Source organism: Populus euphratica, unplaced genomic scaffold (assembly GCF_000495115.2).
Source record: "Populus euphratica unplaced genomic scaffold, PopEup_1.0 scaffold73.1, whole genome shotgun sequence".
Classification (NCBI taxonomy): domain Eukaryota; kingdom Viridiplantae; phylum Streptophyta; class Magnoliopsida; order Malpighiales; family Salicaceae; genus Populus; species Populus euphratica.
The window spans coordinates 1,030,739-1,096,817 of record NW_011499895.1 but is presented as its reverse complement, the minus strand read 5'-3'; the positions used below and the strand labels follow the sequence as shown (position 1 = coordinate 1,096,817).

At 30.7% G+C, this 66,079-nt stretch overlaps 6 protein-coding genes across 7 annotated transcripts; 3 read left to right on the top strand and 3 right to left on the bottom strand.

Moving 5' to 3' along the window:
* Positions 1-3,650: 3,650 nt before the first annotated feature.
* LOC105131942 (alpha/beta hydrolase domain-containing protein 17A-like) lies at positions 3,651-8,430 on the top strand. 2 transcript variants are annotated; one of them, XM_011035169.1, is made up of 5 exons: positions 3,651-4,809; positions 5,887-5,923; positions 6,126-6,362; positions 6,456-6,503; positions 7,813-8,430. In XM_011035169.1, the coding sequence occupies exons 1-5, from the start codon at positions 4,511-4,513 to the stop codon at positions 8,065-8,067; spliced, it is 876 nt and encodes a 291-aa protein (XP_011033471.1). In that variant the 5' UTR covers positions 3,651-4,510; the 3' UTR covers positions 8,068-8,430. The 2 variants fall into 2 exon arrangements, with proteins under 2 accessions (XP_011033471.1, XP_011033472.1); XM_011035170.1 differs by lacking the exon at positions 3,651-4,809 and adding an exon at positions 4,857-5,748.
* A 16,554-nt stretch (positions 8,431-24,984) lies between these two features.
* On the top strand, positions 24,985-29,734 carry LOC105131941 (two-component response regulator ARR12-like). The gene is made up of 6 exons (XM_011035168.1): positions 24,985-25,587; positions 26,157-26,309; positions 26,582-26,983; positions 27,091-27,167; positions 27,532-28,728; positions 29,411-29,734. The coding sequence occupies exons 1-6, from the start codon at positions 25,446-25,448 to the stop codon at positions 29,480-29,482; spliced, it is 2,043 nt and encodes a 680-aa protein (XP_011033470.1). The 5' UTR covers positions 24,985-25,445; the 3' UTR covers positions 29,483-29,734.
* Positions 29,735-30,470: 736 nt separating this feature from the next.
* LOC105131940 (uncharacterized) lies at positions 30,471-35,880 on the bottom strand. The gene is made up of 7 exons (XM_011035167.1): positions 35,281-35,880; positions 34,375-34,450; positions 33,927-33,985; positions 33,218-33,711; positions 32,345-32,505; positions 32,017-32,220; positions 30,471-31,519 (listed from the first exon to the last, which is right to left on the bottom strand). The coding sequence occupies exons 1-7, from the start codon at positions 35,391-35,393 to the stop codon at positions 30,779-30,781; spliced, it is 1,848 nt and encodes a 615-aa protein (XP_011033469.1). The 5' UTR covers positions 35,394-35,880; the 3' UTR covers positions 30,471-30,778.
* Positions 35,881-37,798: 1,918 nt separating this feature from the next.
* Positions 37,799-40,811, bottom strand: LOC105131939 (uncharacterized). The gene is made up of 3 exons (XM_011035165.1): positions 40,427-40,811; positions 39,356-39,379; positions 37,799-38,537 (listed from the first exon to the last, which is right to left on the bottom strand). Exons 1-3 carry the CDS (start codon positions 40,620-40,622, stop codon positions 38,236-38,238), a joined length of 522 nt encoding a protein of 173 aa, XP_011033467.1. The 5' UTR covers positions 40,623-40,811; the 3' UTR covers positions 37,799-38,235.
* A 3,621-nt stretch (positions 40,812-44,432) lies between these two features.
* Positions 44,433-48,514, bottom strand: LOC105131938 (VAMP-like protein YKT61). Its single transcript, XM_011035164.1, has 6 exons — positions 47,987-48,514; positions 47,650-47,747; positions 47,134-47,238; positions 46,935-47,000; positions 45,875-45,961; positions 44,433-44,752 (listed from the first exon to the last, which is right to left on the bottom strand). The coding sequence occupies exons 1-6, from the start codon at positions 48,177-48,179 to the stop codon at positions 44,702-44,704; spliced, it is 600 nt and encodes a 199-aa protein (XP_011033466.1). The 5' UTR covers positions 48,180-48,514; the 3' UTR covers positions 44,433-44,701.
* An 11,009-nt stretch (positions 48,515-59,523) lies between these two features.
* LOC105131937 (glycerophosphodiester phosphodiesterase GDPDL6-like) lies at positions 59,524-63,336 on the top strand. The gene is made up of 9 exons (XM_011035163.1): positions 59,524-59,858; positions 59,953-60,249; positions 60,490-60,599; positions 60,772-61,273; positions 61,453-61,491; positions 61,585-61,866; positions 61,961-62,103; positions 62,270-62,753; positions 62,867-63,336. Exons 1-9 carry the CDS (start codon positions 59,768-59,770, stop codon positions 63,151-63,153), a joined length of 2,235 nt encoding a protein of 744 aa, XP_011033465.1. The 5' UTR covers positions 59,524-59,767; the 3' UTR covers positions 63,154-63,336.
* The last annotated feature ends 2,743 nt before the right edge of the window (positions 63,337-66,079 follow it).

Here is a 66,079-nt window from a genome sequence, read left to right as displayed (position 1 = left end):
AAAATAAAGCTTAATCTCCAATTAAATAAATATTGAAAGATAATAATAATAAAAAAAAAACAAAGCATATCTTATGAAGCCGGGTTAATTTCTGAAGGTTGCAATCCATGAGATTTTAGATACATGTTTATCCAGGAAGCTCAAATCCAAACCAATTCAATATTGAAGAATTCAATCGGTTATACAACTCTACAAATTATCTTAAATTATAAAAAATAACAATTAAAAAAATAAGGACTAAATTTGACAAAGCAAAAAATTGAATCAAGATGAAATAAAAAAAAAATCAAGTCAATGAATTATTTCAAAGAAGAAAATCATAACCAAAAGAACAGGGACTAAATAAAAAAGAAATAGAAGTTTAGGGGCTAACTTGAAAAATCAAGTGGCAGGGCGCGAAGACTGAGAAAATACGAGGAAAGAAAAAAAATGGTTGTTGGTAACAAACCAGAGTTCTTATCATTGCATGATCCGCATATCCATGGAGAAAACACCAAAATAAAGCTAAAACAACCTTGGAATGGTTTTTTTGTCGCTAGAATCAACCGTATGCATTGTTCAAAAATAACTGTCATGCTGATGCTCAGCACATGTCAATATATTTTTTTATTTTTTAAAAGACTAGAATTCCCCTGCCCCTACCCCACACCCAAAAAACAATAAAAAAAACCAATTATGAAATAATTAAAACACTATTTGCCCCTAAACTTAAAAAAAGAAGCTCAACAGGTAAGTTGGTATTTTAATTGTACTTATAAAAATAAAAAGATAAAAGAAGCTTCCATTATTGGTTAATTATTTTTCAAAATCCAAGGATAATATGATAATTTAACTATATACAACAAAGAAAAAAATATATAAATACCCCTCCATAGCAAGCAAATAAACTCTTTTCCAAAACATCATTCTAATTTAAATATGTAGAAAGAAAGGAAATTTTTATCAATTTTCAAATGTCAAAATAATTATATTGCATAGGCAACCATACCTCCAATCATTAGCTTACACTTTTTTATTTTTTTGTGTTGGTAAGGTTAAGATGATAAATTAATTATTCTTGTCCACAGTAAATTGTATTTAGGTAAAGAGTGAATTCACTATCCTCTTTAGTTTTTTTATCTTTTTAATTACCCTTAGTATCATATTATTTTGTTGAAATTACTATTTGTTATAGTTTGAAAAATTACATTTTACTTTCTAAACTCTATAAGTACGATAATCCTTACCAATTTTTTAAAAAAAAATCAATAAAAAAAATCTATTCATTTCCAAGATTGTCATTATAATCCATGTAAAATAGTTAGATGATCATTTCTTTAGATTTGAGAATTTATGTTAATCTAAGACATAAATTGTAATTTTTTAAACTATAATGGGTAATAGAAAAAATAATCTAATTATAATATACTAAATGTAATTTTTAAAATTTTTATCTTTATTATCGAGTATAGCTTTTTGATATATTAAAAGATTGTGTTTTAGATCAGAAGGTGGAACCATTTTCATAATCTCTCTCATTATAGATACATGTAAGCAAGACTAAATTTTCAAGTTATTATTTTGGAGCATTATATATAAAAAAAATTGCTTGCATTAAAATAATGATTTATTTTCAAGATTTTTTTTTAATCATGAATTCCTACTATCTCTCCATTTCTTTATAAGAATTATGAGTGGCTATTTGTTTCTGTGATTGTTTTCACATTTGAAATCAATCATATAAAATAAATATTTGACAATAAATGAAAAGTGGATTCATATGCATGGCCCAACAATTCTTTTGTTAAAAACACAAACTCATTGAAAATAGAATTGTATTGCTTTCACTGTGGAGACTCCAATATGCACATAAAAATAAAAATATAAACATACTTCATTGTTTACTTTATTTATTTGAATAGCGGAATATATCTCTATTATTCATATGAACAGACATATACCATTATTCATGTAAATAATAGTGCATGATTTTGGCAATCTTAATCCAGTTTAAAACTAAATGTATTGAACTGAGTCTGACTTAGTGAAAAAAATTATTTTTTTATTTTTTATTATATTTTATTGATAACGTAGTATTTATAGAATTTGATCACAATCCTAATTTTATCCCTGATTATATTTTACTTGATGTTGTTGTGCGTTTAAGAAACTATAGTTTTTGTCGGATGTATTTTATACATAATGAAATTATAGATAGTTTAATTGAATAATAAAAAATATTTTATATAAAGTATTATTTATTTCATGATATAATAATAATAGTTAAATCTACAATATTTAAATTCAAGACCATCAATATTAATATATATATATATATATATATATATTTAATTATTTTATAACCTCAATTTGAAAAATAATCTTTTAACCAAACTTATTAAACTATTTTTTATTTAACCCTATACTTACCGTCCATACTTTATTACCTCTCTAACGCCTCCTTCGAGCTTGAATGAAGCTTTCAATATCGAAATATATATATATATTAAAAATAGAAAGTGATTGAGAATATAGTTATAATTATATTTTTTAAAAATAATTTTTTTATATTTTTAAATTATTTTAATGTGTCAATATTAAAAATATTTTTTTAAAAATAAAAACATATTATTTTAATTCATTTCTAACCGGAAAACACTTTGAATCACAACTGTTACTATACTTATAAACACTTTCTTAATGTGGTTGATGTGGTGTTTTAAAATATTCTTTACTTAAAAATATATTAAAATAATATAATTTTTATTTTTAAAAAATTATTTTAATATTAACTAATTAAAATAATCTAAAATCATAAAAAATAATTTAAAGTAAAACTTTTTAAAATATAGTAGAACAACGATTTAATCGCAGTGCAATGTATTTTTAAAAAATATTTTTTAAAAAATATATTAAAATAATATTTTATTTTTATTATTATTTAATTAAAAATATTAAAAATATTGTTAATTTAATATTTTTTGCATTCAAATAGTGAAGAATATGTTTGAGAGTATAATTATAATTGCTTTTCATTTATAAATGTATTAAAATAATATATTTTATTTTTTAAAAATTATTTTTGATATTAGTATATTAAAATAATTTAAAAATATAAAAAAATAATTTGAAATAAAAAAAATATATATTTTTTAAATATTTTTAAAATATATAAAAAAAGTAAAAATTAACAAAAAGAGAAAAAGTAAATGTCAAAACATGAGAAGCACATATAAAGTAGACCTTTGTTTATGCATTTTAAAAATTTAAAATTTAAAATTATTTATTTATTTAAAATTAATATATTTTTAAATTATTTTAATATGCTAATATTAAAAAAAATAAAAAATAAAAAATATTATTAATATATATTTAAAAATAAAAAATTATTAAAAAAATAACTATAACTACGTATCAAAATAAATTAAAAAAAAAAAACACAGTGTGCTCAAAGCAAACGAGGGAATGTCCGTCTCTGACAATTTATGACGCTCGATCTCTCTCTTTCCAGCAGCTTTTGACCAAATCCTAGCCGTCCATCAGCTCCGTTTTCGATTTTCTTTTTTACCCTCTCATTTCAACTTTTTTTATTTTTTATTTTTATACCGCTTCCACTCTAGTTTTGAGCTCCTGACCTTTGCAAGGGCACCTGTTTTAGGTGACCTTTCTGTATATCAGGTGGGCTTATACAAGGATCTGCTTTAAAAGACTAATCTGTCCTTCTAAAAGGGACCAAATTATTACTGCTATTCTCAGCAAGATCACCTCTCAAAACCCACAGCTGAAAATTGAATTCACGAGTGTTATGCAAGAAGTGATGACAGCCTGCCTCTGCCGAAATCAAGAGAGCTTCTATGCCCTACATGAAATCCTAAGACCATTTCAGATTCTTGAGAGTATTCCGCCTTTCAGATGGAGTTCGAGTGAACACAGTCAAGATCATCTGAGCCTTCCATGAACAGCAACCAGGCTCCCATTATCCATTGATCAAGAAGGCAATCATAAATAAATATTCACCTGAAGATAACGGAAGGTCAGAAATGTCCATCTATACAATCATCCGTCTCAAAACAAGGGGTGTCATCCAGTCAAAAATAGAAATAGAAGAAAGGTCTTAAACAGATCATCGCTTCATCATCAATGGCTAAACTACATTAAACAAGCAAACAGCTCTCTCTCTCCCTCTCTCTCTCTCATGTTTTGTTCCCTAAAAATCCTTAGTGTTCATTTTCTGGGTTTCTGTTCCCTCCTCCTCCTCCTCCTCCACCACCAATTCCAGCCCATCCTCTTAGATCGGATCCCTTCACATTACCCTATAAACACCATAACCAAAAAGCAAAAAAAGTTTCGAACTTTAACCTCTTTTTATCACCAACTGACGATGTTAACTCACACCCGTTTTTTGTCATCATAAAATCTCAACTGGGTTTTTTTTTTTTTTTGTTTTCTTATCCTCTGCTTACTTTGTTTTTATACTCTCTTGTCTTAAATATAAGAGTACAAAGAGGATACAACGTTTGTGTTGACATAAATGGGAAATGTAACGTCAAGTGTGGCAGCAAAATTTGCTTTTTTCCCGCCAGACCCTCCCACGTATGATGTGTTTAGAGAGAGTGATGGGAGGCTGGTGTTACCAGGTGTAACTGCAGACAAGAACATGGAGGTTCATTTGTTGGAAACTAAACCTGGGAACAAGATTGTGGCCACGTTTTGGAAACACCCTTTTGCAAGATTTACAGTTTTGTACTCTCATGGAAATGCTGCTGACCTTGGACAAATGCATGAGCTTTTCATTGAACTTAGAGCTCATTTGAGAGTAAATATCATGAGGTATTTTTGCTGGGCATGGCTTTTTTTTCTTTTTTGGATATTTTGTTAGGCTTGTCTAATTTCTTCTATTTTTTGGCTCTTTTGGAAATTAATTCATTACCTTTTTTTCTGGGTTCCATGATTTTGCTTTTGAATTTCATGAAATTAGCTCTTATTTGTTCATGGTGGAATTTGGTGCTAACTTGTGTTTATGTTTCTTTCTGTATCTATACATGTTCCTTTTTGGTGATCGGTTATTTATAAACGTTCTAACTTTATGGTTTCTCCCATTGGTGATTGATTAAGAGCATTTTGTGGTTTAAGGGGTTTGCTTATGTTTTTTTCTTTTATCTTGCTGCCTTCTGACTCTAGTTTCCCTCTTTGTTCTGCTTGTACAATTACTTTAACTCCTGTTTCTTAATTGTGATTTCTTTCCTTTTTTTTATTTATTTTCCATTGGTGTTGACAAAGAAGCAAGTCATTGAATTGTGGATTTGCCGGATGGACCATTTCTCCCATCTTCTTCTGAGGTGTTTCTTGTCTTTGCATGTTTGGAGCTATATCATCTGTGAATTTTATTGAGGATAAACTCATCTGTCAATCTGTGAAAGTTGCTGGCTTTGTAAGCATCGAATGTATATTCATTTTCTCTATTGTGACCTTACAATAAGTCTAAATGGACTTGACATAGAGAAATAAGAAAATATGTCCCTAGTGTTCTGATTTAAATATATGATGCCCAAAAAGATATTGCATGCTTTTGTCATGATCCTGCTGGATTTTGTAGGGCTTGATTTGTCACTGTCGGCATCAATTCACATTAACATGGACTTTTCTTGCATTAACTCTTTAAAATTTTACTTGAAACTTTCTTGATTTTGTTTTTTGTATTTACTTTTGGGTGCGTGCCATGAGGAATGTTTTTGATAGGAAAATAATCTGTACTTGCAGTATGAATTGGTATGCTAATGTTAAGATTCAGCTGAAAAATTTGTTCAGGATACAAATGCTTTTCTATGAAGCAGCTATGCCAATTGTATGCTCACAATACTCGTGGTTATAACTTTATTACTTAGTTTGTGTTTTGCTGTTTTGCAGCTATGATTATTCTGGATATGGAGCATCTTCTGGCAAGGTAAAGAAAATCTATAAGATCAATATGCATTTTTTTTCTTTGAATTAAATGTTGAATTGCCCAAAAATTTACTGAAAAGGCTCGTGGTAACAAGAAAACAGTATCTAATCTTAATTGTCCAGCCCTTTTCGATCTGTCTATTCTGCTATCTGGCTAATGCAATGCTATACCTAATTAATTGTTTCATCTGTATCTGTAACAGCCATCTGAGTTCAACACATACTATGACATTGAGGCTGTGTACAATTGTTTGAAGAAGGATTATGGAATAAAGCAGGAAGACTTGATCTTGTATGGCCAATCTGTTGGAAGTGGTCCTACCCTGCACTTGGCTTCTCGTTTACAGAAGTTGAGAGGCGTCGTTCTTCACAGTGCAATTCTTTCAGGCATAAGGGTCTTGTATCCTGTCAAGATGACATTTTGGTTTGACATTTTCAAGGTAAGTTGAGCAGCTGATATCATTACATCTCCTGTTCTTTGGATATAAATTAAGTTAGTTTTGCACTGAACGTGCTGTATCTAACATGTACAGAATATAGACAAAATACGACTTGTCAGCTGCCCTGTTCTGGTTATCCATGTAAGTCCCTCTCTTTTATTAATTGGCCACCCTGACCAGCTTCTTCACGTTGTTTCCACCGAATTTTCCCTTTCTATTTGCATATAATTCCAATCATGCAAACACTTAGATGTAGGGTTCTCCATTTCTTTGCTTATTTTGCTTCTCATGATGTGACTGCATGCCATTGCTAAAGATATTTATTGTATTTACTTAAGTGCATCTTATTTTGCAAGTTTGACCATTAGAGAGATGTGTTCGGTTGAAAATTACTGATAATTGTAGAGAAAAACTGGGATTTTTTTGGACGTTGTTTTATTTTTATTTAGAATTGTTGAGAAATGTTGCACATCTTTCTTGTTTCCTTCCAGTAGCATAGAAAGGTTTTGCAAGTTGTTTAATGCTCATTATATATGTAGCCAAAAACCTTCAGTTGTGAAAACTACAGGTACATCTTCTGGAAAAAAAAAAATCATTGCCAGGACTTCCAGATCTAGTTTCTGTTGAAGAATGGCCAATCTTAATGAAACTGGAAGTGAGAAAAAAAGAAGAAGATATGTAGATTTTAAACCAACATAAACTGTGCATAGTTTTGGGAAGTTGAAATGATTTTGAAAGGTTTTGAAGAAAAATGAGGTGAGGGCTTAAAAATGATTTGGAATTGAGTGCCACACCTAGATTTGTCAAAGCAACTAATAACTGACATAATTTTAATGGGTGACTATATATTATTGCTAATGATTGGGTAATATAGTAAATCTACATTTGATGTGAAAACATTTTTGTGGAAGACACTTGAATATTCCTATCCAGGGACTCAAGATGAACCCAACCCAAGATACATGAGGGTTCCTATGACTTTTTCCTAAGATCTCTCTTACTTCCTAGGTGCCTCAGTCAGATGCAATGGACTTGTTAGATGAAGAAGCTGGTTGAGTTGGCTTGTAAATGAAGCTAGGCAACCATGGAGCTTAATCTTATAAACAATCGATGACTTTCTTTGGAATAATACTTCTCAGAAGGAAATAGTGATGAGTGAAACCCTGCTTGCACTTGGTTCAGATCAATCGAAATTAGAAGAACAGGAATGCCACCTCTCATTTTCTTTCATTAGCCAGTATCATAACAACTTCATATGATAAGTTTACAAGAATTGCTTCGAAGCCATGTTCTTTATTGTGGTTATACCAGATACCCCTTCTTGCTGAAGATATGATTGAATCATCTGTGATTATTTCTATATAGTGTTGATTGGTATTATTCGTTTCACCTTAAATTAGTACATTTTTTGCTGTGACCATGGATGACATTTGTTGTTGAAACTCTACAGGGAACAAATGATGATATTGTTGATCTGTCCCATGGAAAGCGCCTGTGGGAACTTGCCAAGGAAAAATATGATCCCTTATGGGTCAAAGGTGGTGGTCATTGCAACCTGGAAACTTATCCAGAGTACATCAAGCACTTGCGAAAGTTCATAAATTCCATGGAGAAAATCTCCATGGTGAAACCATCAAAGAAACTCACTCAGAACCAGAGTATTGAAGTCAAACACAACAAATGCTTAAGATTTGGTAAAACTTAGCCAGTTGAATTTTAGTTCGTCAAAAGAGGTAGTTTTTTCTGAAAGATGAACCCGTACCAAGATTGAATATGCTTGCTTGAAGGACTTGCAGTTGGTGGCCAAGCATGTTATTGCTCAGTATGTTTCTAAAGATCAGGGATCTATAGGAAGTATACTTGTTTGTTCCAGATCCTGTTCAGGGAGGCATTTTCAGGTATCAAGTTCATGTAACTATTCGTTAGTGATGTCAGAGTGTTCTGTCAGCAAATGTGCCCGATCTGGGTTTTCTTGTAAAATAGAACTGAGTGGGTCTCTGTAAAAACTATCCGATCTATCTGCCTTCAATTGCAAGCATTTGCTCCTGTCGGCGGTGATTTCGTAGCATCTTCCTTGTGCACAACTGATAAGTGTCCCTGCAAATGTTTTAGACAAACATTCTTGCAGTCAAGCGCAAAGGCAATGAACTAAGCCTAGATATCCTTGAGTTTGTAGTATTTTGCCATCGCTAGTGCTGGTGATTGTGGCACGGTTTAGGAACATGGAGAAGTAAAAGCTTTGACATGCATCGTTGAAGTGATGAAATCTAGCAGAGGCGGGGCACTAACTGGTTCCATGGGACACGAAGCGCAAGTTGGATGGCCCAGAAATGCATGGCACTCTAGTTCGCTCTGAAGAACACAACAGCTGATAACATTTCATGTTTAACACTAGAGGACCACATAATATCATTTTTATCATTACAAGCAAATCTAACCCTTGACTGCTACAAAAATGTAAAATAAAAATCTATTCGAGTGGTCTTTGGTACAAGGAACAAACCTTGTCAAAATCAAGGGACAAATAGTCCTGTCTGTGCCTTCTATATTCGGTCTGGGAAGAATCATCCAAGGCTTGGGCTCAATCTCCAGGAGGGCTGAAGCCCCCACAAACAGTGTGCTTAGTAACTTATCTCCTGAAAAGAATTGGCCGAACATCTTATCAGACCAACTACTTTGAAACCCAGATAAGGCAATTTTCGTTTTTTGGGTCAACGACTCAACCCCCTCTTGGCTCTTGCCTGAATTACAAGCAAATTCCATGGAGCATCCTCAAACAGGGGAACAATTTGTCAGCCCAATTGCTCAATAGACTTTCTTCTACTCTTCTGTCAAACCTCAGGCAAGTGGAAACTTTAATAAATAGCCTAAAGCTCAACAGACCTGGAAAAAAAAAACAAAAACTTACTGTGATAAATTTCATTGCGCTCCCTTCCCTGTCTTGTCTTAGAGTAGCGAAGCTTTTAATTATTTTGCAATGTTTTCTTTTTTATAAAAAAAATGGACATTGGCCCCCATATTTACATCACAAATGGTAATAGTAAATAGATCCGAGTGCTGTATGATGATGCTGCAATTACTCAGACAATTCCCAACAACTTACAAAAATCTCTAAAGAAATTTTGGAAAAGTAATCACAATAGGCACATGGTTAAGGGACTCCCACTTGCTTCTTGTCATAATTAAGGTTTTCATTGCTTAATTTCTAGGGTGCCATTAGAAATATGGTGTAACCATATTTTTTTAAAACTTTGAATTTCTTTAATTTAAGTTATTTTTATTTATTTTTTAATCGTTCTAATACGTTAGCATTAAAAATAATTATTTAATTTTTTTTAATATATTTATAAAACAATTAAAAAAATAATATTATCAGACTTTCAAATTAAAACTTAATAGCTGTACGAGAAAGCATATTCATACAACCAATTCATAACAAACATTGCTTGCTAAAGATATGTTTCGCAGGTTCAAAGTAGTTTATTGTTGACCTTCACAATTCAGGGGAAAAAAGAGAATTTTTGGGTGCTGACTTCCACAAATTAAGGAACCCTGCTTTTCACATGTAATTAATTATTTTTTAAAAATATGTTTAAATCTGAACTCTAAAATGTGTAGCTGCTGTGGCAGATAAATCAATTTTTTTTTATTACTATACAGAGTTAAATTAGAGATTTGAAATTACGGTAATGATTATTTTTTAATCTAGAATACTTTAAAATAATATTTTTTAAATTATTTTTGATATCAATATATTATTATAAAAAAATAATTTTAAATATAAAAATCAAGATATTGCTATAATATGAAGGCACATCAAGTTAATTTACTCTTTCTGATCGCCTGAAAATATTAGACAAGAAATAAAAAATATAAACGTACCGAGAACTTAACTGCTTATAAAAAACACTATAAATTTGTCTTTTCCAATGACAAGCTTGCGCATGTATATATCATGTTCCCTTCAAAGATCTTGAGAATCATTAAGCATATCTGTAAATATTATCCTGATTGCCACTAAAACTCGACTCAGTATAAACCCAGAACTTTTCTCAGGCTGGATTTTATTTCGAACAAGATCTGTTTTTACCGAAAAATCATAGTTACTGATAGAAAAATAGAGCACTTCATCACACGACAGTGTCTATAGAACAGCATGCAAGTTCAATCATCTACTCTAGAAAGAAAATTCGGATATATTTGAGCTTTCTTTCACACAGTTAAATGCCTTCACAGTCATTGCTCAATGTGAATATGACATGAGAGGCAAAATTCTTGGTCACGAGCAAGAGGATGTGCTCGAACTGTGTTTGATGCTGCTAGCCGATGGATTATACAGTATGCCTGGAGCTGTGGTGACAATCCACCCCAAAGGACAATGGCGCAGCCCAAATTAATGGAAAAATTAAATTCTTCTGGAGGATTTAAATGGTCTCAACATCATCAATCAGGTAAGTGTCTGATGTGGAACAATGGATTACCAATGCAAATTCTCCTGAATTTCTCCCTGTCAGGATTCTTTGCAACATCCCCAATATAAACAAGAAGAGTTTGAAAGGCCCTTTTGACTGTAGCATCATCCTACATAAGAAAAAGACCTTGATTAAAATCAAGGATTGGCATCTCTTTTGCCTGCCTTTTTACCATAAATGTGTACGTTAAAGAACAGAAGTCATTTGTCAAGTTAATCAGTTGCAGGATTATTATCCTGATTTGTTAATTAAAAAATGGAAAGGTAGGCAATTTATCTCGGAAAATTCAAACTCTCAATGTCATGAGTTGATAAAGTTTGATTAAAGCTTCATTATTTACCAACCCTAAGTAAAGCTTCATTATTTACCAACCCTAAGTGGGGCTTGAAAGTCTGCCGAAAACTCTTTTCAGATGCCAAATTCTCAACTTTATGAAGCCCTTTTAATAATTGAGTCTCCAAGGCGCATGGCAAAGGTTCATCCTGCTAAAAGTTTCAATCGGCATTAAAACTCGATGATTTTCTTGCTGCTTTTCCATCGATTTGATTGCAGCGATTGGCCTCCACCTGAAGAACAGCTTTCTTCTAACCGCTCAAGTAAATGGGTCCCTCTTCACCCTTGTCTATGTCGTTTTCAAGGTTTATGTTGTCAAGCTCCTATTGGCTAGAAAGTGCAAGAAAGGCTAAAGATTCCAATAGTTACCTTTCCTCCATTATTCTCTCATTGTCTGTGGCTGCTCAAAATGGCTGAAATTAAAATTACAACAAAAGCTAAAAAAACATATGGAAAACCGTATAACTTGTTTTTATGGGTAAAATTATAATTTTTTACAGGGTACATTTTTTGTTACAAGATTTAATGGGATACAATAGTTTTAAATTATTTTATTTACACATTATAATGTGTAGAAAAACTTTAAAGTTACATTTTCTTTTAACTCTTTGGATAAGGGCATTTTTTTTTAATTTTTCATGGCATCACGTAATTACTAAGGTACTCTAAGAATAAAAAACTATAAAAAACTTATAACTTATGTTAAGAGTTTTTTTAGCTTTTTTCTTTATGTTTTTTTGGTTAAAATCATCTAGGGTCGACAATATTTAGATTTTTTAATAAATTAAATAAAAAAATAAAATTGTTGTACATACCCGTATATAAAATATATCTGCATCTTTTGAGAAGTGCATACAACACCTCTTTATAGCAAAAGAATAAGTAATTGTCATCTTTCCTAAAAGTTTATATGAATTCACATGGAGACACGTGTGATGTTTTTCAGTGGTTAGTTAGAGGTTGATTTTTTTTTTTTTTGTCTATCTTTCTTTTATAAAACATGTTAGGTTAACCAAAATTAAAAGTTGTCCATTGTGGCCTTTATTCTTTTGATTCTTGTTTTCTTTAAATTATTTTTTTATTTTTTTAAATTTCATTTCTTAATATTTTGTTATATTTAGTATTTATATCAAATTTAGTACCCATTCTTTTGATTGTTATTTTATTAAAAAAATCAATTACATCCCTTATCATTTGATTTTTACGTAGATTTGATCCTTATTTATTTTTTATTTTTTGCCTTGGTTTTTTTTTTAAATTGATTTTTTTTTCAATTTAGTCGTTCAATATTTGATTTATTTAGAATTGAGTTTCATTAATTTTTTCAATATAATGACCCTAGTCTCGTAACCTAGGGGTCATGCGTATGAGATTTTAACCTGAGTTGATATTAATTTTTTTTAATGATTTTATTTTTTAATTTTATCATATAATATTAATTTTATTAAAAATCAATCATTTCTTTTTTTTCAACAAGTCTCATTCAACTACAAACTTACTAACCATCCTTGTCCCCTCATTAACCTTATTACTTTCAACTAAGTATTATTGCATGGAATCATCCCTATTTATTCACCTAATGCCGTAATGATCCAACCACTTCATTTCCTTATATTGTTCATATTGCATGGAATCATCCCTATTTATTCACCTAATGCCGTAATGATCCAACCACTTCATTTCCTTATATTGTTCCTTATAGAGTGGATGATGATGAATATTGATCAATGACCATATAATTTTCAAGACAAGAAAATGCTAATGTAGGTGTTAATTTGGTTGGCAATTAGTTATCAAATAAGTGCTCATGCATTAAATTTAAAGCAATAACTAATTGTTGAGCATTTAAGTAGCTTGATCAAACGCATGGTACGAGTTTAATACTTGTTTAAGAACATATGATTTATTTTTTTGAATTTACTAATATGGTATAAAAAATGTTTTTTAAAATGATTTGATGAAAAAACTATTCTTGTTTGACAAGAAAGCTTATATAAAGATACCTTTACTAAAAAAAATATGTATGTTTTGATAATAATAATAATAGATGGTTTAATTTCTAGTGTATGCACAAAACACACTTTTATATGGACAATTTAGATTAAATAAATTCCTTAAAATAATCAAAATATCTAAATTAAATTCCTTTCTTCATCACCAATGTTGAATAGTATCACACAAATAAGTTTATTTTAATCTTTAAATCTCAATTGTTCGTGCTGAAATTTATTCTTAGAAACTTATGATGCCTATACTTAGATTACTAAGTTTGAGTTGTGATTATCCAAATCATTCAATCAATAAATCTGATATCTTTATTGTTTAAAGACAACAATTAATAGTCACTAGAATGATAGTCTGTGTGATACTACGGGCCAAATAAAAAAATTAACTAAAAATAAAAAACTTAGTAGACGATTATGGTTATAAAGAAATAAAAGAAATTTGATAACCAAGTTAAATCTTAGTTAATTTAATAATAAGATAAAAAAAAAACTAAGATAACAACAACAAATGAAAAAAATAAGTATTTTTTTCGGGTTTGGGTTGATTTTGGGTTCTTTGAACTATTTTTTTAGACTATGAATAGATTTATCAAGGTTTTAAAGATTTTTTTAGTGTTTTAAGTCAAAATAGGTTGAGAAATGTTAAAGATTCTAAAGTAATTCAGACTCGTTTGAATCTAATTTGTAGAAAATAAAAAGGAAAGTTGGATATCCTTTCCTATAAATTAGAATCAAGTAACAATACATATTTGTTAATAATTGTCCTAATATAGAAACATAGATGTTTTATATATTCAAGAATTCATTTTGAAATAAAGTGAGAAATACATAGATAATTCTCCACATTTCTAGTTACCTAATCTAGTAAACTTGCCTAGTTTTAAAAACATGGCTGAATACACTATAAAAGAAACACAAATTAATCCATCATCAAAGGAACTCCATAATTTATGGATGTCATGTCGTCTAAATGAAAGAAACTATCTAAAGTGGTTCCAGATAATGAAAACATTTTTGAAAGAAAACGAAAAGATCAATCATTTGATGGATAATCCTTATAATCTAGAAGACATAAAACTTATACTCTGGGATAAAGAAGACTCCATGATTAGATCATGGTTATGGAACTCTATAGTGCCAAAAGTTCATGGACCTTGCATGTTCTTGATTACAACAAAGGACATTTAGAATGCAGTGAGACAAACCTATTCTAAAGTGAAAGATAATGTGTTAATATATAAGATTAAAACGAAGCTCTCAATGATCAAATAAGGTACTATAATGGTTATTGATTATTACAATACTATGAAAAGTTTCTGGTTGGAATTGGCTTATTATCAGGATTTTAAGATGCAGTGTAATCATAATGTTATAGTTCTAAAAAATTATGTGGAAAAGGAGAATATCTTTGAATTTCTTGCAAGACTTAATATAAAGTTTGATCAAGTGTGAATTCAAACACTTGGAAAGGAATCTCTGCCCTCACTCAATGAGGTATTCTTATTGATAAGGGCTTAAGAAGGAAGAAGAATTATGATGCTTGATGTCTTTAATATTGAAGGTGCTGTTATGATGATAACCAATAACAAGAATCTAAGTGAGGCCATGAATAGTGCAAAAATAGTAAAGATTGAAGGGAAAAAATTCTTTAAAGATGATTGGTTTTATAACTACCGCATGAAAATGCTTGTTATATCATATGAGCTTAAAATCTCTATAACTTGCTAATATAGGTGATAATTTGGTTGACAATTAGTTGTTGAATAAGTGCTCATGCATTAAGCTTAGAGCTATAATTAACTATTGAGCATTTAAGCAGCTTCATCAAACACACTATATATGTTTAAAAATGATGATCAAACATATGATTTTTTTGAATTTATTGATATGGTACAAAAGATGCTTTTTAAAATTATTTGATAAAAAAACTATTTTCGATTACACGAAAGCTTATATAAAGATACCATTGCTAAAAAAAAATACGTATGTTTTGATTACATAAGGTTTAAATTATGTGCACCAAAACACATTTTTATATGGACAATTTAGATTAGATGAAGTCCCTAAAATAATCAAAATTTCTCACATTGAATTCCTTTCTTCATCACTAATGCTAACTAGCATCATGCAAACAAGTTTATTTTAATATTTATATCTCAATTTTTTGTGATGAAATTTGTTTTTAGAAACTTTAATATGATGTTTCTATTTAAATTACTAAGTCTGAGTTGTGATTATCCAAATTGTTTGATCAGTAAATCCAATATCTTTATTGTTTAAGAAATAATTAAAATGGTAGCCTGTGTGACTCTTTCTATTTTTTGTTTTATTGCTTAAAAAATGATTAGAATGGTAGCCTATGTGACTCTTTCTATTTTTTGTTTTTTATTAAAAAATTATTAATTTATATTTGGTTTAAAAGAGAATGATAAAACAAATTATTGAATTAAATTGAGTCTATTAGCCAAATTACAAGTTTAATGGGTATTAACCGTAATATTCGGGTTATTATGTGTTTTTTTTAATGTTTTTTCTATCCTTTTTTTAAAAAAAAAATACAACTGTTTCCGTTGTTATTGATGATCTTTTTTTTTTATTTAACTCAAACCTAAAAGCATGTAATTACACCATTTTTCTTGTCTTGATCTATTTTTGCTATCTCTACTCCACGAGCCTATCACTGTTTTCTTACTTTTAAAAAGTTTGTTTCATCCAAAAAAAATTATCATGTCTTTTATTATCATATAATTAAATAAAAAGAAATCTCCAGGATAAAAAATTTATTGAATATAATTATGTGCATGCCTTTTGTTACGAGCTTGCATGCTTGACTCGATTTTACTTATTTTTTTAATTAAATTCTATTTTTTAATTGATTTTGTGATTTAACATTGAGTTAATTCAGGATTTAACTTTTAAATTTATTTTTAAAAAAATTATCCTCTTTAATTTCACAAGCCAACCAAAGTTAACCAAAGTAGATAAAATGTTTTTCTATCTCAATATTAGATAAAAATATTATTCAATTCACGGTTATAATCTATATTTTTTTAGAAAACACATTTCAATACCTAAGTATTTTTTTGTGCTTAAAATGATTTTTACTCACATCCCAGGCATAATGCAAGTGGATGGACTAATTATGTAAAATCTAAAATGCTTTTGATGTTTACTATAAGCATAGTATGATTTGTTTGTAATTGAAAAACAATTGTTTTTTATTTTGTAATCAAGAATGGAATTGAAAAACAAGGCACTAAAATGAAAAAGAAGTTAAATAGTGTTAAAACATAAAATTACTAAATTCTTTCTAATATTAATTACTATATTTTTTCCAAGATTTATTTCTCAAATAAACAAAATTACTAAAACGACAACGTAAAATTATAGAAAGATGAGTTGTCAGGCACCTAACTAGTCCTCCCGTCCATGGAGCTCCCTCCATAGAAAATCTTGTTCCGTGTTCCCCTCGAAATTTAAAGAAAGGTATCTTTATTAGCATACCACTAAAAAACTCATGAGTTCATATTTATGCTTGCTTTTTTTCCGTACCTAAGCATCTCAAACTCACAATTATCTGCATGTAATTCCAACACATTAAATTTTTATAATTTATATTTTATAATATAATTTATATTATTTTCTAATATATCTTTTTTAAAAAAAAATTTTAAACTTAAAATTTATATAGACTTATATTATATTTTACTTAATTTTTATCAAATAAATAAAAATAATAAAATTATAATTATAATTACTTAATTATTTAAAAATTATATTATAATAAAAAATTATTTCAATCAAATAATTAAAATTATTAAATATAATTTTAAAATATAATTTATATCATCCCACAACAAACATTAAATTATTAAATGACCCGTCGTAGCGTCAGCCTCGAAGCGGAGCACCGGAACATTTCATATGGTCCCCGCAGCATGATACCCGAAATCCGTAGCTGCGACCGCCGCGGAAAAGGACAAAAGGGGGCTGCTGCATTTCTTCTTTTTCCCGAGGTTCTTGGGGGGCTCACAACTTAAAAACCCATAAGAACTTGAAACGTGGTTATGTGGGCCATGTTCCTGTCATCTTTATCGAGAGAGAGAGAGGTGTCCTTTTTGGTACCTTTTCTGGTCATCGGACACGCTGACCTTGTCCAAGCTTCAAGTTTTCTGTACCCATTTCTCTCTCTTATTAAATATTTCGTTAAAGTTTTTTTTAAATATATTAAAATAATATTTTTATTTTAAAATTAACTTTTGATATTAATAATTAAAACAAATAAAATATATATAAAAAATTAATTTATAAAACATAATTGAACTGACAGACATCATCTTAATTTATAAAATTAATTTATAATCTTTTTAATTAAAATACAATAAGATAGTAAATTAAAAACTGCAATTTTATTTTTTCCTGCTCATGAAAGTTAATTCTAAAATCTAAAATTAGAAAGTTATTTTATTTTATTTTATTGACAGACAATCATTTAATAATTGTTATTCATGATATTTATGCCTTACCATTATTTAATGAAATTTTATTATGGATAATTGTTGGCAATCATTTTCCTTTTAAGAATACTGCGAATGCAAACATTTAGGTTTGACATAGATGGTATTGAATTTTCTTTTTATATTATTATGCTTATATAAGAAGAAACTATAATAAATGAATTTATAACGAATGCATTAATTAATCTATATAGCAATTCACAAAGAATTATAGGATGACCGACAGATTTTCAACACGTGTACATGCCCATGTATGCAGGGGCCCGTTTATTGGTTAATCATCTTATGTGATGAGTGAAAGTTTTAAAATAAGATGGGTTCCTTGTGTCATTTACTCATATTAAAAAACTAAAACATTAATAAAGCTTGGAGAAGACAGCAGATGAGAGATTTTTTAAACCTAAAACTTTATATTAAAATTCCTTACAATATATTTATTTTTTATTGTTTTTGTTTGGCATCCACCAACTAGTAGTTATTTGATGATATTTTAAATGGAGTAATGTCATCAACTATTTTTTTATTGGAATTTTTTTTATTGATGATTTTATCAATAATTTATTATACCTATAGACTTTTTGTGCCAAAAAAATGGCAACATGTTTTGATATCTATCAAAAAATTTGTTGGTATAATAATTATTAATAGGAGATGCCATTGGTGATGTTCTCAATCATGAATCAAATATTATTAATGAAATTACATATAAAAGGTTTTATCATGGACTCCGTTGGAGAGTCTAGAAACTCAAAAATATTCTATAACTCTTTGATGAAATTGGTCTTTGATGAAATTGGTTTGGATATAGACTCATCAATAAAAATTTTTTATCATTGTCAAGGATTTCATTAGAAGAAAAAAAAAGAAAAAAAAGAAGAAAAAGGCTATTGTTGGTTATAGCACTTTTAAAGTGCCAAATAAATTCTTAATTGAAAATAATGCCAAAATAGTTGATGGAATTGCCAATATAATATTTATTATTTTTTTATTTTTTTTATTTTTTTAATAATTCAATTAGGAATTACCAACGACATAAATTTCATCACCAACTCTTTCAGTAATTTTCGATGAAAATTCCTTATTGATATTTCTATGAAACATTATCGACACAATATTTTTCATCACTAATCTCGTTGTTATTTGTTAATTTCTTAGTAGTGCATGTAATACAACTTTGTAATGTTTCTTAAGATTGTATGTGAATTAGAATTAATATAGAATATTTAATATACAAGCATCCTAAAATGATTTTTTTGTTTCTTCCCTTTATAATAAATTGTTTTTTTGTCTTTCATTTCAACCAATACTAATTGATGAATAAAAGTGTTTGGATTGAATAAATGTAATATAAAATATGTTTGCAATAATAAAAAATAATTTAGATTCTTAATACATATGTATATAAAATTTTAGAATAAAAATAATTATATGATTAACATGATGTTTCAACAAGGTCACCGTACAAGATATTAATATGGTAAAATTTTTGTTGATTTGAAATTAAAAGTAGATGATGAACTTATATAATTTGAGAATCTACTAATAAATTAATTTATTATTAAAAAAAGGGGAGATGATAATAAATCACCCCCTCCCAATGGGTGAACCAATCTTAAAACCTAAAAAAATAAAATAAAAAAAATAAATTTAAGAATACATTTGAGCCATTGGTTAGTGGGACCTACTATTGAAACCCATAATAAGATCATGATCTAATGGCTCATAATTTTTTCAAGTATTTTTATAATTTTCTTCCTCAATATTTAGCTCTAGTATTAATTTAAATGTTAATGATCTTTCTCAAACATGATTGAGAAGAGGTTCTTTCTTTGTTAAAAGTAAATGGATGTTTGGTTCCAATTATTGTTTATGCGATGATGAATTTAAAAGAAAGAGTTTAGTAAAATTTATATTAAAAATGTCAATGAAAAAAAAGAGAAACAAATATAGAAGTTATTTAATTTCCGACTATTGAGGTGGCTAGGAAAAGAATAACATGTATAATTTAGTATTGCGATAATTATTATTTTTTTACTCAAAAATATATTAAAATAATATATTTTTTATTTTTAAAATTATTTTTTAATATCAACACATTAAAAAAATTAAAAATCTACATTAAAAAATTAATTTTAAATAAAAAAAACCTTTTATTAAATTACATTTAAACCACGTTTTCAAATACTAGTTATCTCTATAGAAGCTAACTTGAGAATATTTTGATTGTCAAAAAAACAAATGGTGGTAATAATAATATTATCATAATTAGATAGGTAAGTTGGTATTCTTAAAGGTTTAATATAATTGGTAAGTACTAGTTAGAGATATATTCGTAATGTTATCTTTCATGATTCAAGCCCTAAAGTATATTCAATAAAATAATTTTAATATGATAATCTACTCAAGATTTTCTAATAAAAGTTTGATTATAATATATAAAAGTTAACTTAAGAGAATATCTTATCGTTAAAAAAAAAAAAAGTGTATTGTTGCGAGACTCCCCCATATCGTCTAGCCTCTCAAACGCAATTAGTCATAATAAACGAGGGACATGTATGCAAGCTTTTAAATACCATGTGAATTCAAGTTTATTTATATATTTAAAAATTTTAATTTTTTAAATACTTTAGATAGTTTTGATATATTAATATTAAAAACAAATTTTAAAAAATAAAAAAATATTATTATAACATATTTTTAAGTGAAAAATATTTTAAAAAATAATAATAAACCTTTAAAATTAATTTGTTAGTGTAGTTGAGAACATATTTTATCCAGGTTATATTTTAAAAAGATTTAATTAATCAAGAGGTCGTTAATTAAGTTATATAAAATAATGTCACTTGTGAACTCATTAGTCGTCACCACCAACCTCAAGCAAAACCAAACAAAACAGAATTAAAGAAAAAGGAAGTCCCGTCACCGTCATGACACTTTGAGATTTTAGGGGTAGAGTACTTGTCTTCCTATTGCCGTAGATCCTATACAATTCAAATAATTAACGGGAGCTCTTCAGTGTTTCACATCGCACATGCCGTAGATTTTAGTTTCACGGTTACCAGGATATGTCACTTCATGCATTTTCTTCCATCTCCTGAGTTGTACTTACGAGTAATCTCCAACCCAATTGGGTTTAGTGATTGAGTAAGGACTTGTTTCTATGGTGAAAAAGGTGTGTATATTGATACTTGGATATATAAGATTTATATTATTGAAAAGATATTAATATTTATGAATGATTTATTACTGAAATGATTGAATTTTATCAATCAATAATAAAATTAATAATAAAGATAAGATCATAAATAAATGATATATATATATTTATTTATTTACCCTATTATTCATGTGAAAACTCGTACCCTTTTTTTCTAGCATCTTTATTTTAAAGTAATTGTATTTGAATTTTTAAATATTTAAATTTTATATTAATTATTTTTTATTTATATTTAATATTTTTTTAAAAAAATATTTTTCAATTATTACTGACATGGTTTCCGACGGCCTAATCTTATTAGCATATTACAAGAAATTGAAAAGGAATTACTATAAATATCACTGATACTAGTTACTTATTAATAGAATAATAGACGATTTGTTTCACGGCTATATGTCAACTTCGTCAGAGAGAATACTGATAGAAAAAAAAAACTTATGGAATGACATATGATTTTGCTGTTGGTGATATGTTATACTCAATAATTAAAATATCAATAGAATGAAAAGGGTAAAAAAAAATTTTGTGTGCTTTCTCCATTAATAAATTCATCTGTAAAGTTATTATCAATTAACTCGCTAACATACCACAAATCACCAATAATAGTTTTACTGATGGATTATTTTTATTCGTGAGCTTGTTGATAAATTTTGTGTCGACAGACAATGAGTATAAATATCAATATAAAATTTTGTTAATAAATCTAAAAATTATGATTGTGTGTAAACTTATTTATAACAAAAGCTCATGAAAGTACTTGCTTAATCAAATTTTATGGAAGCATGTATTAATCAAATTTCCTGTATGTAAATACTTAAGCAAAAAAATCAATATAAATACTTAAATAAAAAAATAAAAAGGTATAGATATTTCAAAATGTCATTATTGATAAAAGCTAAAATTGATTAGAAAGTTATAATAGATGTAAACTCATTGGTATTGTTCATTAGAATATTGTAATGATGTTTTTACCCTTTATATATATATATATATAAAAAAAAACTAGCCATTGTGGACATTAAAGTATTTTCACAAGGTGCATTAGTTATTTTCAAATTGATTAGGGGCAATTACATCTCTTCCCATTTCAATACATAATAAAAAAGCCGGAAAGCCCTTAAAAGCAAAAAATTCAATACTGGAGAATTTTGATACTTTTAAAATGGATTTTTTTTTCATGATTATCATTTAAGGTGAGGGGAGATTTTGTATTTGGACAAATATTTTTTTTAAAAATTAAAAGTATAGTGAAATGATCAAAATATCATTGGAAGTAAAAAAATTAAACTGGCCTTAAGGGTTTTTTTTCATCTTTTTCGAAAGGTTTTTTTGATATTAGCTTGTCAAACGAGGAAGAATTTGATATTTGACTAAATAAAAAAAGAACAAGAGCTTGTTATACACCCAAGGATGAATGAGAGGCGTCCATACCTCGGCGTCTCTTGACGCCCCAAAAATCCATTTCGACGTGTCGTTGGAAGCACTGTCATATCCTTGTTTTATAGGTGGATTGCATTTCTTTGGTAGTGGTCTAGTTTGTTACTGATAGACTTTTCTTTTTTCTTTTTCTTCTTTTCTCTCATGTCCTGAAAATTATAATTTGACCCTCTTGGTTATTTATTTATTTATTTCAAGTTCAATTCTTATTATTTTGATTTCTAATATTTAGTCTTTGCCTTTTTATATAAATTTTATTTATTTTTAATTTCATCATTAAATCTCAATTTATCAAATATTAGATTCTTCAATTTCATCCTCATTCTTTGGATTTCTAATTCTTTCATTGGCGCTTTTGTAAAAAATTTATTGGTTTTCAATTTCATCATGCAATTTATATTAATGATATTATGTTTTTTTAATTTGATTCTCATTGTTTTGATTTTTAATTTTTTTCTTGGCTTTTTTATAGTTATTATTTTTTTCAATTTCACCCTTCAATCAAAACATTGTTTTTGTTTTTATGTCAATTTTGATCCTTATTCTTTTGAATTTTTTTTATTCTTTAACTAAATTTGTTTTCATTTTAATTTTACTTTTCAATCAAATATAAAATTTATTTGGTTTCAATTTTGATCCTCATTCTTTTAATTGTTATGTTTTTTTTAATTCTTTTGTATAATGAAATTTTTTTTTTCAATTTTATCATTTTATATTTTAATATTTAATTGGTTGAGAATTGAATTTCATTATTTTTCTAACTTAGGTATTTCATGTTTGATGACCCGGGTCACGAGTTTAAAAAATTAACACAAATTATTTTTTCTTAAGGGCGTTATAATACTCATTTTTTTATCGGGTTATTTCAATCTCATGATTTGAGCCATGAGTTTGGTGAGATATTTTAGGTTAGCTCAACCTTAATTACCATGATTATAAGTTTGTTATGCTAATTCAGGTTAACAAAGATTAAATTTTTATATTTTTTTATTCAATTTGGACATTTAAATATTATTTTTTATAAAAAAATAATAATTCAGCTCCACCATAAAGAGCTGGTAACAATGCTATTCTATTCCTACATGGATACAAATTAAAGGCTAAATCATCTTTATAAAGATCATTACCCAATACGGGTATTTCCCCTAATAAGCTTCTCTAATCGTATGCCTTCCAAAATCAATTGAAGTGATTTTCTTGACGGAGGCTGTATATATATATTCCAATTCAGGAAGACTAGAAAAGGCAGTATCATACAAGCAATTAATTAAAGGCCGACTGATCACCGGATTCCGTTCGGATTTGACAATGTCTCTATTAATTGTGACATATTCAGTTACGTACATAACATCTTAGTTCTTGCCAAACATATTATCCATAGTATTTATAATCTCCAACACCACTACTCATGTTTTCCATTTACTCTACTAAAACTATAAAAAGATGTTACTCACGTGTTGAATTTTTTTATGTTATTATATGCTAAATATCCATAAAATTATTTTTATATGAACGTAATAAATGGCATGATTAAGACCTAATTGGAGATGAATTTAGTTCTTATATGTGAAAATTAGGAGGAGAGGACCCCTTAAATTTATATTTAAGACAAAAAATAAAATAATTATGTATTCATATTTTAATTTTTTTTCTAGGTCCCATTGTAAATAATTTGTCTTCGAGAATTGAATTAGATATTTTTTTTGGTCAAGAAAATGATTTTTTTTTGAAACATAAAAATCTTACAAACAACACAACTTGTCCATAATTACAAAATAAAAAAACAAAATTTTGATTTTTTTAAGAAAACATTCATTAATGGAATGTCTTACAAAAGAAGAAGTCATTGATTGTTATTATAATTTATTTTAAAAAATAATAGATATTATGATTCAAAATGTTTTTTATTAGAAATTATATTAAAATAATATATATATTTAAAATTTATTTTTGATATCAATATATTAAAATAATTTTAAAATATTAAAAAATTATTTTTAAAAGTTTTATCCAAAAACATTTTAACTCCGTTACCAACCACGACATGCATGTAAACAACCTAACAATTTTCATTGCCAAAAGAGCGCAAGAAACACATTCTCCATCCGGCGTTATTGCTTAATTTCCATTTATGTCTCATCATGCTACTTTCCCTAAATTAAACATTCAAATTTTAAATTTTACAGGAAGAAAATCTAGTCATTGATTGATCGCCATTAGTGTCCATCAAAACTTAACGAACCTAAAGCACCCTTTCTCACCGTACAATTTTAATTACCAAAAGAGTCACCATCTTAAATGATAGGAATAATCATTAATCCATTCATCCTTCTGTAGGACCCCTCCCCCTTCACCTTAACCAATGCCACGAAATTCCCATCCTTTGATCCCCCAAATGGCCCACAATCATCGATGGATGGTCTTGATTCATCAACGCTTGCATCACACATAGCAACAAACATGGTTGCCTTTTGGAAATGTTTTTGACAATTACGTTCACATTATCAAAGCCTCAAAAGTCTTGCACATCTTCCATGTATGGTGACAGCTCTGACAAGGGCGATAGCAGTTTACCATAAAAAAATCAAGAAAATAAAAAAGCTTGAGAGAGAGAGAGGGGCTCAAATAAACAAAACCCCATTATCATATATATTGACAAAAATATTTAATGCAAGAAAAAGTAAAAGGTTCTTGTGTTCTGCTGAGAACTGAAGAAGAAAAAGCTAAAGACAGAGACATCGGGCAGGGAGGGACGGGGAGTTTGTGTGTACTTAAAGGGGAAAAAAGAGAGGAAAAACTAGTTATAGATTTCTGTTTTGTTTTGGGTAGGAACACCCTTCCCTATCCTTTCTCTTGGCCCATCACCATCATCGTCCTATTTTGTACAGCTTTTTGGTATTACTATCTTCCATTCTTTATCCGTTTCTCCGATTCTTGTTCTGATCCAGCGCCATTGAACCTCTCTCTTTCTCTTGTTTTGCCATCTGGGTTTTGTCTGAAAGGCTTAAAGAACACATCTTTTAATTGAAGTACTCATAAAAATCTTAGCTTTTTCTCTTTTTTTTTTGTGATCTCTGTGTTGGGTGCTTTTTGTTTGGTACATGATGGCTGTAGACGACCAAAGGGGTGGTAATTCAGTAAATGAAAAAAAGTTTCCTGTTGGAATGCGTATTCTAGCTGTTGATGATGACCCAATTTGCCTCAAAGTTTTGGAGAATTTGCTTCGTAAATGCCAGTATGAGGGTATGTTTCAACCTGTTAATTTTTCTTCTCTTTCGTTCTTCTTGTGTGAATCTTGGAACATGATTTATCAATTTTTTTTGTTGACTCTTTAGTAAACAGTTTGGATTTTTAACAAATTCTACATGTGTTTGTCAAAGTGTGGTATTAACTATTGGTATGTTGTATTGTTAAGTTTTGTTGTTCTGCTTTATTAATTTGCTGTTGTTTGGAGTTTGCGGAATTATATGTTTGAATTGTCTTTGTATGCATGGTTTGAATTTGTAATTCATTACTTCTGTCCATTCGAGTTTCAGTTTTTTGCCTTCTAGAGTGTTTGGACTAATTCTAATAGTTTGTTCATTAACTCCCTCTATTAGAACTAAAATATCATTTATTTTCTGTTTAATTGTGATTGGCAGATTTATAGGACTGTTGCTAGTAATCGGGTTCTCTTACTCAATTATACTCCTGAATTTTGGAGTGCATGTAATTTGAATCTAAATTATAGTGTATGGGACTTTGAGTTTTTATTGTCAAATCTCGTTCAAATTCAGATTTCTTTTCTTACATTTTACGTATGGTGTTTGCAGTTACAACTACCAATCAAGCAGTCACTGCTCTGGAAATGTTGAGAGAAAACAGAAACAAGTATGACTTGGTTATCAGTGACGTTAACATGCCAGACATGGATGGCTTTAAGCTCCTTGAACTCGTGGGGCTCGAAATGGACCTACCTGTCATAAGTAAGCAAATAATATTTTTGTAAGGTGGTAAATGATCTTCACTTTCTTTTTCACAAGTTACCGTGTTAACTTGAACTCTGATAAAGCATGTTAACTTAGATTGGGCTTCGTTGTTGTTTGTGTTTCTTATAATGGCTATGTTGTTGGTCTTAAGAAATTTGTATGTTATAATTACTGTGTAGTCTTCACATAAGGAGTAGCTGAAAATTGGCTTAAATCCTTGTATAATTTGGATTTGAATATAATTCTTTCCCACATGAACTTTGTTGCAGTGTTATCATCTCATGGTGATAAAGAGTTTGTGTACAAGGGCGTTACACATGGTGCTGTTGACTATTTGCTGAAACCTGTTCGAATGGAGGAGCTCAAAAACATATGGCAACATGTAATCAGGAGAAAGAAATGGTATCCCGAGGACCAAAACAGGCCCCCAAATCAAGACAAGGGTGATGACGGAGCTGGAGAAGGGGAACAAGGAGTGACATCAACTGGTAGTGCAGATCAAAATGAAAAACTAAATAGGAAACGTAAGGACCAAGACGAAGAGGATGAAGAAGAGGGTGAAGATGGAAATGATAATGAGGTATCTGGGAATCAGAAGAAGCCTCGAGTTGTCTGGTCTGTTGATTTGCATCAGAAGTTTGTTGCCGCTGTTAATCAAATGGGTCTTGACAGTGAGTTTCCTCAACTCAGAAGCAATATTTTTTGTTTTTCTGTTAACATGCTTACCAATCCTAATACCGTTTGATTTACCCTTTTCTTTTTGTTAAATCTTTTGCAGAGGCTGTTCCAAAGAAAATACTTGACCTGATGAATGTTGATGGGCTTACAAGGGAAAACGTGGCAAGTCACTTGCAGGTAGTGATATTTCCTTTTTGCTTCCCTACCTTCCATGAGAAATGATGCCTATGATTGTGAATTCTGCACCTGTGCTTGGGGTGACGTCATAATGGGATTTATATTGGGTGTGAATTCTGCAATTGTGCACTCAACACTAATGTGGAAAACTTGGCAAATCCTTAACAATAACGAGGCCCATCTTTGTAAATTAGAAATGTCAATTCAACTGTTGTTTCACATGGTAGTTAGAGTGTGACCAGGTTTGGTTTTTTATGCAACAAGTAGTTAGACGTGTTTAATGAAATTCTGAACTTGTGTTAAAATTTTGAAGAGTTTTATTGCTGTAGTCATTTTGAAGCTTCCTGTTTATATTTTCTTACAGAAATTTAGGCTTTACCTGAAAAGACTAAGTGGTGGAGGAAACCAGCAAGGCAACATGGTTTCTGCATTTGGTGCTAAAGACTCATCTTACTTGCGAATGAGTTCAGTTGATGGATTTGGAGATTTTCGCTCTATGCACGGACCAGGAAGGCTTTCAACCGCTTCTCTTTCATCATATCCATCTGGGACTTTTCTTGGTAGATTGAACTCTCCTAGGGGTTTAACCTTACAGGGAATAGCTTCTTCTGGGCTGCTCCAGCCAGGTCTCTTACCAACAAACCAGGGTACAAATTTATTTCAAGGGATTTCATCAGCACTGGAGCCCAAGCAACTACAAATGAAGTCCATTAACCATATTGGAGAGTTTAATCACAAAGGTGATACAGCAGGTTTTACACTTGCAAGTTGCTTCCCGGATGTCAAAGTGACTATTGGTAGCTTGAGCAACACCAGTGCCACAAGCGGCCCTCCGATATTACAAGTGAACCCACAACAAAATCAGAGTAGAGGATCATTGGCGACTCAATCTTCTCTAAGCATGCCTTCATTGAATCAGGAGTCTTTTGATGTTGGTGTCCAGGGCTCTTCAAATTTTCTGGATCATAGATGTGATGATAACTGGCAGGGTGCAGTTCAGTTGTCCACTTTTCCTTCTTTGCCAATTGGTGAACCTTTCCGGCATGATCGATTACCTTCCAGTACCTTGAGAGGCAATATATCTTCCACTACCTCTCACATTGTTAATAGCCCCATCGATTTTTGCTCGACGGGTTCTCTCACAGCACCTTTAGAAGATTCCAGAGTAGACATGCAAGGACAAACAGACTTTATTGGTAATATTTTTCAGAATTCAACAAATTACATTTCAAAGAACAGATGGGAAGAAAATAGCCAAAACTATAATCTTGGTCGTAATGGTTCATTCGGTGCCATGAATTCCCTGGTTTCTGGCAATGGTTCCATTGGTGCATTGAACCAGAGTATGGACCAAAGGAAAAGGTTTGGCGCATCTATGATTGGTCAATCAAACAGTGGGACTCTGTCCATGTTTCAGCATCCTGATGTTGAGAATTTTGCTTTGGACCCAAAAATGAGGTCTAACGAGGATGTTATCTTGGAGCAAGCGAAGTCCCAGAATGGTTTTGTTCAAAATAATTATGAGTCTATGGATGATATAATGAATGCAATGATCAAGCAGGTACGAGAATATTATTTGCTCTATCCATCTCAGTTACACACTTCAGATGCGTTCTTTTCAGCTTTCCCAGTCACCATTTCAAGTTTTCGTGCTCTAAATAAGTTTAGGAAACTTTTTTTAAATGACTCTTTTGCTTCTTTTTGGTAAAAACTATAAAAGCTCAAGACGATGACAACATAGATAACCTTTATTATATAGTTGATAAAATGGGAGCTGGTTCTGGTTGCACCTATTTACTTTCTTGTTTGGATTCTTTGTTGTGATGGAGAGACCATGTTATTCATATCAATTAGCTACTTCCATTTCATAAGTAATAATTATGTGACGGGTAGGCTTTTTCTTAGTCTCCATTTATTTAAAAAAAATAAAAATCATGCTACCTTGCAAACATTTGTAGTGACTGAAAGGCAAATGAAAGAGAGGAGAGAACGCAAGTGTGTATAATCGACAATCGTTATATCCTATTCGATTGATAGAACTCAAAGCCAACTTTTATGCATAATGATATAAGGAATGGTGAATCATTTCTGTAGCCAAACTCCCTATTATTACTTTTCCTGTGAAAGTTTTGAATTAGTAGTTGCTTGTTTCATTTTCTTTGTGCTTGTTTCTTCCGAGCTTTTCTTGAGAGAGTTAAAATTTAAGTTGCATTCTTTGACACTCCATAATGTACTTGATGCAGGATCAAAATGATGGTTCCTTAATGGATGGAGAATTCAGGTTTGGATCTTTCTCACCTGGATCATGCATGTGAGTCTTCGAAAGGAGAAGAGTATCTGAGTTCTCACTCCTCTCATGGAAAAAATTGTATCTTGTAATTGATTACTCCTTTTCTTTTTAGTTTTTTCCCTTCTCGTTTTTCCCAATGTAATCCCATCTTCCTCTTTCTATTCTTATTCTCCGTTATCAGAGTTAATTACCGGTTAACATTTATAGCCTGATCCTTGTTTTTTGATCTCTCTCTTCTCAATTCTTATTGATAAATTATTCGTACATATTAAATTCATCACCCTTTTCTAAAACATTAATTTTTACTAATTGTAAATTTACCTTGGAAGTTAATAAACGTTTTCCAGATTGCTTTTTTTGGGGCCTTGGAGTGTGAATCTGCTATCAGAAGTAGACCTTTTGCTTAAAATGCTTTAAGCTTTTACAGAAAAAGAAAAATAGATACACGGTTGCTTTAAACAGCCTCCATTAGATAGGATTTATTGTCCCTTCTTATGTTTATTTTAAGAGATTCATTATCCTTGGATGTACCCGGAATTATCTGTGCTCGTGTACTGACAGACACGAGCACACAAGCACTATTCTCACATCTGTCGTCTTGTGTGTGGAGCTGGGCTAAGCAGGAGTGTTTTTGTTACTCTGGAAAGATAGCAAGAGAAGTTTGTGTTGGTTGTTTTTTTGTTTTCATCAATCTCTGTTTGAGCAATTTCTGGAAATTTCTGTTTTAGTTTATTGCACTCATAGAAGGTAGAATGATGCCTATTTATATGCAAATGCAAGGAGCACAAAGCTAGAGGAGAGTAACAGTGTCGCTTTCTTGACGTTGTCATAATAAAACTTGCCGGCTTTTATCAAAAGAGTTAGTTCCATGAACCCAAATCCGACAAAGCTTTCGGAAATATCAATGATTGAATTCTGCAGTCTGATGCTATCTAGCGGATAATCATTACAGAACAGCATGGAACTTGACAAATTCACTGTGAAGAAAAGTTATGGAAAGTGATGCGCATATCAAAGGAGAACAGTAGTATAACATTTAATCATGATAATGAATATCTTGCTTTTACAGGCTAAAACGAGAAAAAGAGCCCTAAATTTTAAACAAGGATAATGGGGGTTAGAAACGGTTCCCCCCCCCCCCCCCCCCCTCCTCTCTCCCTCTCACCTTAAATTCTGCCTTGTCTGGCCTTTCAGTTCCAATATGTTAAACTTGCAAGTATTCACTGTCTCTCAACAATCGAAAAACACATTAAAAGATTCACAGGCACATAAACAGATAATATCGATAGAACTCGAGTTAAATTATATTTAAATATTCAACTTAATCAAGCTCAACAAGCTGAGCTCTTCTCTCTGCAGCTTTCTTCCTTACAAATATCCCCCAACGTAGAGCTGCTTTCAGCTTAAGCCATCCAACGACAGCCTTCCCTGATCCCTTTCCACGCTCCTGCGCATATGCTTGATTCATCCGAGGCTCATATGCTTGAATGCTGTAAGAGTAACAAGCCTCATCAGAATGGCCAAAACCAGGTCCCATCCCAACTCCACCCACACCAAATGTTTTTAGCAGTCTCTGCATGTCATCACTCTCCAACATCTCTGAACTCCTTAGCCGTATTTCTTCTGCAAAAAAGTCTTCCGATCCATTCTCATTCCTTGTCCGAGACCAATCTCCTGGAAAGTAAACACCCCCAACAGGAGGAGTTCCAACTGACATATAATCCACGCTGCCAGATAATGCTGCTTGTGGATTATTTACGTTATTTAGGGTCATTACTGCATTCTGATCAGACCTAACAAATGGAAATTCAATCAATTGAGGGACTGATGGGTGGTTATTTACTGCTTGGTGTTGTGGATTTGGTTCAGAAGGATCAAACAGCTGCTTGTTTTGAGCAGATGTTATGTAGTGATTTCTCTCGTAGCTGTTTTCAACAAGGGGCGCAGTGGAGGCTCCTTTGCCTCTGTTATTGCTAGCTAGGGAGTTCAGGACTTTGCCATCATATTCTACAACTTGATGCCAATTCTCATATGCTTGTTTCACCAGGGAATCCACCGAAACCTGTGAGCAAACACAAGCATGAATGAGCAAACTTTACTTGTAGTGACAGCCATCAAGTAACGCAGATCCTTCAATCTCTAAGAGAGATTTTGGACGCATGTCATCCAAGACTCTGACCATGGTGTTGGGGCAGCTAAAGTTGCCACATTTAAGGTGTCAGAATAAGACCATTTCTTATGCCTAGAGTAGTGAATAACAGTCCGTTGTAAAAGATCCTGATGTCTATCAGTCAAACACATCAGTAGGACAATTTGTATTGACTGTACACCACATACAATGAAAATTATCACATCTTGAATGTTTGATTTCAAGATTATTTGCAACAAGTTTTAGTAAACATCTTTCTTTAGATCATCAAGTAATATTGCAACACGTTTTACTGCAATATTTTTGTATGGCACTTTGTATAGACGGATTCAGCTAAATATCAGGGCAAAACTGGTGTAAAATGATGAGCAAATGTTTTAGTAGATTCAGAATGGCCGAGAATATCAAACCTTTTGATTGTGGTTAAGCGATTCCAATGAGAGGAACTGCCCATCTGAAATAAGGCCCCTGAGCTCATATATATTATTGAAAACAACACCAGTGCTATGATTACCATCAGCAAAATAAACATAAAGCTTTCCTCCTAAGACACAAGTCTTTGCATGCTCAACTGTATTCTCCCACATCTTATTTGACATTCCACTTCCAAGGATCTATGTGAACATCAAAGCAGAAAACAGGAAATTGAAGAACAATCAATATGGAAACAAGGGTTATGAACCGAAAAGAATAATAGATTTCTCAAACATATCTAGGGAAAAAGAAAAGGATTCTTACATGTCTTAATTTCTGTGGATCTCTAATGAGAACACGGAGAAAATCTTCAACTGTTGTAATATAAGCCTTTACCAACTTTTTGTGCAATGCTCCATCCTTCGCTATTCTGTCCAATCTCCAAACTTCATCGTGTAAAGCTGGTGGGTAGTGTTTCTTGTATACTGAAATTTATATAAACAATCTTGGTTACCAAGAAATTTGATAAAATGTAAGAGGCTGCAATTCCAACTGAATACAGTTACCCAAACTATAAGATATCCCAAAAATTGGAGGTTTCTTTGTGCGAAGCTGCAGAACTGGCTGTTGCATCTATTTATACCATAAGATTTCTAAGGTTTTTGCATTTCAGTTCCAAGAAAATAACCGAACTATGAAGTCCCTAGTCAAAACATTCTGTACTACTTGTACTTATAACCAGATAGCGAGTTATCTTTCACCCACGCTAAGACTCACAGCTTGGAAGAATGCAGAAGGAACTACTATTCTCCTGCTATTCTGGCAACCTGTCACCATCCAATATGTACCACATTATGCAGTGGAAGGCTACTAGCTTTACCGATAATTGTACTATATTTGCATGATACCATTGTTTCTTAATTAAATAAAAGAGAAACCCAGTAAAATGGTGTTATTTGAGAGGCTTAGTAGGCAGTCATCTATCTAGCCAAGTAAGAGCACCTAGATTCTAATATTGCTGAGCACTCATTTTAATGTTTATGCTCTAATGTTCTACTCTCCAAAACAGATGTGTGCTGCACGGCCTCTAAACTAGCAACCATGAGTTATAACCATTTGAAAACTCTCTCCAAAACAGATGTGTGCTGCATGGTCTCTAAACTAGCAACCATGAGTTATAATCATTTGAAAACTCACATTCTCCTCGGTGATCTTTAACAGCAAATGCCTCTGTCTTAGCCTCACGAACACGAATCCCCTCACAATATCCAGGAGAAACCTTAACACCAAGCCTGAACTTTCTGCTCCTTATCCAGCTAGAATTGTCAGTAAAAGTAATTTCTCCGAGAGTTCCTACCCCTTCCTTGAGAGTGACCTGTAGATCCCCAGTCAGCAGTGGTCTTTTACCTTCACGCTCCTTCACTTCATGGCTTTTAAAATGCTCCATTGCCCAATCTTCATCAGCTTCCTCATTGAAGTCACCTTCAAGAACCACAACATTCAGTTTAGCAGCTGATTCTGGTCCAGTTTGCACAACAGTTCCAGTGCTTGCATCTAACAGGACAACATGGATAGCTTCCCCTTGCTCCCCCTCAACTTTCCCTCCTGTGAACAGGTGAGGAGGCATTCTTGTTCTGAAATGAAGTTGTAGATTGTTTCCTTCTGGGCCTGGAAGTTTTGGTGGTGATGACCTGCCATAGGAAGAATCATAATTCATCGTATCAATACCTATACGTTGCAGTTTTTTTTTTATACAAATGACATCCCAATTTCCACCAGGAGAACATGGAGTATAACTGAAATTTACAATGATTTTTTCTACATTGTTTGCCAGCATCATGAAGATCCAAGGCAGATAGGAAAGGAATTTTTAATTTTTAGAATTCAAAAATATCTATGAACCTACCTTCCAGCCAATTTAGCAGGGCCTAACCTTGTCAAAGCACGTTCCACTTCTTCACTGACCTGATCATTCATTCATAATGCCAAAATCAGCAAAGGAATTGAAGATAACTAGGATCGCATAATATGCAATGCCTTTGATAAATTAAACCAACAGCAGACAAATTAGGGGACAAGTAGACAAGAAAATGCTTGAATGTTGCTGAGGACTTTTTATCAACACTCTGTAAATTGATGTAAAATTTACTGCACAGAAGTCTCTGCAATTATTTCAGTATGTCTACAAGTGAGCCCTACATGGTGACCCGAGTCATGATTCTCATGAGATACAATCAGCTAAAAATATACAACAGCAGCAGTGTCATTGTATCTTCTACAGGTTTAGAATAATATCACAACTCAACCCAAATTTTATTAGAACAAACGAATTAAAGAAAGAATCCATGACTCACAATTCTGCGAAACAAAGGCTCCAAAGATGAGCAAAGTCTTTGCAAACTATCCACCTTCAAAGCTTCCACAATTACACTGCAGATATATTAAGTCATATATCAGATGGAGTGGACTTAAAAAACTGATGCTGAGGCAGAACACTTGCACAAAGAAGATATTGACAAACTGAATTAATACAGCACCAAACATTGACTTGAATATTCAACTAATTCCACACATAAGTTTAAGCTGTTTGAAACTTGAATCCAAAAGCTTAAGTACATATTTGATGTTTCAAAAATTATGATCTTGTTCTTAATCATTGATCCAATTTAGTAAAGTAACTCAGTGGAGACTTTTATTCTGAAATCAGCCCAAAAAAGTGATTTCAGCAGCACCCCTACATCAACAGAACAAGCCCAATATGACAATGCTCTAGTACCCAAGTTTCTTTAAAAATCACAGGCTCATTTTTTCATTTACCTCCTTGAATGTCAATCAAGCTAAAGCGCATCCTACAAGCAGTTTCAATCATTCTTGAAGTCTATCAAATCACCTACCTTATGATATTGTTAATTAAGATAAGATCTCACTAGGCATAGCTAGGTTTGGCATGAGATCCACAAATCATCAAGGAACCAGAATCATTGTAAACAGTGACCACCCATGTATGGTTTAGGCATCAGATTAAAATGAGAAGACTTAATTTAGCTCTGGAAGTAATAAAACTGATACAAGCGCTGAATTTGAAAACTCAACCCAATCGATCATAGGGAATATATCCAATCTGCCAATCCTCCAATAATTAACAAAATTATCTTTCAATCCTCTTCTAGCTGTCCTAACTTACCTTTCAAAGCCATGAAAGAAAACCAAAACACAAAATTGGAAACCATAAATCACATGAAGTAGTTACAAAGACCAACCTTGCTAAAGCAGGCAATTTTGCCTTTTTTGATTCTGGCAGGTTGTCAGCTTCATCATCAACACTCTGCTCATAACCTCTTTTCTCCACCCTCCTGCCTCTTGAACTTTCCATTTATAGAAACTTAACAGAACCCAAAAAAATCTCAGTTACCTTTCCAAATGTAGAGAGGCCCCAAGATTGGTCCGAAGATCCAAATACAACCCGAGAAACTTCACGGAAAGACAAACAAAAACCCTATCTCGTACAGCAGATTACACATCACCCTGTTCAATTGAAGAGAAATGGAATAGATGTTTCAGACCCCAAAAAGAGCAGAAACAGCTTTCTAGGACAGTTTCCGGATCTGGGTATTGCAAAGATGATGTGTTTTGTTTAGTTTTAGATAGATCCAAGTTAGTTTCTTTTCTTTATTTATGATCTAAGATAATAAAATATTTCTTTCTACGTATAAAAAAATAAGGGTTATGACCAGGCATGACAGTGAGTGCATGGACTTTGAAAGTCTGAAACCGCGTCTGTGTCCTTGGAAAGCATGTGATTTTTTACTGTTTGTGATTTTCTTTTCTTATTTTTGGAGGAACGTCAAATTGGTGATGATGGCTAGATTGGTCAGCTGGCCTGACAGAAGCAAACTACCTCACATATATCTCCCTTTTGTAGATGCACCCTGACAAGTTGACCATTTCTGTGCTGTTTGGATACAAAATCGTTGCTTCTTTTCTTGTTTGATTTTGCTAGGTACCTCCCATGTGTCCCTTGAAATGGATTTTGTCAGTAGATGTTACAAAATTTAACCCCAGACGTTACAAAATAGAACTGGGCCTACCCAGATATCAAAACTGGGTCGTTCCAAAAAAAAATTCAGTTTTTTCTTCTTTTGTCTTTTTTTAATGGCTTACATGTATAATTTTAAAATCCGGATAGGCTTGGTAAATCAACTAGGAATCTTGCTAACCCAGGTTTGGAATCAATTCGGATTTAAATAAAATCCCATTAAGAAGTTGGCTTAATGAAACCCGATCAACTTGAAACCCGTATGACCCAGACAAACCTGGCTAAGACCCAGCCATATATATAGCCAGAAACGATGTTGTTTATTTTGGCCTTTTAAAATATCAAAAGTTTTGATTTAAAACAATGCAGACGAAGGTTATAAAATTACATATAGAGATAACAAGAAAAAGCAATTTCAATCGTATAGCTACTATGCCCGTAATACACCTCCACCCCAAATATGACATCCCTTTCGTGGTGATTCATACTCATTCTTGTAGATTTCATTGAAGATAACATCTTCAATTTTGATCATATCAGATCCTCTATCAAGATATGATTGGAAAAACTCCTTTTTAAAGTTTCATATAAGAATATCATCGTTGTTGTTAATACACGATTGCTATTATTTTCTATTTCAATGCCCATGCTTTTTGTATGTGTGTGTGTGTAAGATTTTCTTTTCCTCTTTACTTTCTATTCTCAATTTAAAGAGAAAGTCTATTTGTAATTGAGTAAAAGAAAATATCCATTTGTTGTTGGAAAGCTGGAAAGCAGTTTGATGAGAGAGGGGTAAGAGAAGCGAATTGTATTTATTGAAGTTTTTATTTGATTTTTTTGGGTTGACCCGGATCAACCCATCTAACTCGTGACTCGATTATTAGACCGAGTCAACCACTAGGTCGGGTTTTAAAACTATGCTTACATGAGGTGTTCATGGGTTTGAAAGTGTTATATTGTTTTTTGAAATATTTTTTTATTTAAAAATATATTAAAATAATATATATTTTTTATTTTTTAAAATTTATTTTTAATATTAACGGATAAAAATTTTATTTAAAATTAAAAAATCTTAAATTTTTTGAAAAACATAATTAAACCGCAATATTAAAGAGTAGCAAAATCCTGAAGCAGCGAAACCAGGCATCTACAGTTGAACTTTAATTTAAAGCAAAGTGCCATGAGCAGTTCTCCATTTCCAATATCAATTTAGTTCTATATTAATCTTGATTCAAGCTGAGGTTTTGATTTCAAATGTCAATGATGCATCGTGGTTGGAGTCTCATGGCTCCATATTCATGGCTGGTGAAGTACTGGAAGTTCGATCACTGTCACCATCTTTTGGGGTTTGGGAAAACAATGTAAGTTTGATTAGTGCTCGCTTAATCTGAAAAATCTATGCATTCATTGGTTTTATCTCTTCATAGTTGTCTATGTATGATAAAGTCATTCATTCGGTATGAAAACTTGGAAGTTATCATAATAGGGACGCGTTTACGATATTAACATGGTTTTTCAATGTCATTAAAATGCAAATGTTTGTCCAAATTGTTAGAGAAAGACGTAGCGGGTTCAGTCTTGTATAAAAAGTTGTTGGCTAAGCCGAGCTGTGGTATCAATAAATGTCGCTGGGACAAGGTTACGGTATGATGAGATCAGGCGCAAAACCTCCTTCCCAAGAGACATGTTGAAGGAGGATTGCAGGCAAGGAAACGACATGGCTGAGGTACATGAGATATGGCAAAGCGAACAGCTGTTACTTTCTATAGCCAAGATGCAGATGCAGTATGAAAAAAATCCACAAAGCTCCCTCAAAACTAAGGATGGAGATTAAGTGGTCCAGGAAATTTATATCAGGGGAACAAAACAAGCCTTGTAAAATCATGTTCATTACATCATACATAGCAGTATAGCACAGTATCAAGTAACTCATTAAGAGAGCAGTAGAAATAGTGGTTGAGCTGGTAGATCCAGAGCAGGTAAAGATTACCGGTGAATACATACCATTTGCATGCCTTCACAAGAAAACTGAACCAATTTGCGAGTGACAGAGTAAGTGAAGATCCCAATCAATTTGATTGCGCAGAAAGCGAAGATCCCAGTCAATTTGATTGCGCCTGCTAGTAAGGACGCTAATGATAGGATTCATGTAAATACTCAAATATCAACTGTATAACAATTACTCTCCTTCATAGCCCAGTTGGCGGGCCCGTTGCTCCCATAAGGAAGTAACTTTCCTCTCTCTGATCAGCAATGCTTCAGACTGCTCTCTTGCCTCCTCACATGTTTCAGTTGCAGCATTGCATTTTTCTGCCTCCCTTTGGTATTGGGATGCCACCCTTTTTGCTTCAGCAAGCGTGATGTTCATGTGATGAGCATGCTCTTGAGCAACAGCCTCTTGCAATTTCAACTCCTCTGTTAGAAGGTCCACAAATTGCTTCTCCATCTCCGTTTTGAGATCGGGGTCATTACTTCCACAATCTATGATGACCCCAAAGTTATGTCATGTCAGCGAGACCATGATCCCACAAGTCATAATTAAAGGAAGCACATCAATGAGAAAAAGAAGTCGCCAAAAGCTTCTGTCTATCTATTATAAAACAAGATGTGCAGTGCGTGAATGAATGAATGACTGGAATAAGTTCAAGCACCAGGAGTGTTAAAGCAGTTCTTTTGAGTTTTTATTTTGTTGCATGGCCTAAATTTTTTCAGACAAAGTGAAATGGTAAGAAATAGCAAAAGAGAAAAGGGAGCAGCTGGGCCAAAGGTCAAACTAAAGAGGACATTTGACTAACAAGCAATTGTGGCCTTTTCACTCATCAAATTGTCAGTGAATCAGATAGCCCCTAACTCTTGGAAGTCAATAGCAACACTGGGGTTGTCAATTGAAATTGCATATTCTAAATTTGAATGAATAAGATTATTCAAGAAAGAGCAATTAAGATCAATTAAAAAGCATTTTATAAACTGAAATCATAAATGGAAGAAACCCAATAACTTAAAAAACCAAAATTCCCATTCTGCAGACTGAGGAAATACAACACAATTTATGGGGCACATCCACATTTTTATCAAACAAAATGCAAGGTTCTTAGCAGTTGGATGTCGGAAATAACACATACAAGGTTAAAATATATGAATATATAGCTCAAGAAATCATTAAAGTTTGATAAAGTAGCTACACCCTAGTCTCATTTTACAAGAGGCTTTCAGAAAGTGCAGGATGAAAAATACGTGATGCTCTCAGAATAACAAATAAAAGTGATCCAACAAATTGGGTTTTTAGAATGAGCTCTAACCTGTGACTGAAAGGTTGGCCAACCCTGTAACCATAAAGCAAAACACAAGTCACAAGCATTAGTAGATAAGATCATAATTTCCTCAAAAATGAACTTTTGACTCCCAAACATGGTCTATTTGACAAATAACAAGCTCATAAGCACTAAGAGATCAAGTACAATGCAAAGAATTATTCAATGAGATTGCATCAAGAAAGGCAAGGAGCTATGTGAAATAAAAAAAAATGGAAATTTTTTTCTAATAATTCTAATAGAGAGTACAATGAATGCTGTATCTGGTAGCATTGTGCTGGTAAAAACTTTTTCAAATATTTGCTAGCAAACAAGCTTAGCAATTCAAATGTTTTCATGGAAAAATTCGATGCTTATTCAAATATCTTTTCAGCATGCAAGGATTAATCCTCACCACAAGGTTAATCAAGCAGTTGGTTGCAAACAGATAGGGGACTTGAAAAAGATCACAACTTCTTATGGCTACAGAAACTGAGGGCATACTGCATAGTCACTTGGAGTTCAAAAAATCAGATTCAATTGCAATTAAAGCACCTGAAAATAATAGGGGTAGCATGCAAGATCTGCACTTAAAATCATGCATCAGTAAAATTAAAACAATACTGTTATGTACACATACAGTAAGTAAAGCAAGTTCAAAGACAGATCTTGCAACTTCCCTCAATAACAAAGTGAGCTCATCCAAGCTTTACTTCATTTAATATGCATCACTAATAACTCTGCCATCATTTTTTCTTCTCAAAATAAAGGTTGCAGCTATATGCAAGTAGAAATTGAAATCTAAAACCTGAAATTATCACAGATCAAAACCATAGAAGTTGATGAACTTCGTATCCTCTAAATTTAACTTCACCAAGCACGCAAACAATCCAATAATAAAGCAATGAAGAGAATTCAAGATCCAAAATTAGAAACAGAAATAGATCGAGACCACAAATGGATGAAATGGGCACCCTAAATTCCACTCAAATTCAATAAAACTCAAGCAGGATGACGACAACCCAGATACAGAAACACACAACAAAAAAAAAACGAGAAGAGAGAGAGTTCGATTGATACCAGGAGCAATCTTGAGAAGAGACAAAGGAGGGGGGCAGTCACAGATGCAAGGAGGACAAGAAGAGGTTTTAGAATCAGGAAATCCAATGGTCTTCTTGAATCTCCAATATAAAGCAGGACCACACACACCTAAAGCTGAAATAACTGCAAAAAAGACCAAACAACACCTCAAGCAAGTCCCTGATCTCCTTGACATCTTCTCTTTCTCGTATCAAGTACACAGTATGCTTGTTGTTGTCAGCTTCTATGTCTTGAGAGAAAGTGAGAGAGATCTAATGATGATCTATCTATAGTTAACGCGGATACACTGATTGATAGCTGAGGCTGAATCAAGGAAAATGAATCTACTAATCCTTTCTGTTTTGTCTGTGGGTTATTTTTTTTTATTATTATTATTTGAGGGAGTTTGCGTCACTGTTTTTTTAATAAGCAGCGAGAATGTAATAAAAATGCAATGTAATAATTTTATTTTATTCTATGTACTCAAGAGAGTCAATAGTCAGCGCCCAGAGGAACTTTCACCATGTGGCAGGGAGGGAGAGGCAAGCTAAAAATCACCGCATCAGTGATAATAAATTACAAAAAAATAAAGAATAATAAAAATAAAGAAATATGGCTGATGCTTTGATTTTTATCTATCTGGGTTTTTTACTTTTGAAATATGGGGTTCAATGGTGGCCTTTGTCAATGGTAATTGGACTTCTTTCCTTCTTCTTCTTCTTCTTTTTTTTTTTTTTCAGTTTTAAAATATTTGTTTATAGTATTATGGTAGTTTATATATATATATATATATATATATTTATATATATTTATTAAATATTTTTAAATTTATAATATAAATAGTTTAACTTGTTTCAAAATATTACTATGGTTATTTTATAAATAACTTTTTATGTCAAAATATATGTTAATAATTTATTTAAAAAAATTAGTTTTTGTTTTAGTATATCAAAATTATTTAAAAATACTAAAAATATATTAATTAGAAATACATAAAAAAATAAAAAAATTTAATTTTTTTAAAATATTTTTAAATCACAGAAATAAATCAAATCATTTAAACAAAGGAACCCGTGTTTCGTGTAGAAATAAATCTTAAATACATAATTTATATAGATAAGGAAGTCAAAACTTGACAACAGTTCCTCTTTTGTCTGGGGAAAGCTGGAAGATTCAACATCATTAAACTTTACATCGCTTTCTTCTTAAGAAAAAGGAATGTTTAATCATGGCTTTTGGGCACACGTATTGTCGGTGCCAAAATTCCAGCTGGCAATGACATTGAGGGGTCCGAAAAAGGTTGACTTTGGTATCGTTTTAAGACCATATTGACCGTTGAATTTTCCATGTAGGAGCCATATCAATGGTAGGATTAAGATCGAATTATGAGAATTTAAAAGTAAAATCGCAGATACCCTCGAGAGATCTCAACTTCTACATCTGAGTGAATCTTTTTAACACACAGTCGCCTTCATGTAAATAATTTTTTCAAACAAATTATATATATATATATGTTTGCTAGATTTTCAGTACGTCTTGAGTTCTTGACTGCAGTTTGTCATCAAATGGTCATAGTCAACTTGCTGGGAGCAAGGGATGGTTACTTGCTGGTTGGATCCTAGTGTTAGGGTTTTTTTTTTTTTTTTAAAATGTATATATGTAGTAAAAATTATAAATTTAAAAATTCTTTGAAAATATTAAGGATTTAGTTAGATAAATCTAGAATAATTTAAAATTTATATGAAGATTAAATAAAAATTAGATATTTTTTTCAGTTTCAAATATTTATTTTAAAACTGAATTATTGCAAATCACAAGACAATTAAATACCCCATCTCTAACAGTAATTCACACAAACTATCAGAGAGAAATCTCTAAACATTAGAGTGTCAACTCTTTTATTTTGTATTTTAGGTGTTCATGTAGTGTACTCTAGTCACCCATCACTACTCGTAGGAAATAAGAGGCATATAATTTTGTTTATAAAAAAAACCTAAAAATCATATAAAAAACAAATTATTAATTTTCCCTTAAATAATATTACCTACATTGTTTTAGATTAATTTTAAAAATTTATTCAATCGAGTCCTTATTTGATTATTTTTAAATTTAGTATTGCAACTCTTATATTAATTATGTGATAATTTTTAATTTTTAAAATTTATTTACAATCAAGTCACACTTAATTACTTATCTCATTTTAATTATAACAAATAGTTTTTATATGTGTGTGACCCATTATGATTCACAATCCTAAATAAAATAAAATTAAATACATTGAATAAATTAATTTATTATCAATTCAATAATTGATTGATTTATATTTGAAAATCAAATACAATGTCTAGTAACTTGTTATGACCTTCCAAATATTAGGGAAGTTATAAGTGATTTAACTTATTCTTTCAGTGACTAGTTTCTCAATATTATCTGAGAACAAATAATTTTTTTAATTCACCTAAAATGATGAATTCTCTCATGATTATTTAAATATCTTCATATAATTAATGTTATATCCACTATTGACCAATTTGTTACCTTTGATTAGGACAACGTATAAAAAAATCATAATATAACACTCACTATATAATACTACCATAATTCTTATATTTACCGATATAATTTTTTGTCTGTATTTGTATTATCATTTCGTTGGTAATTAATTTACCGATGAGATTATAGATGAAAATGCTCTATCGATGAATATTTTATTAATAATTTTTTATCTATCAATAAATCCATCGATAATAAAAAAAATATTATTACATATGGATTTACTGACAAGAAAAACGTGTTAAAACAATTTTACCCTCTTCATTCTGTTGGTATTTTCCTTAGAAAACTTATCATATAAATGATACAAATACCGTATGTAATTATGTTGTTGATTATTTAAAAATATATTTGTAAAAAATCTATTTAACAAAACTAGAAAATAATTAAATAATTAAATCTATTTGAAAATTCTATAAATAAATCAACTAAAAATTGATCTCATATGAAAAAAATCCTACATTAACATTCATAAAATTATCAAGAAAAAAAATTAAAAAATAAAATAAAATAACAAATATAATAAAAAAAACATAATTTTTTTTTATGTAGTTGCAATTGAAGTTGAGAAAAAAAAATGAATTCATAAAATACATTAATTGAAAAAAAAAAGAGAGAGAAGAAGACTGATAAGAAATCTGATTCTATTTCTTGATTATAGATAATTTATTATTATATACATATTTTGCTACGTTTTATTTGTTTTCTATTATATAGTGCCGCCTCTCTTTGTTTTTTTTTTTTTACACTAATACCTTATCCTTTCCATTCACATTTATACTTTCCACCCACATTTATCCTGATAACCTTGATCCTGTAAGATAATTATCACAACGTAGGATGCTTCTCGTGACACTACACACGTACAATATAGATAAAGATGGTGGAGAATAACCAAACCCATTACTTCTTAGTTGGGAGATTGGGCACAACCAAACTCAAGTTATTGAATTATATTTAGTTTTATTATTTCTTTTGTTGGACTTTTATTAGTTAGTGGGTTTTAAACTGAATTGATTCTAACCAGGGCTTTATTATTTATATGAAATCTTATTGACATTACAATACATTATTCCTCCTCTAAGTTTCTCTCTTCTCGTAAGCTTTTTTACTAATTATTAGCTTCTTTCTCTACTTCTAATTCTCAACTTTCCTGCATTTCAGCAAATCAATGTCTAGTCCTAAAGATCTCTAAGATGTCAGACCGTCACAACACAACATTAGTTTCTAATTCCTAAAACTGATGGGAAAAATCTATAACAGCGAGCAAAAGACAATGAACGTTTGTGGCATAGGTGACTGCAAACTTATATTACGCATGTTTCGTGCATCATCTCTTATTCAACATGGTAAAATTCGGTCGAATAAATTGAGTTACGTTCGGTAACAAAAATTAACTTCCATGATTGAAACAAATTATATATTGAATTCTATGATAGAAACGCTAGAGAAATGCATGCAACACTCATGCGTATGAGAACTATTGATATTTGCTAGGCAACACGAAGGATACAAAGCTCTAATAAGAAACTCATTCGTCAATATCTGGTTTCCTTTCTTTTTGATTCCAGAGACAAATATCCAGAAAGGAGAAATCCCACAACTCTGCCACAAACAACTGATGAATGATGTTACAATCACAATTTGGCCATCCACCCGCTTCTTCAACACCACGACAAATGAAATGAGAAGCCCTTGCGTTGGGATGCTTCCCTTGAAAGCCTACAGTATGGTACAACATTGATTGGTTTTCTTCGCCTGCTTGTAGAACATCTGTTTCGACAGTCAACCAAAGTTTATGCGTTAAGCTCCAGAAGGTGCAATTAAAAAAAACGTTGCTGAATTCAAGACTTGAAAATTAACAGAAGTGCTAAAGTTCCATTTTGAAACGGTAACTCATAGATTTGATTTCCTTGCAGTCTGGGATTATAGGAAGTAGATCAGCCACTAAGAGATTATGGATAGAGAGCATAAGCAGATAAATAAGGTCAAAGCAAAAACAGTTCTGTATTTTGGTTTTTAAGAAAAAGAAAAACACAAATCAAAGGTTTCTAAAAGAAGTACAACATCACCCTTTCGAACTGTTTGATAATCTGGACTCAGCCGGCTAAGTTTTCCTGCTTTTAATTACCAATGGTCTATTCATTGCCAGAGGAAGTGAAGGAAAGGGGAAATTTTATAAAGGCTCTCAATCCCAGAATCATTTTTCCAACATTGAAGAATATAGGATTCCATTTAAGGAAAAAAAAAAAAAAACACAAGCTAATAATGTAGACTTTCAAAATGCAGCATCCAAATTGCTAAGAAGTGAAAACAACAGAACACCAGGTCAAATTTTTTAGAAGCCAATAGGAAAACTAAATGCTGCATTCATAAATCACCATAAAATTTCTTTTCAGAGACAAAACTAACTGCAGCTGCACAGACCATAATGAAAATGTGACAAGTATGACAAATGCAAGTTCAAGCAGCATGTGATTAATGGAAGTCCTAGCAATTCCCCAGGCTAAAAATTATTGTATCCAATTTTCCTCCGAAAGGTCCTTTGCCCTTTTGAAATATGTAATGATCAAATATCTTTAGGATGTTAGTTAACATGCTATTTAGTTATCGGAAAGCCCAGCATAAACAGTCATGTAGTAAAGTTGTACACCTTTTTGTCAATAAAACTCTATAAAGACCCTGACTACTTTCTCAGCAGTGAACCATACTAGTACATGGAATGATGGTGTAGTGAAGCAACAAAAACACAAATCTGACGACTCTTAAACTTGCATAGCCTGATTAAGGAGGAAAAAACCAATAAACACACATACAAGAGTTGCATAAGTACATTTTCAGATACCTGTACACTAGAAAAAAGCACAACGGTAATTTACATATTTGTATGTGTACCTGTGATGCAGCACTCAGATCAGAACTCTTCTCAACTAAACTGTCAAGTTTCTCACCTCGTGCAAGCACACTATCAATGGTCTTATGCTGTACCAAAACATAAACACAAACATGTCACAACGAGACTAACATAGGAAGGTGAGAGCTACAAGGATAAAGTTCAGTAAATTACTCATGAATCACCAAAAGTAATCTATGCCTAAACTTTCTACTTTTAAGTCCTTTGGCATGATGTTTGTCTCAACAGCTAGTGAAAGAATAAAAAGAAATTCATTTACATTGCCTATGTCAGGAAGCAATGGCAAATCAGAATGCAAGCTAACTGAGACTGAAAATTGAGAATCACCAAGCCTATGAGGTCAAAATCATTAAAATATGCAACGTATTCAGCAAGAAAACCTCATGTCAGTTGCTACACTGCAAGGAAGATCCTGGCTTATAAACAAAGCGTGCATGCTATGCATATTGCACCAACACATTCTGCAAAAGGTCTATGCAAGTCTACATGAGATTAAAGCTGCCATTTGGTTCAATGGTATGGTAATACTGATTTAAGATATATCACAAATTCAGGCTACTGAGTATGGGTGAGATAACCATCCACAGACTCAACATAGAACCAGCATTTTCCAGGGATGGAGTTCAGGTAACTACTACTGCAACTTAATCACCCCCTTTTCAGTTTGTAAGCTGTTAAATTTGGATTTCCAGGGGTTAGTTTCCCACACTTGGGTCTATCCAAAGAACATGTGATTACAATTTAGTCAACCAATAGCCATATGAACCCAAGGAAGAAAAAAGAAGCATATATCATGGAGAAGAAGAAAGAATATGCTTTTAGTGTAAGTTGATTGTAGCAGTATTTCATTTCTAATTGATAAGGTTCCAAAACAGCAATCCCAAGATGCAAGAACCATGTAACTAAAATACCTCCAACCAAAAGCTAAGAATAGAAACAGGAAAGAGAAAAGTTAACAGATTTGACCAGGCATCTTAACTGAAAGAGAATAGGAAAGAATGAGTTGCAAAACTAAAACGTATGTAATCAACAGCCACTCACAAGGATAATTTTTGTCTCATCCAACTCCCTCTGGATTTTTAACAATTTGTCCGCCTCCGCAGGATCCTGAAAATTTTAAAAATTAGAAAGACAAATTAAAAAAAAAGAAGCCTCGAGATTCATGAGATTTGATGATAAACTACAGCATACTTTTCAATTAAGAATGAAACAGAAAATATAAATAAAGATGTCAAGTTACTTGGAACTTGGTCAAAGCTTCATTCAAATACGGCCAAGGTTGAGTGCTATCCGCTTGTGCAGCCCTCCAAGATTCACCAAAATTCTTTTGATACTCATCAATCACCTGTAACATTACAATATACCATCTTAAAATGAAACCTATAACATAGCAAGTGCAGTTAAATTTATTCCACCAAATACAATAGCACTAAAAAAACAGCCTATATAATGAACTATATAATGAACTTTAGGCAGAAACAAATGTTATCCATCACATAACCTAATGAGTTCAGCTTTCCAAAAAAAAAAAAAAAAAGCCTATCGAGTTACATTATCATGCTGGAAGGTCACTCGGAATCATTGCATTATAGAAACACAAAGAAACCTAGCAACATCATCAATCTATTTGCATGATAACATGCAAAATTCGTAGTCTTGATGAGGCACAAAACACAGTCCCTCAAAATCATAATTACAGCTGCATTTCCAACCTAACATAAGAAAAAATCCAAGCCACAAAAACAAGTATTATCACCTGATTGAGAAGGGAAAATGCACTGCGAACCGGATAATGATCATCCATAAATCCCAACGCGCATAGTCCATTTCGGTTATAAGTATGCACTTTGTACTCTACATAATTCAATTCAGTTATCTTGATCACAAGATCCCAAAAATCACCACAGATACTAACGAAATTACACAATTAGACATCAAAACTGGATCCATACATCAATCTAAATTTTGTTTTTTTTTTTAAAAAAAAAATAAACCACCAATTCGATGAAAAGCTGAACGAGAAAAGGAGATGACAAACATTGAGATCTTAAAAAAAAAAAAAATAATAAGAGAGAGAATATATTGAAACCAACCTTCGTGCTGGACTGATTGGCGTTGGCCGGGTGGGGTCCGTTTAGCTACGGTTCGACCGACGAAAAATATGAATTCCTTAACGCTAGAACGTTGGAAATATCCGAAATGACTCACATCCATCGCGTTTGCTAAAATAACCGGATCCGATCCCTCGGGGTTGCACTTCAATACCAATAGGGCCGTGATCTTCATCTCTCTCACTCTTTCTACGATTTTTTTTTTTAAATTGAATTTCTCTCTATCTTTCTAAAACTCTGTTCGGTTTCGTGTTAAGAGATTGCTCTGTTCCTCCTTTTCTTCTTTCTTTCTTTCCTCCTTTTTTTATTTTATTTTTTCAAATTTAGGTTTCTCTAGTCTCTCTGTTGAGATCGCCAAAGAGAAGAAAGGGATCTTAATTAGATGTGGGTGAGTTTATTTTTAGGCGTTGGAGCTTGCCTCACTGGCGATTAAATGTTTGAGCTGCTGACGCCGATGAATGCATCTGTACCGCTTCCGCAGTTTAGGGAAGAAATTTTAATTAAGAATTGGAAAGTTGTTACATATATTTAATAAAATAAAGTGACAAGGAGGTGAATTAGCAGGTCTTAAACGTGTTGCTGATGATAATTAAAGGCTAAAGTAATATATATATATATGATTTTTTATCTTGTAATACGGGGCGTTCTTTAAAAATCCTTTTATTTAATTATATAAAAACAAAAAAGGAGTTTTAACCGCATAAATATAAAAAATTAATCATTGAAAAAAATGAAATTGCTAGTATAGTTTTGTATTAACGTATTTTTCATAGAATAAATAAATTTTATTAGTTATGTTTTCCATTTATATAAAATAAATGGTAAGAAATTAAAATCAATATCTAAAAAAATTCTAATAAATTAAAACAATGATAGAAAAAGATATCTTTTTAATAAATATCTTTTTTACTTATTAATCTGTTTTTTTACCAAATTTTTTTATTTGGATTTAAAAAATATCAAAGTTTTATTAAAATAAAATAATAAATCATAATTCTAGACCGAATGTATTAAAAAAATTAACAATAATAATGTCAAGAATAATTCTATAAAAACATTTATAATAAAAAATTAAAAATAAATATCTCACGTGCATTTAGAAAACAATGCATTCAAAAAACTATTTTTAAAATAGCTATGAAAATCACTAATATTATTTGAAAATAATATATTTTAATAATTATTTAAACATCATTTAAATAAAATTATAAAAAAATATTTGAATATAAATTGTGAAAAGAGAAAAAAAAAGTAGGATATTTTAGTTTTGAGGATAATTTGATTTTTTTAAATAATTAATTGGTCATTAAAAAGATTATCAAAAGTTATTTGTCTTTCGAACTTTTTTAAATGATTAAATTATTTATTTACTTCTAGATTAAAAAATTATTGAACGGTTAGACAAGTGTATTTTTATCTTTTTGTTTTTTTAGTAAAAGAATAAAATAACTCTTCTTCTTCTTAGAATTAAAAAAAAAGAGAGAGGCAAGTATTCACAGGCAATTTCATCTTTTTCACATGGTTTATCTTCAATTTTATGGTTTTTTTTTTTTAATTTTTTCTATAGATTTATCTTAATATTATGATTTAGACTATGAGTTTTGTAGGCTTTTTTTGGATATAGGTTTTTTTAAAAGTTATTTTGTATTGTATTTAACTTTTAAATATTTTTTATTTTATATAGATAAGCTTTATTTTATAAAAAAATAGTTAATTTTTAATAATATTTCTAATATGTCCGGTCTTGCATAAAAAAAATTTCCTTTTTATTTTACTCACTCAATTTCATATGTGTTTATATTTCTATTATTTTTTTATTGATTTTAATTAAAAGAAATCAATAGATATAAATGGTAAATGTTTTATTTTGCAAAATCAAATATCTTGATTTACAACTATTTTTTAATTTATTTAGTTTCTTTTTTAATTATTGTTAATGATTATTTATTTATTTAGATGATTATCAATTTTTTTAATTAGACATCTAGATAAGCTTTTTTATTTACATTTTAATTTTTTTATGTAAAGAAACATATTAAAATAACCTATATATTAAGGTTTTTTATTTAAAAAAATATACAACTCATGGTGGAACACAAATCAACCTGCAGAATGCCAATAACATTCTTCACGCTAATATACCTCTCAATAAACTATATATAACATCATAGAGAAGTTGAAGAATATTAACAAGCGATCAAGGTTGATTCTTAACAATAAACTTCTACACAGTTCTATAAGTGAAGTATCTATAAAATATATTAGTTATCAAAAAGGCAATAAATATAGTAAGATATTAGAATGACAAGAAAACCAATTATCTTGGCCTTCATGTGTTTAGAATTGGACAAAAACTACCTAGCTCCTTCATACAAGTAACAGTGAATCAATAGAAATTAACACTTATATGTATTTATTCAAACCCAGATATCTAAATAGCTTGACTCTTTGAAACTTAAATTAACCTAGGATTTAAACAAACTTGAAAACAAAAACATAAAAACATCATGTTTTTAAAAATAAACTTAGGATGTCTAGTTTTATAGCTATTTGTTATACAACCTCATATATGATTTGGGCATATATTTTCACCTTCAACTTTTGAAATAACATTTCAAGTTTCTATCTATTTCCTAGATTGACATCAATTATAAGCAAAATCTTGTGGTAATTAGCACAAGAAACATCAAGAAAGGGGGAAGGGACACAAGAATTGAAAAATCTTAGGATAATGAAAAATTTATAGAAAACTGGTTAAGTTCTTATTTCTTGTACCAAATATAGATGCAAAATTTATGGAGGTGACATTTTAAAAGAAATGTAGCAAAAACTAAGGTGATATCATGTCTAGAAAATATAAATAAAAGATAATGATAATAATAATAATAATACAACACTCATGTGTTATCATAACTAAACTTGTCTTATACTCGAATTATTGTTTAGTCTAGGTTTTAAACTAAGTCATGTAAAGATTGATATGATATAACACAATCAACTTGGCAAGTACATAGCCAATCCAAAAAATTGGTAAAGACTTGGATTGACTTGAAACAAATTTTAAGGTGAATTGTATTTTTAATATTAAGGCGACGACATATCAAATGGATATGGGTTAGCCTGTTAAATTCACAATCTAGGTGATGGATCGCATCGAGTTTAACAAGTTTTATTTATTTATTTAATTATATGATAGAAAAAATTATCCATCACGCTAAATAAACCTATTAAAATATTTTTTTAAAAAATTTGCTTGAGAACAAAGTAATAAATAAATAAATAAATAAAATAAAATAACATATAAAAATAATTATTAGATAATCTAATAATTTAAAAGAAATTATATATATTATATTCTAAATTATTTAATTCTTAAGAAAGTTAGTATCATTTGGCCGAAAAAAAAAGGGCCAAGTACACAGGCTTATTAGCCTAGTGTGTTAGGCCTGAGTCTTTAAACTAAGCCCAAACATGAAGGTTAACTAGGTGAGGCCCATGTAGAGAAGCTCAATTTTTTCTTTTAAATCAGATAAATAACATGTTATTTGTTTATTTTTTTTTTTTTAAATAACATGTTATTTGTTTATTTTTTTTAAAAAAAATAGATGAAACGTTATTTGTATGCCTAGAATCCAACAACCACAAAGATAGTTGAAAATTAAGGCTTCGCTTTTCTTATCCTAAAACCTAATTTCTAATCTATTTTGACCTAAAACACCTAAAAATTATAAATCTCAATCAAAAATTAGTAAAATCTATTTTTAACAATGGTATTTTTGACCCAAAAATAAAGGTTATGATTAAGGGGTGTTCCCAGTGAGCTGGTTTAAAAAAATAAAAATAAAATTAAGTAATAAAACAGCGTGTAAAAATATTGGTGGCTAAGTAAAATTACAGGAAGTAACATTTAAATCCTAGTCTAAAATTGGTAAAATGATATGGTAAAAATCATAATAATTGATTAAATATATTTATTGATATGCGGGTTGACTATTGGTATAAACTCCATATTTAGTCTTGGAATCTTTAAATTGAAAATGGTATAAATTAAGAGAAGAATTATAGTAGTTACGAGTAAATATCCTAAAAGAATATTATTGATTATAGATGAAATGAGAATAAATTTATATACAAAAAGATTTTATAGTTAGGGCTTTGCAAAAACTATTCATGTTAAAAATCAAAGGAGTGATAGTTTTGTAATTATATAGAAAACAATGATAGTTTTGCAAATAAGATACAAACAACCCCTCCCCCCTTTTCTTATATGTCGAGTGAAAATTTCAATAGCAAAAGAAAAGGATGATGCAACATTTCTCTTTATCATTCTTCTTCTCTTAATTGTTTATAAGAGAGTGAGTTAATGACAAGGACAGTGAGGTTACTAAGAAGAATTTGATGTTAATAATTAATGGTAATTAGTGGGTTAGGAAGAAGAATGATAGTTTAGAACTTAGAGATAGAGTTTAAACATGTGAAGAATAAGAAAAAAGATTTTTCTCTTTCTTTGATGTTTATTTTATCTTGTTTGGGGGAAAGAGGAGAAAATCCTCAAATTCTACATTCTAAAGATTTATAGTATTCGTGTATTGAAATATGAATTAGATTTTTTATTATAGTTATCGGGTGTAAATAATACATGTTAATAACTTGAATTGAATTATTTTATAAAAATTAGAAACCTCAAGTTCACAGGTTCTAGGGTTTTTTTAATTTAAGTTTGAGGAAAAGAGTATTTTGTCAAAAAGATTTTTTGACTTAAAGAACATTAAATATGTGGTAAATAAGATGAAATCAAGAAAGAAATTGAACTTAGTCAATAAAAGATCAACACCTCTAGGGCCAGCAATATAAAAACTTTTTGGAGGGAAGGAAAAATTAGATTACATTTATGGTAGTGTATGATTATTAAATTTGAAAGTATGAGTAAATTATGCATAGAAAAAAGTTTTAATTTTCATCATGTGCTTTGATTAGTACTTAAAAGTGCATTTTTATCATGGTTTTATATCATCATTTTGCACTTGAAATATCAATAACTCCTTAAATAAAATATGTTTTATAATAATGTATCTAATAATATAAGATACCTATAATTTATGGTAAATGTCTATTTTTAATGCAGGCCTATCACATAAATGAAAGGATTGATTGATGACTTGAAGAACTTAAATTGCAAGGATAAAGAGATGGCCAAACTTAGAAAAGAGATGTCGGTGCAATCCAAACCGGAACACTGTTCGGTAATTGGGTCATATCTGGAGCTACAGATCTCAGATTTAGGTCCAATTTATATGGATGGAAAGGTAAGACATAGGCCTACAACTTTCATATGGAGCCCAAGATCAAAAAAGGCCATTATCAAGTCCAAATTGTAGCAACAACAAAGAAGCCCGAATCTGTCTTCCAGCCCGAGCACTGTTCGGTATTTTGGCCATATCTAGAGTTCTAGAAGTCCAAATGAGCTGAAATTTTTACACAAGAAAGCTGAGACAATTGCCTACAACTTTCATGTTTACAACTGGCTCCAATTTTGACGTTATCAATGACGTTTTGGGCAGACAAGAGAAGATAAGGATTGTCACCAAGTCAAAAGTTGGTCACCCACTTATCAATTAGTCATCAAATCAATAGTTCCCATTTTTGGCCTATAAAAGGAGGCATTTGCCATGCATTTAGGCATCTTGATTTCCAGATCAAGATCATGCTCTTCCTTTCTCTCTTTGTATTTTTTATGCTTTGTTTTCATTAATATTAAGTTTATGCCTTTCATTTCCTTTCCTTTACTTAGTTAACTTTTATGTTCTTATTTTGTTTATCTATTTTGCTTTCTTTCATTATGTCTAGCTAAGTTAATTATGTCAAGGTGAAAAGGTTACACTAATGGTGTAAGAATAAGTATAATGTAAACTTAATATGGACTTTAATGTTTGATACTAACATGTTTTATATTTGCTATCTTGTTCACTCTTTAATACTTTGCTTGTTAAATGACTAATCTTGATTTATGTTACATAACACTTGGTACAACAAATGTTTGGCACTTTCATAGCCCATAATGTATGGTATAACCGACACCTGAGCTATGAAAGGAACTTGATTTGTTGTTAACATAAGTTATAATCATGAATGCTTGACGAGATTTACAAGTATTAGCATTAATTGAATAAGATGACTAATGTAATCATGTTAACAATATATAATCTGATTGGAACCTCCTTTGTGTGTGGTTTCCAATTCAATAATAAGAGTTTATACTATACTTGTTTGATATACCATTAGTGGAACCTCTAACCTTGACATTTGTTATTATTATTGTTTAATCCTTACATTAATTTTCCATCTCCAAGTTCTCATCATCTTCTTCTTCTTCTCTTTCTTTATTATTATTATTATTATTATTATTACTACTACTACTACTACTACTACTAGTATTATTACTATTGTTGTTGTTGTTATTGTTGTTTTATAATTGTTGTTTATAATTTGTATAATTAACCTCCCTGTGGTTCGACCCCGGTCTTGCCGGGTTATTTATTACTTCGACACTCCTGCACTTGGGAGAAGACATCAATCTTTTCATCGTGTCATGCTTGCATGATTAAGGTGTGTTAGGAAAAAATTGATGAATATCATTTTGTGTGATTTTGTGATATTGGGTGTTTAGGAATTAATATGAAAGCTTAAAATATTGTTATTAAAGTAGAGCTTTGCTTGAGAGTATGAGTTATGTGTATAAAAATTATGATATCTGTTTAAATTATATGAGAAATTATTGAATTGGATTGTGTGTGGTGATTTGATATTTTTGGTATAGAAATTTGCATGCTTAAGAAATAAATTATGAAGATTATGATTAAGTATGAGTTTCATTTGAATGGGCTGAATAATTAGTTTAGAGCAATTTGAAAATTTAACTAAGTTGGTTTGCTTGTGATGTTCTAATTATATTTAAAAATGCTTGAGATTTGTATTGAATGTTTTAATGAGGATTACTAAGTGTTTAATTGTTTTGTGTTAATGGGATTTGTTCTAATTATATTGAAATGTTGGACTTATGGATTTTGGCTAAATTAGATGAAATTATGTTAGTTTTGATGTTTTAATGATATAAGGATATGTGATTATCATTATTGTAAATTGGTTTTTGATTTGCGAAGCATTAATTGAAGATTTTAGAAGGACTGAAATGTAAATTAATTGTGTTGTTTTGGTATTATAATGATATTGAAAACATTTAGAATTGTTTGTGCATGGTTATAATATAGAGTAATACAAGTTTAGATAATATTTTCACATGTTTGGAATGATGAAAATGTAGAAATTTAATAAATAGTATGATTTGAGAGGTCTTAATGATATTATGATGTTTAAAATAGATTAATACGATGGAAATGAGTTTATAATAATTATGATGTGAAATATAATACCTAGAATTTAGGTTATGTTTGGGGTGTGATTGAATTCTTCCTAATTGATGGGGGTTATATGCAATTAGAACTTTCATTAAGTGATACATTGATTTAAAACCTAGGTATTTTATGTGGTGGAATGATACATTAATAATAAAGAAACTAAATGTATAGTACTTGTTGAAAGCCAATTAAAACAAATTGAAAATTCAATTTTAAAAATTCTATTTTTATGGTGGTTGGTTATATGCATGGTTGTAGAGGTATTGGAAAATTGATAACATTATGTGATAACGAATTATCTGAGAATTGGTTATGGATATATGAGATGTTTCATTAAAAATATACCTAGGGTACCTAAATATACTTGAATTATAAAAAATGAGTACTTGATATAAATTTGTTGTTTTAATATGAATAAATTGGTTAGTAGGTTATGTTGACTTAATATAGGAAATGAAAATTAAAATTGCAATAATGTGAAATTTGTGGTAATGCATGGTTATTAAATTTGTAAGTATGAGTAAGTTATACTTAAATTTTTTTTTATTTGCATTACGTGATTTACATGATGAAGGTGTGTTTAGGAAAAATTGGTGAATATCATTTCGTGTGATTTTGTGATACTAGATGTTTAGGAATTGATATGAAAACCTAAGATATTGTTATTAGAATAGAGGTTTATTTGAGAGTATGAGTAATATGTATGAAGGTTAAGAGATCTGTTTAAATTGAATGAGAAATTGTTGAATTGGATTTTATATGGTGATTTTTGTATTTTTGGTATGGAAACTAGCATGCTTTAGAAATAAATTATGAAGATTATGATTAATTATGAGTTTGAATGAGCTGAATAGTTAGTTTAGAACAATTTAAAAATTTAATTAAGTTAGTTTGCCTGTGATGTTCTAATTATATTTAAAAATACTTGAGATTTATGTTGAATGTTTTAACGAGGATTACTAGGAGTTTAATTGTTTTATGTTAATGAGATTTGTTCTAATTATATTGAAATGTTGGAATTATAAATTTCGGCTAAAATGAATGAAATTATGTTAGTTTTAATGTTTTAATGATGTCAGGATATGCAATTATCATTATTATAAATAAGTTTTTAATTTGTGATCCATTAATGGGACATTTTGGAAAAATTGAAATGTAAATTAGTTGTATTGTTTTAGCATTATAATGGTGTTGATTGTTTGTGCATGGTTATAAGGTAGATTAATATAAGTTTAGTTAATATTTTCACATGTTTGGAATGATAAAAATATAAAAATTTAATAAATTTTGTGATTTGAGAGGTCTTAATGATATTATAATGTCTAAACTAAATTAATATGATGAAAATGAGTTTAATCATAATTATGATTCATGTGAAATATAATATTTAGAATTTGGGTTATGTTTGTGGTGTGATTGAATTCTCCTTAATCAGGGTTCTATGAAATTAGAATTTTCATTAGGGAAGTGGGACATTAATTTAAAACCTAAGTATTTTATGTGTTGGAATGATATATTAGTAATAAAAGAACTAAATGTATATATGGCTTGTTGAAAGCCAATTAAAATAAATTAAAAATTTAATTTTAGAAATTCTATTTTTATGGTAGTCGATTATATGTATGGTTGTAGAGTTACTGAAAAATCAGTAAAATTATGTGATAAGTGGACATATAAGATGGTTTATTAAAAGTATAATTAGGGTAGCTAAATATATTTGAATTATGAAAGTTGAGTGCTTGATATAAACTTGTTGTTTTAATATGAATAAATTGATTGGTAGGTTATGTTGACTTAAAATGGGAAATGAAAATTGAAATTGCAATTTATTTGAATTATGAGGTATTAAACAATATAGTTCATTGAAAAACTATATGTTAAAACTTAAATTGATAAATTACTGGGTTGTGGGGTATTAAACAAGTTATTTGCAGAACTGGAATCCACATACTGTCAGATCTTTGAAGTAAACCTCATGCCAACTTTATGGTAAATGCTTTGTTCATGGTACACAGATCACAGTAGATGCCTAGCCCTTCTTCCTCATTTGGCTTGCTAATTGCCTTCCATTTGATAAGGTGTCTGCCTCGCCTTCCTTCACTATCAGCCCAAGTAAATCGTCGGCAAATTCTTTCAGTCTTGCTGCAAATTAATTTATGGAGTAATGCAGCTTGCAAAGGATATAAATAAAGGAGTTTTTGCAAGCACTGATCTGCACAAAGTAATCCCACCTGCTAGCGATAAATTTATTCGCCTTCCAGCTAGCCAATTTGAGATGCATGTTGTCAATAATAAAATTGTATGTATGCTTGGTAATTCTTTGATGTAACAAAGGGATTTTCCCTTATCTTTTTATTAATTTAAATTTTTTAAAAAGTTTTATTTTTAACTTAATTAAAATTATTAAATATAAATATAACATTTTCATCTCATGCTATTTTAATTAATTTTCCTTAGCTCGATAAATTATTTTAGATGGTTCAGCAGTGTTCAAAACAAAGTGATGATAAATCTATGATGAATTTCTTTTTTCTCTTATCAAGTATGATTAATTATTACTTTTTTCATGTTATTTAATTCTTTTTGAAATTATATGATTAAATTAACTAAATTTATTTAATCTAAGTTAATAATTCAGATCTTATTTTTTTTTATATTTCTTAAAAAATATCGGCACTAACTTAATATTTTTTATATTAAAAAAGATTTGACTTAGCCCAGCGTATCTCTACAAACTTCTCCAAGTCTAATCTAATAGATATATGAGCTTCATCCTAGATCACCTTGCCCATATATCTTAGGACCAAGGTTGTCGATTTCATTTCGATAGATGTTTTGTTTTTTCAATTGAAATGAAATATTTCAGTTTTGGAGTGTGTCGACATGCCATTTTGGGGTTGTATATATTCAACAAACATAATTCAAATTTAAAATAAATTAATTATAAATTATGCAATACAAACACAATGCCATACAACTATAATTTCAAAATTTAAAGTAATTCAACTTAAACAAAATATCAAAATATTGTGAAAGTAAATTGTTTTAACACAAATATCTTAAATATAAAGTTAGGTCAATGTTATTAATGCTAATGGGATCTAAAACATCCCTTGTTTTGTTCAAATTTTTACAAAGTATAAACATGAAAAAACAACAACATGAATATAAATTATATATATTAGTGATAAATCTAATTTTAAAAAATTAATATCATTGTCAATAAAAATAATAATAATAATTTTAAATTTTTTATTAATATCATTGTTATTAAAAATAGTAATGAAAAAGAACTTTTTATATTTGGATGATTAAATTAATTAAATTGAACTAAGTTCAATTGGATTTAATGGCTTTTCAAGATTGAAATAGAATATATGGAATTCTAGAATAAACTGAGTTTAAAATAAGATGAAAATTGTTCTATTTTGTTTCTTTTTTGAATTGATATGAAATGTTTTGGTTATTTTGAGTGCAACGAAATAAAATTGATAACCTTATAAGGACATGAGACAAAAGATTTGAATTGATAATTTTTAAAAAATAAACCTGAATCTAATTGATTAAACTCCATCCTTTGTAATTGCAATTATCCTCTTTAGTCTCTTTAAACATGCACAAAACAATCTTCTAAGGCTTCGTTCCTTATATGCCAACAAACTTAAATATTGAAATGTCCCTTAAACACAATAGATTATTTGTTCTGCAAGTGTTTTGTGCTCCCTTCTAAACCTCCCAACCTATCAACTAGCCTTGAAAAGAACATTTTTTGTGGGAGTTTTATGTGATCCTCGTCGCAATCAAACTTATGAATTTCAATGGAAGACAGAACAAGCCCTTGAGATAAACACATTAAATCAGAAAGGGTCTCAAAAAACAGTCAAGTCTTAAGTTTTTAGCTGTCATCTTTGCCGCGAAAGAGAGATATAAATCAACTGCAAAAGGGTTCTAAACTAAAAACTAGGAATCAGAAATAGTAAATAACTCTCAAGTTCATAAATAAAACCATTATAACAAGACAGCAAAACTGTTCACGCCAGCCATTAATGCGATTAAAACGCGTTGGAGTTAATTTAGCAAAACTAAAAAAAGAACATTGAATCCTTGTCATTACTTTAATTGTCATACTAATTCCTCTCTTCTTTTTCCCTTTTCTTTTTGAGTTTTCCATTCCATCCCCTTGAAGAGCTTCATTCTTAACTGGAACTTGCAAGGGAACTAGCTAACGTTTCTCGTTGTCTAAGCATAATCTCTAAAAGATTCTAAGCAAGTTCCTTCTCTTTTCAAGTTTTATTATCCTTGGCCCGTTGAATTTGTTTGACCCTTATTCTAACGGGATTAGAAGACAATGATCAAGTATCTGCTTTTAGTTTCCTTTGTTATCCATGCAACATTGGCGAATTCAGAATCTGCTTCCAAGAAATGGCTAACACTAAATGGTAGCTGCATTTATTTATTTTTTTGGCATATATTTTAGAAACCAACTGGAATCTGTCTGAGATAAGACAACACAATTGTGCATCGTGCATGCAGGCGAGCGACCTTCTGTGATAGCCCGCGGAGGGTTCTCGGGGCTTTTCCCTGAATCCAGTGACTTTGCAAATCAAATGGCGCTTGGGACAAGCGTCCATGATGTGGTTGTGCTCTGCAATTTACAACTAACAAAAGATGGGGTTGGGATTTGCCAGGGAGACATCAGGCTTGACAACACAACAAATATAGCAATGTTATTTGAAAAGGGATCAAAAACTTACAAGGTAAATGGGCAGGATCTTACTGGGTGGTTCGCATTAGATTTTACAGCTGATCAGCTCCTTGCCAATGTATCTTGTAAGTCTCAGAAACTAAATCTTTGTTTTATAGAGAGATATTCTTGTGTTCTCGTAATCTTCTTGAAATCCAGATACCATGTCTTCCAAGAAAAGTTAGGAATGGTAAATAGGCATATAAGAAAGAATAAGATTATGCATAAGAAAGAATCCATGGCTTGGAAAGGGTAAATAAGCTTCTGCAAATTACTCTGTGCCTTAAAATGACTAAAATTCCTCTTCGGCGTTGGCTCGTATGCAGTGGTGCAAAATATATTCTCTCGGCCGAGTGCATTCGACGGGATGCTGCCCATGTCTACTGTTGACGATGTCAGAAATTCCAATCCCCCAGCATTTTGGTTGAATGTTCAGGTGTCCATCTCTCTTTCTGTAGATGTTTCTGATAACAACTTTGTTTGAATTCTCATTTCAAGATCTGCAGTGTCATCGAGTGTCATGCCCAGAAATCTACATGCATCCAATTCCTATTTAACATTTTAGAATGTGCTAATGCCTTAGCTTTCTATATGCTCTTGGTTTGCAGTACGATGCGTTCTATACGGAAAACAAACTGAGTGTCACAAATTACATTCAAAAGGCAACGAGACTGCAGGGTGTAAATTACATATCTTCTCCTGAGATTGGTTTCTTAAAGAGAATGAATGGATTGGTGAAAAAGGCTAAGACCAAGCTCATCTTTGTGTTCCTGGACAAAAAGGCAACTGAACCGACAAGCAATCAAACTTATGGTTCAATATTGGGAAATCTTGCCACAATCAAGAAATTCGCTTCCGGGATTGTTGTCCCAAAAGATTACATATGGCCTGTTAATACGGCTAATTATCTCGATGCTCCCACTAGTCTAGTAAATGATGCTCATAAACTGGGTCTTGAAGTATATGCTTCTGGCTTCGCGAACGACTTCACTACAAGTTATAATTATAGTTATGATCCATCGGCCGAGTATCTGCAATTCATTGATAATTCTCAGTTTTCTGTTGATGGATTGATTACAGATTTTCCTCCTACAGCATCAGAAGCTGTTGGTAAGTCTATATATTCTCATGCCTTCTCCGCTTTTCATTTTCTCCCAGATAAAAACAACATTAAAAGAAAGGATTTTGCATTCTAAGTTTTCTTAGAAAGCATCTTAATTTACTGTCAAGATAAACATGCATGGAATACAACCTTACCTAACCCTCCAGATTTTATTTTTCTTATGCAGCATGTTTTGCTCAGTACCCTGATATCAAACCTACAAAAGGTACATGCTATTTTCATATTCTACGCACACTGCACAAGAGCAAAATAGATAGCAGAGCAACTGGTTAATGATGCACAAAAAATGTATATGCAGGACAAGCTTTGATCATAACTCACAATGGAGCAAGTGGAGTTTATGCTGGGAGCACCGATCTTGCTTATCAGCAAGGATTAGAAGATGGAGCTGACATAATAGATTGCTCTGTTCAAATGTCAAAGGATGGAGTGGCTTTCTGCTTGGATTCGGTGGATGTTACCAGAGATACAACTGCTGCAGCTACCTTTATGTCTCTTTCTACCACTATCCCTGAAATTCAACAGTCTTCTGGAATTTTTTCATTTGACCTTTCATGGAGCGATATTCAAACCTTGCAACGTAAACTTTCCTTCTTCTACCATCCATAAATTTGCTAACAGTTTTCTTCAAGTAATCTTCTGAAGTCCCTGACAGTAAAATTTTCTTATTCCAGCTCAATTGACAAGTCCTTTTGAGAATAAAGGTGGCTTGCCAAGAAACCCTGCAAACAAGAACAAGGGTAAATTTTTAAGTCTTGCTGAATTTCTAGAATTGGCTAAAGTAAAGGCAGTTACCGGGATTTTAATCAACATAGAGGTGAGCCTCTTTCTTTCATAAATTTTAACTGTGTTCTAGCAGTGTTAGCTTCATATTCAAAATCATTCACTTCACTGGAAATTCTGCTGTCATACTTATATTCACTACATATTTGTTGAATGTCTATCCACAAAACAAATTTCTAACGCACATCACTGGTCTTCAGAATGCCGCTTACCTAGCATCACAGAAGGGTCTTGACATAGTATCTGCTGTTAACACTGCCTTGGGCAATGCCACATTTGACAAGCAATCCACTCAAAAAGTCCTAATCCAATCAGACGACACTTCAGTGTTGTCGAAGTTTCAGAATGTCCCAGCATACAGTAGAGTACTATATCTTAAAGATGAAATCGGTGATGCACCCAAGACACCAGTGGGCGAGATAAAAAAATATGCAGATGCAGTAACCCTGCCACGATTTTCCATCGTGCCCACCAGTGATGGCTTCACTACAGCAACAACCAAAGTCGTAAATGAAATGCATGCTGCGAATATCTCAGTATATGTCACAGTTCTAAGGAATGAATTTGTTACCCTTGCATTCGATTACTTTGCGGATCCTACAATAGAGATTGCAACTTACACCTCTGGGATTGGCGTTGATGGAATCATAACCGAGTACCCAGCAACTGCAAGCAGATATTTAAGTATAGAATCGCCAAAACCATAATTTCTTGCGCTATTTCGTACTAATGAACAATAATGCCTAGTCTTCAGTTCACAAGTTTGTACACTAACATATTACATTGATCCCTTGCAGGAAATCCCTGTTCTTCTGATTCCATGCCCGAGAGCTCATACAGCATCATTCCAGCTGAAGCTGGTAGTCTGCTGAAGACAGTTCCTGAAGAAACACAGCCCCCAGCAAGTTCCCCGACACCAGCCTTGGATGTTGCAGATATTGTCGACCCACCACTGCCTGCCGTGACCAAACCTGCCTCCCCTCCTCCTGCAACCTCTCCTCGTTCAAGTGCCCTAGCAGTCATTGCTAACGTGGGCCTTTCTTTAGTAGCAATCGTGGTGTTTAGTTCGCTGTCTTTGATGTGAAATTAGTTAACATGGCGAGGATTGTAACTGATTTTTAACCTTTTCTTTTTACCTGTCTCCTAGCAACTTGATCAAATCTGAGTACGAGTTTGCATTGTAACTCGCAAAACACAAGTTGGATGGCCTACAGGTGACATCCACGTTTTGACCGTCAATCTCTCAATTCGCAAGGCAGCTAAACAGAAACATTAACTATGTAATGTAAATCATTTCTCATCATCCATGTCCAAGTTTCAAACCTCATAGAAACGAGATTTAGCAAGTTCATTATCATTTGGATTTCTTCAAGAGAAGACACTTCCTTTTTCTTTATTTTTTATTCTCATTGATTGTAAATGTATAGAATTACTAAGCAAGAAATGATATTTAGTTTTTAGTGCATTTAAAACATGAAAGATATTTTAATGAAAGATAGAATTCATACAAGTTTAAATCTAAAAGCATGCAAGATAAAAATTTATATAAAAAATAGTTTTAATACAATTATAATAATAAAATTCTACCATCTGTATTAAATATATATTAAAATTTATAATTGATATCAACTTAAAGTCTTAGCATGTATATAAATAATAAAAATATCAATATTTAAATTAAGCATGTATATAAATAATAAAAATATCAATATTTAAATTAAAATAAAAAAGTACTTATTTATTGAAGTACTTTCAAATAATTAAACTTTTTGGTTGATGTCAAAGATGAATAATTTATGATAAAAACTTAATTGTTTTTCTTTGGTGTAACTAGGGTGTTTACTATATAAGTTACCAAAAGATTAATTCACCACAACAGTTTTAGTTTAAAAGTAGTTTTAAATAAAGTCTTTAAATCAAAATAAAATGACTCAATTATTTTTTAATAAAGTAAATATAAGCTCTAGATTTAAAAGAGAAAAATAAAGCATAAAAAGATAGGGAAAACATTAAAATGAGGAGAGTAAAAGATTGTAAAAATCGGGGGTAAAAAAAAAACGAGTGATGCTATTCCTTCACCTTTTTTTATAGTGGATTCTAAAGTTAAAAAATTAATTTTAGTAATAATTAGAATTAATTTCTTTTATTATTAATCTTTGATTAGCCACTATAAATCAAGAATTAAACATAAATATAGTGGTTGTAAATCTAAATTTTTGAATTGAGAAAATTATTTAGATTTGTCAAAAAACAAACTTATAGAAGATACTATTAATATTTTGTAGATTGGACATAACTCATGAGTTAGAAATAATAATTCTTGATGAATCAAGCCCATATCCAAGTTTTACAATAAACTCAAAATGAGGTGTACTTTACTTAAGAATATTTTTTTCTCTAAAAGTTTAGGTGTATTTTGAACTCAATTTTAATTTTTCAACTTTTTGCCTTATAAATACTAATTTTATTTTTTTAAAGTAAGATAAAATTATTTTAGAGTATTTAGTATTTCATCAACTAAGATTATTTCAGATTAATTTTTTATTAATTTATAATTTGTTTAAGTCATATTATATGTTGAAATACATGTACATTAAATTTTTAATAAAAAATGAGTGTACTAAATTTCAAATATGCTTATGGTTTTTAGCAAATTTTCCAACAACATTCAAAATTCAATTCAACTGGCCATTTGATTAATTAGCGGCATTGCTTAAAGACACAAGACCAGGTACAGGGTCGGAGACTTGAGCACAAGAACTTGGAAAGGAATTCTGGCTGCTTCAAAGGAAAACAATGAAAAGGCTAAACGTTGGTTAAAAAAAAATTCTTCAATGGATTTAATAAGCTTGTATAATCTAGATAAATATGAATAAAAAATACAATGATAATAACAAAAAAAATAAATAAAAAAGAAAAAGTTGAAAAAAAATTCAAGACCAAACTTATCTAGATTAGCATATCAAATCTATAACATATATAATTATAATACTGAAATAACATCTTAAAAAAAATTGAATAAATTGATGAAATTTAATTATTTAATAAGGTAAGATTAAAAAATTAATTTAAAAAATTAATAAAAAAATTTCAAAACAACCTAAATTAACCGATTAATCTTAAAATCGTCAATGAACGCATAATTGAAATAACCTAATAATAATAATAATAATAATAAAAGCATGATTTGGGAGCTGCCTGATAATCTCAACCTCCATAAAAAGACCTTACAACATGTTTGCTTGTTGATGTCCCTGGCGTTAATTGAGGTAAACTAATTGATTCCTCATTTCAGCTAGAGATTAATTTGGGAACTTAATTATGTTGAAGTACTTCTATTCATTCTTTCAACCCAGTTCAATTCATCTTGCTAAAAATGGTTAGTGAGTCCTTAACTAATCATATGAAAATCACTGGCAAGAGAGTTCTTTCGCTCATTAGATCTTTAATAAAATTCATGCCGACAATCCAACAAAAAATTCTATCAGTAAATCTAAATCTAAAAATTGTGGGGTGCAATATATATGATTAAGAATAATCCATGTTTTTCCTCCCTTTCTTCATCCTTTTTAACATTTTAATCCATTTGATTATAATAAAGTAAAGTAGACACTCACAGGTTGTGATTAATTAACTTCAAGTTTAGCCAGCAAGTAGAGATTAATTTGAGCCGCCTCAGTTCCTGAATTTGTTCCACGGTCTCCCGGTGGACGAGAAGGCCAGACAGCATTCTCTGGAAATGTGACATCAATGGCTGATTCATCCATTTTTAGTTTCAATACTAAAACCTTCAAATTGGCAAACAATAATTCAAGAAAAACGCTTGTAAGAGATTAAGTAATATTCAGATAAGGGTTTAAAAAAATTAGAGGAGGGGAGGGTGTTGGGAATTCCGACCGGTGATGTACTGATATTTGCTTATAGGAGGCCAAGCACACTGATACAATATTTAAAGTGGTTCGGCAAAACCGCCTACATCCACGGGAGAAGCCATTGCATTATGTAGAGAG

Excerpts from the sequence above, each read along its gene's own strand:
- LOC105131942 (XM_011035169.1), top strand. The coding sequence starts at position 4,511 with ATGGGAAATGTAACGTCAAGTGTGGCAGCAAAATTTGCTTTTTTCCCG. Across the intron at positions 4,810-5,886 it reads TTGAGAGTAAATATCATGAG|CTATGATTATTCTGGATATG; the intron begins GTATTTTTGCTG and ends GCTGTTTTGCAG. Across the intron at positions 6,504-7,812 it reads GCCCTGTTCTGGTTATCCAT|GGAACAAATGATGATATTGT; the intron begins GTAAGTCCCTCT and ends GAAACTCTACAG.
- LOC105131937 (XM_011035163.1), top strand. The coding sequence starts at position 59,768 with ATGATCAAGTATCTGCTTTTAGTTTCCTTTGTTATCCATGCAACATTG. Across the intron at positions 59,859-59,952 it reads GAAATGGCTAACACTAAATG|GCGAGCGACCTTCTGTGATA; the intron begins GTAGCTGCATTT and ends TCGTGCATGCAG. Across the intron at positions 61,274-61,452 it reads TACAGCATCAGAAGCTGTTG|CATGTTTTGCTCAGTACCCT; the intron begins GTAAGTCTATAT and ends TTTCTTATGCAG.
- LOC105131941 (XM_011035168.1), top strand. The coding sequence starts at position 25,446 with ATGATGGCTGTAGACGACCAAAGGGGTGGTAATTCAGTAAATGAAAAA. Across the intron at positions 26,310-26,581 it reads AATGGACCTACCTGTCATAA|TGTTATCATCTCATGGTGAT; the intron begins GTAAGCAAATAA and ends ACTTTGTTGCAG. Across the intron at positions 27,168-27,531 it reads ACGTGGCAAGTCACTTGCAG|AAATTTAGGCTTTACCTGAA; the intron begins GTAGTGATATTT and ends ATTTTCTTACAG.
- LOC105131940 (XM_011035167.1), bottom strand. The coding sequence starts at position 35,393 with ATGGAAAGTTCAAGAGGCAGGAGGGTGGAGAAAAGAGGTTATGAGCAG. Across the intron at positions 34,451-35,280 it reads AAATTGCCTGCTTTAGCAAG|TGTAATTGTGGAAGCTTTGA; the intron begins GTTGGTCTTTGT and ends ATATATCTGCAG. Across the intron at positions 31,520-32,016 it reads CGCTTAACCACAATCAAAAG|GTTTCGGTGGATTCCCTGGT; the intron begins GTTTGATATTCT and ends GTTTGCTCACAG.
- LOC105131938 (XM_011035164.1), bottom strand. The coding sequence starts at position 48,179 with ATGAAGATCACGGCCCTATTGGTATTGAAGTGCAACCCCGAGGGATCG. Across the intron at positions 47,748-47,986 it reads CCAATCAGTCCAGCACGAAG|AGTACAAAGTGCATACTTAT; the intron begins GTTGGTTTCAAT and ends TGAATTATGTAG. Across the intron at positions 44,753-45,874 it reads ATCTGAGTGCTGCATCACAG|ATGTTCTACAAGCAGGCGAA; the intron begins GTACACATACAA and ends CTGTCGAAACAG.
- LOC105131939 (XM_011035165.1), bottom strand. The coding sequence starts at position 40,622 with ATGTCAAGGAGATCAGGGACTTGCTTGAGGTGTTGTTTGGTCTTTTTT. Across the intron at positions 39,380-40,426 it reads TCTTCTCAAGATTGCTCCTG|GGTTGGCCAACCTTTCAGTC; the intron begins GTATCAATCGAA and ends TTATGGTTACAG. Across the intron at positions 38,538-39,355 it reads GGCCAACCTTTCAGTCACAG|ATTGTGGAAGTAATGACCCC; the intron begins GTTAGAGCTCAT and ends GGGTCATCATAG.